This window comes from Myotis yumanensis, unplaced genomic scaffold, assembly GCF_028538775.1.
Source record: "Myotis yumanensis isolate MYYU_CA2020_CCGP unplaced genomic scaffold, mMyoYum1.0.hap1 SCAF_13, whole genome shotgun sequence".
NCBI lineage: Eukaryota > Metazoa > Chordata > Mammalia > Chiroptera > Vespertilionidae > Myotis > Myotis yumanensis.
In genome coordinates, this window is record NW_027223764.1 from 48,318,277 (window position 1) to 48,390,365 (window position 72,089).

A 72,089-nucleotide genomic window follows, 5' to 3' on the forward strand; every position below is an offset into this window, starting at 1 on the left:
GCCCAGGATGGGGGCCATAAAAGTGCTTTAAGAGGGTCATAGACCTTCCTGGGGTGGCATCCAGGCTGCCTTCAGCTTTGGCACAGGGTCTGGCTCCTGCGCTCGGTTCCCACAGGTCCCGCCCTTTCCTCTCTCTGCCCACCCGGCAGATCTACCCCATCCTTGAAGGCCCGGCCAGACCGGCCTCTTGCAGGGCCTTTCCTCCCTGACTGTAGGTACTTTCTCTCCGCGCGGTTTCTTTTTTCTTTCCACAGTTGACTTAATTCGCTTGATGTTATATTGTGCTGCCTCGGTCCCTCGTTGCCTCTTGTATATATAACCAGATATTGAATGGGCTGCACTCGATGGGGCAGGAACAGGAAATGGCTTTATATTTCTCCCTTCGATGCTTCCGATTGTGCCCGGCTGGGTCTCTCCCCCTCCCCTGATGGCATCGCAGGCTTGTACTAGAGCTTCCCAATCATTTTCAGACACAGAGAAAATTTTACTCTCAGATTGAAAAGGTCCAGCCCATGTGCAGCCTCCTTCCACATCTGGTTCAAAGCTTCTTCTCCCGGCAGCTGGGCCTGACCATGTGGGGGAGGGGGGAGGCCTGAGTGGCCAGCTCCTGGGTTGGGGGTTCAGTTTCTCTTCCTTCATGTCCACTGTGATGGCTTGAATCGTGTTCCCCTGAAAAGATATATTGAAGTCCCAATATTCCCCTCCACGTGGGGTTTTATCTGAAAATAAAGTCTTTACAGAGGCAACCCAGTTAAAATGAGGTCACTAGGGTGGGCTCTATGCCAATATGACTGGTTTTCTTATAAAAAGAGGGGATTTGGCACAGACAGACATGCACGGAGGGAAGATGTCCTGCAGACACACAGGGAGAAGACGGGCATGTGAGTGGAGTGACGCAGCTGCAGGCCAAGGGACTTGCAGGCCTGCCTCCAGCAGGGGAAGCTGGAGGAGGCAAGGGAGGGTCCTCCCCAAGCCACCAGCGGGAGCATGGCCTTGCTGACACCGTGATCTCAGATGTGCAGCCTCCAGAGCTGTAGGACAATGAAGTTCTGTTGTTTCAGCCACCCAGTCGGAGGGATTTGTTCTTGCAGCTCCAGGAAGCTAATACACCTGCCTTTCTACCGTGGTTTCTTCAGGGCCCAGCAAAGTGTTGGGGAGGGCAGAGAGGGGCCCTCACCTTCAGGATGGACAGTGCTGCCTGACTCCTCTCTTGCTTTCAGGGCCTCTGTCTTGGCAGGCACCCCAATGCTGGTATTTTGTGGGGTGTAGGTATTCCTCTGCCTACTCTGGGGTGGTCCTCACCAGAGTGAGAGAACCTGGTTACCTCCTGTGGCCTCTTCCTGGCCCTGGAGAAGCGCACATTCTCTTTCCACAGCCAAGGTAGGCCTGCAGGCTCTGCAGCTGCCCCCGGCCTTCCTCTCCTCTGGGTAACTTCTTATCCTGAGGTCTCTGGGTGAGAATAGGCTCAGTCCCTACTCCCACCAAAGTGCTCCCCACCACAACCCTGGGGAGATGAGTGATAAACCCTCCCAGGAATATCTGTGCCCTGGAGTGCGCGTGGGGTCTCTGCAGTGCTGTTGGCCTCACTTGGGAAATGCATGTGCCCCCTCTGCAGCACCCTAATCCCTAGGAGACGGTCTCTGGAGCCCCTGCCAATAGCTTGCGGGGGGGGGGGGGGCGGGGAGAGCAGGGAAGTCAGAGCACTTCAGGTAACATAGATGCTCCCTCACACGCTCACACAGCTCTCCCTTTGCTTTAAATAGGCTGAAGGTGGGCTGAGGAGGTGAGGAGTAAAGACAGTGCAGACACGTCTCAGCAAACGTGGGGAGGGATTCTGGCAACTCCCATGTGGGCAGTCCCCGCGGCCCTGGCTTTGTGGTTTCCGCTGCAGGACTCCCATTCCCATCCCGCTACCGAAGAACAAGTCTATCTGTAGAAGATCAACTACTCCCTGAGCACAGGGGCCACACTCTCCTTTCTCCTACCTTCACCTACATCCACAGGGAGAGAGGGGACAGTGGCAGAGTGGCTAGCAGTTCATGCTCTGGAGTCAAGTTCAAGTTCCTGCTCAGATACTTACTCAGCTGTAGAATTCAGGTAAGTGACTCAGCCTTTCTGACCCCTGTGTCCCCAGCTTTTCACACGGGACAGAAGGCAATGAAGTGAATACCTGCCACGGTTGAAACCCAGCCACTGCCCCCAGCGTTGGGAGTGGGTCCTGACCTTCCAAGAATGATGGAAGCGTGGGCCAGACCCTGGTGCGTGCTGTGGGCCTTCTCTTCCAGCAGAGTGTACATATGCAAATCTCTTATATATGATTCCAGTTATAAAGCTCTGGACGCTCCGTGGCTTATCACTGAATTACAAGGAATCGCTCCACACTATGGAGTAAAGGAAGAGCAGAAAGAGACCAAAAGTACATTGGTACCTGGTAGGATCCTTGAGCCACCTGAGATGCCCACTAACTGGCTTAGAACTTTGAAAAAACTCAGATCTAAACTCCTGGAGGATTTTTACCATCCCACAATGCATTGAGCCAAATCTCACTTCACCAAGGACTTTCAAAGTTAAAGGAGTCTGTGCATTTAGCAGTGTGCTATGGTGCAATCTCAGTGATTCTTAACATCGACTAATATGTGCATTTTAAATGGGAAAAATTGTCACAGACCCCCCAGTGGTGGCTAAATTTATTTTGATCATATTGTTACTTAAATATATACAAATAAAAAAGTATAAATTTCTTATGCTTTTAGTTCTCACACAGCTATAAAACCAAAACACAATCACAAATTAAATGCAAACAAAACTATGAAACCATTAAAATTCAAATTAATGGCATTAATTTAATGTGACAGATGATGTTTTGCTGAAAGTAAAATAACCAATGTTGGGTTTAAAAAACAGAGGGATGTGATCCCATTTTGAGTCCAGCTTGCTATCAAGTAGGTTGTTTTGATGCTTGAGCATGCTGGGCCATCATTAGAGTGGTTATCAATATTACTAGAGGCCTGGTGCACGAATTCATGCAATTCATGCATGGGTGGGGTCTGGTGGCTCGGGGCCGATTGGGCCAGACTGCCAGGGGGAGGGACTATGGGTGGTTGGCAGGCCAACCCCGCCCCCTTGTTGAACTCCCAGTTGAACTCCTGGTTGAACTCCCAGTCGAGGGGACAATTTGCATACTAGCCTTTTATTATATAGAATTAGTCTCCTAAATAAAGATTTGATCAATATTATTATTTTCCATGAGTTACAATGGATATGCTTTTAACCACAGACCTAGGATTTTGATGGGTCAATCAATTTATAGAGTATTCCAAAATATAATAACCTAAAAAGAGGAAATATAGGTCATTTAGCAAGAGCCTTTCCAGTTGTGTACCCTTCCCGTAGTGCTGTCTCACAAGTTGTTACAACCCCAAACGGCATTTGCTCCGGCACCTGCTTGCAAAGTGGTGACCATGATTCTGGCCGCCGGTGTGTGGCCTGCCAGTGTTTGATGACTGTTTGATGACTCAGTCCTCCCTCCGCTTGTCTCTATTTGAACAATCGCTAAACCTTTGTTTGCACAGCAGCCCATGAAGTCATTTGGCCTTCATTTTGCAAAAAACATGATAGTAAACGCAATGTAAATGCAACCTGAGGTCCCCGAAGCATTATTTGGTGATGACATGAGCATCCACATACAACACCAATGGAGTCTCACTAATATTTTTCAATTTTTGAAATGAAAACATCAAATTAAAAAAATTTCTCATACCACTCAAGGACCCCTGATAATATATTTGTAAATTGATATCTTGAAGTTCCTGGTACATTAAAAAGAGCTCTGACCTGAGAATTCCAAGGCTGGATTTCTATTCTGGGTCATTTGCTGACCCACTGTGTTCTGTTGGTCAACTCTTTCCTTTAGACTTCACCTGCTCATCATACTAATTACTTTGTGTTTTGGTCATTATCACATGGAATTCCCCAACCTCTCCACAAGGTCAAATGTTCTCATTGGACAGACAGGAAACTGGGACCCAGGTACACAGCTAGTGAGGGACGAGGCGGGGTTAGAAGGCAGGGCTGCCTGAACCCAGAGGCATCACACGGCGGTGCCTAGCTGCTTCTAGACTCCTCAGTCCCCTGGGGAACCCCTGTCTTGGGACCTGCGCCTCCTCTCCCCACCCCTCGCACCCACACATACCTGGCCATAGAGCACAGTCCTGGAGAAAGGGCGAGAACAGCCTGATTCATCCTGCCACACACCTGATGACCCACATCAGCCCTCTTCTCAGCTCTGGACAACATCCACCCTCCTAAATGACAAGGGATATTTTCTTAAGTGAAAATTTGACATGGATCTTGATAACTGAATTTTTCCTGATGGGTGAATTCACATTTATTTATTTGCTTTGTGAAAAGACAGATGCAAGTAGATAACTGAAATCATATTTAATACACACATGCATATATAGCTATATATAAGCACACACATTACATGTGCATGTATATACCCCTATATACATATATCTTTATATGTATGTATATATGTGTATAGATGTATGTGTACATATGTGTATGTATAAAAGAGATGACAGAGAATGACCTTTTCTGGAATTGGAATTGTGCTATCAAAACAGAATTTGTGGTTGTTGTTTTTTTTTTTTTTTGCAGTTGAGGCATAGTTCATTAGAGAGGGGTCTTCAGAGAGCAGCTGTTTACCTGGGCCTTGAACACTGACCTCTCCAATCCTTGGTGCCAGGGAGGCCATAGCTGGAGTCCCTCCCTTTGGAAGCCATAAAGATACCTCATCTTATTTCAGAAGCCCCTGCAGACATCATCACTCTTGAAACCCTCCCTCTTCCAGACTTGGTGTGTGTGTGTGTGTGTGTGTGTGTGTGTGTGTGTGCGCGCACGCGCGCGTGTGTGCACATGTGCAGTCTTGACAAATAGAGTGATGTCCAGGATTCTCTGGGATTTTGGTTCCAGTGGGGAATTCCAGTTCAGCCCTAGGGAACTTTGCCCTTGGATCTGTTCTGTCCAAATGCAAGGAAGCAATCTTAAGGGAGCACCCCTTTAACAACCATCCTTCCTACCCATGGATCTTACACTAAAAAAAATTATTTCTTCTGGAGATAATGAACTCATTTTATGAAACAAAAACATTTATACTTGACCATCGGAGAGTTTAATTGGCATGTAGCTCATGCTTGTGAGACCAGCAGAGTTGATAGACTAGCAGCTAAAACAAAGACATTTGACATTTTAGTTATTCATGCGGCCTTGCTCAGGGCACAAGCACAATGATCACTGAGCTGTTTGAAATAGTGATGCTGCCGCATTTGTCAGAGAATACATAGTGTCCACCAGTCCACCACTGGGTCTCAGGAGAACTCTGGAACAAGCAGGGGGAATCGGGCCCAACTGGGCTTATTTGAGTGCAAGAAACCCTGCTAGTTGCTGGGCTACAAGGAGGAGCACATCTTTGCACTTGAAGGGTTCCTGGTCCAGGAATGAAGCCAATTATTTGGTCCTGGAGCTTCCTGGGTATTTAAAAAACTCGCTGCTATATGTAGAGGGTGGATGAGAGGCAGAGACTAAGCAGGAGCACCCTAAGGAGCACTCTAAGGATGTCAGAGGACCTCGCCTGCCCAGGGCGACCAGGGCTCATATCTGTAGTTCCTGGGGCAGAGTAACAGGGATCTTGAATCACTGGGTGTAGGGTCTCCAGGAGCCTGGGCCTTCAAGGCGGACAGCCTGCCTCCCTCAGCTCCTGCTCTGGCCCCAGCTCCCTTGCTGTGGAGCTGGCCATGGTTCCCCCAATCCCAATCTCCTGTGCTGCTCTTTGCCACCAAAGTACCTTGATCTCTATGCCCTCCCACCCCCGATCCCCACAGTCCCCCCACAGCAGCCTCTGGCCCAGGGCGGATGCTCAGTGTGTATTTTGTGAGTTGACTCACAGAGGCCTCCCTGGCCCAGCTGCTCATCAAGCCTGCACGGTGGCCCTTAGTCTCAGTGAAGTCCTACTCTGTGGACGGTTGGGCTGGTGAAAGTCCTTCTCTGTTCAATGAGCTCCCTCACGTTTCCTGTCTTTATTTCTTTCCTAAACACATTCCTACCCCATCTCACACATTCCTAACCCTCTCCCCCATCACTAGTGCTGTCTCCTAAGAAAATTGAGAAGACTGAACAGACTGCAGATGCAATTACTCACTCAGATTGGTCTTAGCAGAGCCTTTGCTGGCCATCTCAGTGTGAGCGTCTCCTCCATTCGTTACGGTCTGGGTCCTGGTTGGCCACTCTGTGGGTCAGGCGGTGCCTCTAGTCAAGGCAGAAGGAGCAAGCACCTTTGCTGGGGCAAGTGGGGCTGCCCAGGCGGCGGGCCAGCTGTTCCTGGGCAGAGTGGCAGGGCCTCTGGGTCCCTGCATTTGAAATAACAATGACAGAGCCAAGGTGGCAGGTCCTAAGAGTCTTTGCTGGTCATTGTTTCTGAAGCCTTCAGCCTGTGTGGGCCTCTGATAGGAGGAGGGGGTCAGAGCCAGAGGTCAGCTGTGTGGGCGGGAGGGCCTGGCTGGCCTGTGTGTTGGGGCCAGGGAGCAAGACCCACTCCCCCATCCCTGCCCAGGAGAAGTTGCCAGTTGACCTGGGCGGCGTGGGTGACATAGGTTGGGTTACCAGGAAGCAGTCACTGAGAAGGGGCTCTGTGTGCAGGATGCAGATCAGAGTTCACTTGGGACCCATGGGGGAAGGGTAGGAGGCAGGCCGGGCAAGCTGCAGCCTTGGCTCAGATGGCCACCAGAGTCACCCCCGTGGGCTCAGCCAGCCAGCCCGCTGCACTTTTCCTCTATCAGTCATTGGGTGCTGGCCATCCCATGAAGTCTATGACTTGGGGAAGGCAGCGCTGTGGAGCTGGGGCAGCCCTGCGGGGGTGACCATGGAAGACTGCACTCCTAGCAGCTGGAGCAGCGGTCCTTCCTCACAGGGAGATGTGCGTGGTACATCCCACGAGTGATGTGTCATCCTGAGACTGGAAGCCAGGTCCTGATCGGAAATGACAGTGAGGGGGGTGGGGCCTGCTGAAGTTCAAACCACATCCCAAACAGCAACCGGAAGCCCAGCCCGAGGATGGTGTTGGCTGTCCAGGCAGGACATGGAGAAGCAAGCACTAGGTGGGATTCCAGTCAACCTGGGGCAGGTGGGGAGTAGTAGAGAGAAAGATTATTCTGCCCTCTATGTGCCTGCAAACCAAGCAAAGGACAAAGGCCAGGCAGAGGCTTAATTGTCGGGGTCACAGGGTGACTCCAGACCCCTTTCTCTGGGGGAGGGTGGGATTGGGGGCCCTAGGACACCTCCTGGCTACTGGCCTGGGCCATGATTGAGACACAGTGTAAGGAAGGAAATGAGATAAAGCATGGTAAGTGCTTAGTCCTCAGTAAGCGTCTCAGTGCTGGTGGTTACAATTATTACTAACATTCCTTGCAGAAGATTGGGCAGGGCTGGACAGTGATTGATGCCTCAGGGGTGCATTCATCAGCTCCCTTTCTGAAGATGCTGATTGTACTCCCTAGACATTGGGGTGGTGGTAGAGGGGGAGGGTAACCTACCCGTGGAGCAAAGATAGCTGTGATCTTACTTCCGGTGGTTAAAAGGCGTCTGACTCACCCTTCTCCCCTCCTGCCATTCATTCATTTATTTAGGAAAAGCATTCATTCATTTATTGATGTAAAAAATATCAAGCATATAGTATGTTTTAATGACATATTCTGGTGCAAGAGAAAATAGCAGTGATAAAATAGACCTGCCTCCATGGGGCTTATGTTTTCAAAGGGGAGAAAGACAGCAAACAAAGCCCGTAGTATGTGAGCTGGTGCTAAATGTCATGAAGAAAAATAAAGCAGAGGAGGGGAGTCAGGAGTTGGTGTGGGGGCTGGGCTTACACTTGTATGTATAGTGTGGACAGGGAAGGACACTGGGAGAAAATGGTATTTGAGCAATGATCTGAGGGAGGGAGGAGGACGCTCTGCAGATGTCTGGGAAAAAAGCATCACAGGCAGATAAGGGACAAGAGCAATGGCCTTGGGCGGGGATTAAGTCTGGCAGGTCCATGTGGGAGGAACGGGGAGCAGGGAGGGAACCAGGCAGGAGTGGGGAGGCTTTCCTGGGGCCAAGCTGGGGAAACCACTGGGAGTCCGTGGAGGAATCTCAGCATCTGACTTCCGTTCTAAAATGATCCTCTGGCTCAGGGTGGAGGATGGACTGAGGGGTGCGGGTGGGAGCAGGGAGAAGAGGCAGGAGGTGTTGGGGCAACCCTGGGGTTGATGGTGGGAGCGCAGACAAAGCAGTGGAGGAAGGAAGACACAGGCTCAGATCCTGGTTGAAGGTGGGGCCAACAGCACTAGGAGAAGGATTGACGTGGGCTTTGAGAGAACCAGAGGAGTCAGGGTGGTTCCAGGGTCTTTCAGGAAGTTCTTTTGGATCCTTTACGTTTGAAGTGTCTTTGAGGCACCCAAGTGCATCCAACAATCTGTCTGGGGTTTGAGCGAAAGGTCCAGACTGGTGAAAAAAACGTCTGAGTCCTTACAACTGCAATGACACTTATCCCTTAGGACAGTGATGGTGAACCTTTTGAACTTGGCGTGTCAGCATTTTGAAAAACCCTAACTTAACTCTGGTGCTGTGTCACATATAGAAATTTTTTGATATTTGCAACCATAGTAAAACAAAGACTTATATTTTTGATATTTATTTTATATATTTAAATGCCATTTAACAAAGAAAAATCAACCAAAAAAATGAGTTCGCATGTCACCTCTGACACGCGTGTCATAGGTTCGCCATCACTGCCCTAGGGCTTTGTTGCCCAGTATGGTGGGCACTAGTGGCACCTGGCCATTGGGCACCTGACTGTGGCTGCTCAGGATGCAGATGTGCTAAAGGGAACATATGGGCTAGATTTTGAAGATAAAGAACAAAATGTATAATATATCCCATTGGTAATTTCTATATGGCTTGTGTATTAAAATGACAATATTTTGGCAATCTTGGATTAGAGTCACTTTATTATTATAATTAATTTCACTTGCTTGTTTTTACTTCTTTAATATAGCTACTAGACAATTTAAAATCATGTCTGTGGCTCGCATTGTATTTCCATTGGACAGTGCTGACTCGGGGAGTGAAGAAGGCATAGCATTGAGCTCTTGTAACATCTGACAGTTAGAGGTCAAGGACATAGGGGCAGGAAGCCAGAGAGGAGCGGGAGCGAGTGGTGAAGCGCATGCTTGAAACGACGACATAACTGTTGTGCCAGGTAATGCTATAAGGCAGTTCCTATTTGAAGATGAGGGAACCGAGGCAGAGAGAGGTTAAGTAACTTGCCTAAGGTCACAGGGCAATTTGGTGGCAGAGCTAGGGTTCCGAGCTGTACTTTAACCACCAGGCATTGTGCATCTTTATGCCTGACAGAAAGTCAAGGAAAGGAAAACTGATGACCCAGGCTAACGAGGGGAGGATTGCTCGAGTGCTGTCCTTGGGAAAGGCAAGCTGGGATGGGGCCAGGCCGGCCGGTGGAGGAGTTGTCCTTTGCTGGGAGCACAGGCAGGTCAAGTGCAGGATGTGGTAGGCAGGTTCCGTTCCCAAGAACAACGGGCCCTCCCCTAAGTGGTGCTGGTGGTTTGCAGGGGAGATGGTGGTGAGCACGGGGCCCACTTAATACTCGAAGCTGTGAGTTCGGGGTCTGGATCAGTTTGCTCCAGCCTCTCTGTAGTGTTTAAAATGGGGTGTCTAGGCCTGTCCTGTGCCCCAGAGCACATTCCTGGCTGGCCCTGGGAAGACATCCTGGACACATGCTGGCCACACAGGGTGCCAGGCAGGCCTGATGGTACAGACAGAGGCAGGGAGGCAGCTGGCCACAAGGCAGTAGGGTCTGTGGTCAGTGGAGGACGCTCCACTGGGAAGACATTGGTGGCTTGGCCTCCTGACAGACAGGGCTGTGGGGCTGGCCGGCTGCAGAGGGAGGCGGGCGGAGTGAACATCAATGAGCAGGGCCTCCCGAGCTTTGAAGGGGCCATGGTGGGCCTTTGAATTGCTCCATCTGGGGTCAGGGCGCTGAGTGGCTGGGCCCCTGCACTCACCAATAAACTGTGGGGGACGGCCTTCAATTATGGAAGCGTAGCCAACCAAATGAGCTTTCCAATAAATTATTTATGTCCAGGCCTGCAAAGGAGGGAGCAGGCTGCAGGAACAACGTGTTCTTTTTAATAAAACGCCTGCAAAGTTGCAGTGCACTGGGGGGTAGGGGTGGGGGGAGAGGATGGGGGAGGAAGGATGATTAGATTATAGGAGGCCTGCTGTAAATAACACACAAGAAGGGCATTTTGTTTCTTCTTAGACTGTCTTTTGTATCATGTTTTCTACAACGGAAAAGAGCATAATACAGCATCTATGAAATGTTAATGGGGTTATTTATTTGCTATTTACCTAGGTTGGGGGTTTGAAGAAAGGGCTGGGCTGGGCCTGAGGGAGGGTGTGTGGAAGATTGGATTCTATGCAAATGCAGACCACGGGGAGCCTGGAAGGCTCTGGAGCCTGAGCTGGACTGGGGCCTGCTGTGTCCCCAAGGAGCGGGGAAGACAGCCACAAATCCTCTGGGTTGCAGTGGTGTTCTCCTTCTTCCCCTGAAACCTGGGGGGGGAATGACAAGCCAGATGTGACATCTCTGCCCCCCTCCCCCTAGGTCACTGCCTCCTCCCCCAACCATGGGAAAACAGGCAGAAATGAGAAGAATGCAGCCGGATGCCCTGGGAATTAGCCACTGTCTGGGTGGCCACCGTGGGCACCGCAGTCAGAGGTGCTGAGAGTTTGGTTTTGGCGATGCAGGTGACTGCTCTGTCACCGTGCAGGTGCAGGTGAGAGCACAGCTGTCCTCCCTAAGCCAGGACGGTGCTCTGGGGTGTCCGGAAGGCACGCCGCGAACTGTCTCATGAGCACAGCCCTTGTGCTTCCCACCTCAGCCCACTGTGGGAAAGAATGAAGAAAAACAGGCTGCATTTGCGGGGCTTGGGTTTCAGGTTCCCAGGGCATTTCTTCACCCTGATGCAACTTTCCTCCCTCCTGTTTTCCTCCATAGCAACCACTTTGTTGCCGGCGAGGCAATCAGGCAAGGCCTCTTGGAGGAGGTTGCAGCTGTGTTGGGCTTTGAAGGATGGGAAGGATTTCCGCAGGGAGAGGAGGACAATCGTTGTCACTCCGGAGAGTGGCAGGGACACGGGGTGTGGCTAAGACATGGCCCCTTCTGGCTTGTGGGCCGGTTTCTATCTTCCTGTATCCCAGGGCCCAAGGCTGCCGCACCATGTAACCCCAAATGCTGCCTTGTGAAAACGCTAACCTGACAAGCTCAGGGAAGGCCTGTGAGGCGGCCTTGCAAACTCACAGACCTAAAGTAACCACAGAGGATGGTCTGAAATGAACACGTTTTAAATTAAAAAGCAGTTCATGGTGGGTAGTCATGTCCTAGCCCGGCATCTTCCCTGACAATGGTCAATTTTTCTTAATTGAGCCTAATGTCTTCTTGCATCTACCCTAACATATCATTGGAATGTCAAACTAATTTTTCTTTTTCCAGACCCCTCAAAGCACAGGCACCACTCTGCAAAGACCACAAATCCCCTCATTGTTACTGAGTTAATTGTTGACTGTGAACTATCTTGCATCCACCTAAGCAAAGGAAGTATGTGTCTATCATTTTACTTTTTATCCAATCCCAGAGGTTTTCCCCCCACTTTGCTTTCTCCCGCCTCCCTAATCTGTCACAACGGAGTTCATGTAACGCACTTGTGTCTCCTTTTTTATTGTAACGTATAAACCAAGGTGCAAAACTGCCGTTCTCTGGTGCATTATCTCAATCCGTTGAAATTCTGCTTCCCGGCAATTGTCAACAGTTTGGGTCAAATAAACTCACAAACACACTTTACAGGTTTGAATGTTTCTTACATTAACAAAAGGGAACCCCGCGAGTTGAGTAGGGCACAACCCGAAGGGCTGTATGTGGCAGCCTTTCCTGCACGTTACGTGCACATAGATATTGCCCAATGTGTCTTATTTTGAATGAAGAAATGAATACATAAATAATGTGTTTAATAGCAAACAATCTGTCTAATAGCAAAAAGTCTGTACAGGTTTCAACTACTGTTAGGCAGTTAACTCTGTCTCTTGCAAGTGACAGAACCCTTGTCATTCAAACTATCTTCAGACACAAGATAATTTATTATTTCAAGTAACTAAAGAGTTCAAGTCCCAGAGGTTCAGTCAACTTCTGGCAAGGCTGGGAGCAGGGGCCCCTAGGATGTGGAGAGATCTGTTTACATCGTCTCTAGACTCTGCCAGCCTTGATGATGGTTTCATTTTCAGGCAAGCTTATTCCTCCACCAGTTCCTGGCTTGCACACCCCTCCCCTCTCCCCACCACCGTTTCAGGAATCCGGGGAGTAGAAAACCTCTTTCCCAATGGTCCCAGCAGAGCCCTGTCTTGAGTCTCATTGGACCACTGGGTCATCTGCCCACCTGTAAGCCAAGCACAGGGGCGGGTTTTGATGGTGTTAGAGGTGAAATACATGGACTGGCTTGGAGTGCCCTGACCCACATGGACTGAGAGCAGAAGAGGGGGTGTTCCTCAAAGACAATTGAGGTTCTATTACTAGAAGCAAGGAGGATGGATGCTGAGGACAAACAACAGATGTCCCCTTCTGCGGCAGACCCCTTTGGTCAAATAAAATCTTACTGGGAAGCCAGACATGCAAACCAAATAAAAAACAGGGCTGCCACAGGGCTGCCAGCTTGTAGGAGGATATGTTGTGGGGAATCCTTACTCCCCAAACAGAACCTGGGTATTTGGAATGCCACTCCACGCTTCTGCAAACACTACCCTCATTTTGTAATATCTGTCCTCCTCTTGGTCACCTGTCTCAGCACTATCAACTAGATATGAATTTAAAGGCCACCTTCTGAGTAGCTATTGCCACTTCCTCCCTCCCCAGGGGACCCAGAGTACACTGTTTTCTGAATATTCCACAGACATTGTTCTTTTGAAATCCTCTGAAAAACTAACATTTAAAAAATATTGCACATTCTCTCTTGAAGAACTGTGATGCACATTAGCATTTTAAAAGCTCTGAAAAGTCCTGCAGTTGCTTGTTTAGCCTTATCCAAGTCCGAGTTTCCCTAAACCAATCTCACCCACAGAATCTGCTTCCCTCCTTACCTCACCCTGGAGGACTGGATATTGTCATGGCACACACTTAGGGCGACGCTATTGGGGGACATTGCGCCCGGCTTGTTTTCACAATCTGTCTGGTTTTGTGGCTCTTTGAGGCAGTATTTCCTGCTTCTGGTCCCAGCTCTCCTCTGGGCATCCAGTGTGTAGGGTTTCAACTGGACAACTCATCATGGACATGGGAGCTAACACTGCGCGCTCCTCGGAGATAAAGGGAGAGGTGCCGGCGTGTGTTCAGATTGTCTTCTGCCCCTGGCCTGGCTGCCTTGTCCGGGCTGCTCAGTGAGACCTTTCCCAGTTGGTAGAAGAGCTGCTCATGGGTGACCTGAGGAGAGACTCCTTTATAAACCACGGCAGAATAAGGCACAGATGGGCTGGGGCAGTATCCAGTGCCTGGCTCCTAGTGGTCACCTGCCCCTATGCTGGGCTATGGGGCTGGACTTGGGCTTGTGGCCCCCCTTCAGGGAGGTCCTTGCTGGGAGAGTTCATGCCCCATAGCCTCCTGGGAAATGGCTGTGTCAGGGGTGCCTCTGGGGGTGGGGTAGAAGTGAGTTGGCATGGTTCTTCTCCCTGAGAAGGAAGTGAAGGGTGGGCTGGATGAACCTGGGAGGACCCCCAAAGAGGAGGGCAGGGCAGTGGACTGACAGGAGAGCAGGACATGAACGGGCTCAGAGAGGCCTGGCTCCACTCACCACTTACCAGCTGTGCACATCACTTATCCTCTCTGGTCTCAGCAGCCCATCTGTGAAATGGGGTTGTTGTGTCTCCCAACACCTGGTTCTTTGAAGGTTAAATGAAAAGGCATGTATAGGTGGTCTGCTTGTATGAATAACTACACAAACAGGAGCTCTGAGCTCTGTTTTCCAGAAGGGTGAGAGAGGGATGAGGGGAAGGACCCATTGGAGCTTGTCTGTCCCAGAGGAAGGGGAAGGCTTGGAATGTTCCTGGGGGAGAACAGGTTCCTGAGGGATGGCTTGGCAGGCCATCAGCGGGGTTCTATGTGGACTAGAGGTTCCTGTGACTGAGACCACCTCGGGCAGGGGAGGTAGGTGAGGGTGGGGCACACTGGGAAGCTTGTCAGGGCCCCAGCTTTGACCACTGGCTCCAGAAGGAGTTGTCACCTTTCCTGTTGTGCCCCAGTTTCCTCATCTGTGAAATGGGTGAGGACCCTTATCAGGGTACAAAGAAGCTTCTGGGATTCATTGCGGCAACATGACCCGTGATGCTCAGATGAAGGGCCCGTCTCCCCTGCAGAATGTGGGGGTTTCTGTTAAGTGGGGCGAGTAGGGGTTTGTAAATGACAGGTATGGTTTTGAATCCCTGCTTCTGACAGTGACCAGCTGTGTAGCTTTCGGCAGCTTACTTACCCTCTCTGACTTCATTTGTCCTCGTCTTTAAAACAGAGATGATAATGCCTGCCTCCTAGAGTTATTGTGCGCGTTGAAGGAGAGCCAGCGAGTAGCACGGCTAATGGAGCCCTGGACCCGTGCCAGGCTGGATAGACGCAGTCATTTGGATCACATGCCCACCCACTGCTGTTTTCCCCACCAGCCTGTCTGCCTTGAGTAAGCCCAGCTCAGGTGGGAGTGGGGCGCCCTGGGAAGGTGTAATTGGCTGCTGGTTCAGCCTAGGTCAAACCCTTTGATGACACATTCTAGTACAATGCTGTCGTGGACAAAGAGCCTCCTGAGGGGGGCCCCAGGGGCCAGCTTTTCTGCCGCATCCTCTGTAAAACCACACAGCTGCAGCCGAACAGAGGCAGCTCCTTACTTCCTGGTCAGCAGCCAAGGGATCCAGCTCTCCAAGGTTGCAGACGGGCGGGAAGGGAGCCTGCACCACTGGCGCTCACCTCCTGTGTGGGCTTGGACATGGATCGTGCCCGGTATGGGCCTCATGTCCCCCATCTGTAAATCTGGGGCATTGGGCATGATGGCTTAATGCTTCCCCTTTTAGTTCTAGAACCTGATGTTTTTTCTATGATGTCAAGAGAAGGCAGGGAGGAGCAGTCAGAGGGACACTGGACATGTGAAGGCCTGGAGTTCTGATCCTGGCTCTGACCTTGGGCGCTAATCATTAATTCACTACTGTGCTAAGGACTGGGGATGTGAAGAGGACAGGACAGGACCCGTTGCTTCAGCATCGATTCATCCAATGGGAGGAACAGATGCCAATGAGCATCCTGCAGTGTGAGGTGTTGTCAGAGGCACAGAGGGTCATGTGAGCACAGAAGGCGGAGCTTGGTGATGGGGGCGGGGGTGGGGGGAAGACTGACTTCTGGAGGAGGCAGGAGGAGTGGGACCAGGGGAAGGTGCTCCAGGCAGAGCATACCCCATGCAGGGGCATGGAGTGCAGGAGGGCTCAGTGCATATCACTCCCTCTCTGCTCATAGGACCCTAGGGGGTCCTTCCTGGTCTTATGTCTGTGGCTAAAATGCCATAAATGGGGGTGAGGGGATTCTGCTCCCTAGTCCTGCACCAACAGAGACTGTGGTGTGGTGGCTCAGATGGGGGTTCTGGGACCAGGGAACCGAAGTACAAATCCCAGGCCTGTAAGTTACCAGCTGCCAGACCCTGAGCACCTTACTTCACCTTCCTACGCCTTCGTTTCCTTGTCAGATGGGGGTGATAGTGGCCTCCAATGTAGAGGGCTGAATGTGGCAGTTAGTAAATGCTCAGTAAATGCTAGCTGTCCTCTCCCCCTTCCATTTTACAGATGAGGAAAAATGGAGGTCAGAGGGATAAGTGGAGCTGCCTGAAGTCCTACTGTCCATGTGACTGGAATTCTAACCTTTTACCTTTGTTCTTTCCCCCTTTTCACTGTCTTTCTTCTTCTCTCCTACCTTCCCCCTCCCATTCCTCTTCTCCCTCGCTCCCTCCATCCCTCCCAACCTCCCAGCTCTGGTATTTCATCTCCCCTGAGCCATTGCAGGAAGACTCCTGACCATGCTGGGACCTGGGTACAATGCTCGCTACTCTCAAACCAAGGGCGTCTCTGGGGCCTGCACCCCGAATAACCAGCTGGACTCGGCCTCTGGGCCTGTGCTGAGGTCTGGGGCTGAGCATGGGCCCCATTTGTCCCTCTCTCTTCCCATCACCCTCCTCCCCTCCCCCAACACTCAGAGCTACCTGTGGCTCATTCTGGAAGGAAAGTAGGGCCTGTGATCTGTCTTCTGAGACAAACAACTTCCATGAGCTACGCCCCATTCACTCCACAGGCCAGACGGAGGCCTGTCCCCTCCCGTGATGTCCATCCCCAAAACAAATGGTTCTCAAATAGCCAAGAATCTGCCCCAGGACCCCAGGGACCTGGAGTTGGGGGGCATAGTTTCTGAGCCTGGGGATGACAAGCTTCCTCTGCCTTTTCACAGGGAGCAGAGGACAATAGCCCACTCTGGGCCTGAAAGGCAGGCTTGCAGGTCTGCGCTGACGGGGAGCGTCCACCGCCCTTGGAAATCAGGCTTCAGGGAGCAGCAATGGCAGCAGTGGATGGTGGAGAGTGGAGCTGAGCTCCCAGCCCTCCCTCCAATCCCTACCCCCTCCCTCTCCTTTTTATTTATTTTTTTATGGTAATGTCTGCATCACTGCCCAGACCAATCTCTCTTTTCATGCTGAATTTTTCTAAAGCCAACTGGAAAAAATTGGAAGTCGTCCACATGCTATTCCCCCTGGGCTCCAAATGGGCCTCCAGTTAGAGGAACAAAATACACTATTTTTATTTATAATAATAATTGTTATTATTATCATTATTCTCATTAGCCAAAATAATAACAATGCCAGTAATCCCGCACGTGCGCAGGCCGAGTTGTAGCGGTGCAGAGTGCTTTGCCAGCTGTGAATCCATTCAGGCCCCTGTCTGTAATCCAGGAGGCCCAATGCCTCTGACTCCCAGCTGGGGTGGAGGGGGGGCAGCTGAGGACTCCCAGGTCCTGCTTTTCTCATGTCGTCAAGAAGGGATCACATTGGCAGCACTTTCCTTCCCCAGCAGACACGGCCGGGCACTTGCTTGGGGACGGCTCCGGTTTGTCAGATGTAGAAGAGGGAATCTTTGCATTCACTGGGATCCACTCAGATGGGAACGAGAGGCCCCTTAACCAGGACCTCCACCTCAGGCAGTAAGAGCTGTGCATGAAATCTGGGAGGCCCTCAGCTCAAAAACTGGTCAGTTTGGGGCCGTTCTCAAAGGCCAAGTTCAATGAGTTTGGATTTCATGGCAGGATATCACAATTTCTTGCCTCTTTTCATTGAAGTGTGACATGTACAGAAAAATGCCTACAGAATATGGATATGGTTCAATGAATTTTTCCCAGACTGAATACACCCAAGAAACCTGCCCTCAGGTTAAGAAACACTAGCTCTCCTGTGCTCCCTTCTGATGACTCCCCACCATAAGGGTAACTGCTCTCCTGACTTCCAGCCCCATGGGTTAGTGCTGCCTCTTTTCACATTTTATAGGAGAGGAATGATGCACAGTATGTAATCTTTGTGTCTAGCTACTTCCACTCAATATTATCCACAATTGTCACCAATATCGTGCACATAGTCGCTGATTATTCATTTTACTTCTGTATAGTATTTCTCTCTAGGAAGATACTGCAATGTATGTGTCCATTTATCACAGATGAGCACTTGGGCAGTTTCGGGTAGAATAGGGCTGCTTCTGTACTTGTTTTTTGCACCTATGTGCACATTTCTGATGAATACAAACCTATGAGTGGGAACCTTCCATAAATTAATGTGCAGTTTCAGGAGCTGTGAACAGTTTTCCAACTTGGTTACACCACTTTACAGCCCCAGTGTTTAGGGGACTGGCTATAGAAAGGGTACTTTCAGTTCCTGAATCTCTGTCGGTGGCCCAGGGCTTTGTGATATTATAGAGCCTTTGACAATCTGATGGAAGCTGAGCAATGTCTCCCCAGAAATAAACTCACAACTTTGCATCTAATTTCAGTGGATTCACAGACCTCGTGAAGTCGGCCAGGCTCAGGGATCCTGATGAGAACCCTCTTCTAAGCTCTAACTTCTACGATATGCTGCACAGGTGGTGATTCTAGGTTTTAAATTATTTGACTGGATGGAAGACTTAAAACTTAACAGGGCATCAGGAAACCAAGGGCATTAAACAGAAAACAAATTTAGGACACTTAAAGCTATTTTTGAAATAATTTGATAATTTCACAAAAAAGTAGTTTTCAAATTAAAAATTATAACGTGGTTGGACATCCTTGAACATATCTAACCGATTAGAATTAATGTCATTTTACATTAGGTATGGGAGATGCATAATCTTGCCAGGGCTTCTAAATGCCTTCAACCTGCCCTGGTGGGATCAGTGACCCCATTATTGACTTCTTACCCCTCCCTTTGCTAAAACTGGGTGGCCCCCTACTGCACTGGAGCACGTGTTTGATGGGGGTTCCATGGTTGCTAAGGACTCCCAGCCTTGCTGCCTTATTGGGTCCTCACCATATCCCTGCTAGGTGGCTGGGCGGTGTCATCATGGCCCACTGTAAGGAAAAGGGAGGCTGAGGGGGTCACTCACCTCTGTAAGTGAGGAGTCTGCCTCACCTGTCCTCAGAAGGTGGCTGCAGGAACTGGGTTTCTGGCCTGAGAAAAGAGGTGTGGCGGGGGTGGGAGCAGAGAGCTGCCTTCATATTTCTGCAACGTGACTGGTGAAGAAGGGTAGTGCTGGGTGGATGGATAGAACCTTAATGAAGATGAGTTTTTGTTTGATTTGAGACAGAACATCCAAGAGTTCAAGCCAGGTACTTGAAAGGTAGTGAGCTCCTTGTCCCTGGAGGCATGATGCTGGATGGCTGCTTGGCAGAGACATTGATGAATTAAACAATCAAAGTTCCCTCCAACCCTGAGATTTGCTGGCCTCATCATCTGGGTGTCCTGACCCCTGCGCATTGCTCTTTGCACCTCACTGCCAACCGGATGGAGCTCGGTACTCACACTGCACTGACCCAGACTGTGCAGCCCATGCAAAGTCATCTGAGGTGCAGCAGGATTGACAGAATGCGACTGCAGAAGTATTCGAGATCTCACAGCAGCGGTGACCCAGACAAGCAGGTCTCCGTGGATTCAGGCGAATATTTTCCACTTAACACAATGTGGCACAGTATCACCCCTGTTTTCCTTGAAAAGCCAGTGTGGGGGAGGAAGTGTGAACTTGAGGGCCACCTCCTTCGAGCAGTTTCCTGGCACTAGGTTGAGGCCTCCCACCCCCACAGACCTCCCTCCTGGAGAGAAAGCTGGGAAAGCCCTCTCAGGAGCCACTGGCTGAGGTGTTCAGGCTCCTGGGCCACCTGAAGGGGGGACATTTTCAGTGGAGTGTGGGACCTCAGCTGGTGCCCTAGAGCAAAGAATTACCTTGTCCAGATCCCTTTGGGTCCTCCTTCCCTCGTGTTCTCCCACTTCAACCTGGTGTGAACTCTGAGAGAAAAAAATTCACCTTCTTAGTAGAAGGGCTCCTGATGACTAACTGAGCTCAAATTTTAAAACACAGAGCCTAGCAGCCTTTTCTGCACAGGGGCCTCTCATGCAAACTGCACTTCATGGAGAAGCCTGTGCTGGACTACCATTTGGGCCAGCCCTTATAAAGGTTCCCTGGGATCCTATTTCAACCAATAGGACTGAGGCTTTTCCCATCCTGTTGGAGCAGTGCAGCTCTGACCAATCAGAACAGCTCCATTCTGACCAATCAAGACAATGCCTTTTGGACCAATCAAACTGTGAGGAGTTGGAGTCCTCATTTGCATGAAGACAGACCAATCAGGGATCGGGGGTGGGGACTTTTGTCCATATAAGTCAGCTCCCCTGTGGCTCAAAGAGCACACTTTTCCTTTCCATTGGTGTCTCCCTGGCTAAGCACAACACTGGTGCTGTCTCACCCAAACAGAGCTGTGTGGAGCAGAGCTCTATAGCTGGAAAGGAGCCTGGCCTTAAGGCTGTCTGGCTTCAGGGCTGCCTTTTAGCCATGCTGTTTTCAAGACTGTGCTGTATCACAATTGAGCTGTTTGCACTGAATACAGTTTCCTTTTTCATCACACCCAAAATTGAGGACTCTTATTGGCATTAACTTGGTGCTAACTGTTGACTCGGGTCATCCGGTCTTAGCCTTGCTGTGTTCTCCTCTGTCGTCCTTGTCCCCTGCATGCTCACGTGGACTAGTGCAGTAGACGCCACGCTGGGTTCCTCTCCTCCAGTCTCTTCACTCTGAGCCAAGAATGCTAGGCACCAGGAATGGGGCCCACAGCACCCCCTTCCCTGCCACTATAGACCTCACTATCCAGGTTGTTCTGGCTCAGGATTCTTCTCAGGAAGCCTCTAATAAATGATTAATCCACCAGAGCGGGCAGTGATGGGGAAACTGATTTGCCAAACGTATCTCTATGCTTTCGACAGAGTGCCCTCCATAGATTAGAATACAACTCAATTACGTCATCCCTGGCCGCCTCCCCACCTCACACACACACAAGTAGCTCTCCCAGTTCCTCCCAGTGCCACATGGCACTCCAGGCCTGCCTCAGTTTGACCCAGTTTTAAATATTCCCTCTTCCACACAGTCTCACATGTGTGTGCAGTTTTCATTTGAAAAGTGTGAGAAAAAAATAATACCTGCCCCCTCTGACCCCCTCTAGCCAGTCTGCACTTCAAGTCCCAAGGACATTCTGTGTGTCCCATCTCTAAGTGCCTGCCTGGGTTGTTCCCATGGTCTGAAGTGCCCAGCCCACATTCCCCAGGGCCCAGGCATGTCTGGGGTTAACATGACACCAGGTAGGTGCACAGGACTACGGAGCATGGAAGGGTCTCAGTGCACCCCTGGATGGAGCCCCTGGTAACCCCTTAGCCATATCTCTCCATAGAAAAACCTCAGACTTCAGGCACCAACATTGCACAACTTGGGGAGCCACTGCGTTCTCTCCCACTCAACCTTTCTGATGAGCGAGGTGGGGACAGTTCCGAATGCCATGGAGGGGCCACCGGAGGTTGTGAGTAGGGGTCTCATTTCTGGGTGGAGGGGACTGGGCAGTATTTGGAGGTGACAAGAGGACTGTAATAACAGATATTACTTTGGACCACCTCCTCTGAAGCTTGCTAATTAGGTGCCCATTTTACCAGTGAGACAAATGCCAAGTGTTTGGTGATTTGCCCGAGGCCCTTCAGATAGTAGGGGTTGCTTAATGGACTTTAAGAACTTAAAGTCCATTTTCTTTCCAGGAAGCAGCATATGGAAATGCCCCCAGCAGCCCTGCCTTCCAATGTGGTAGCCACTAGCCAGATGTGGCGAGTTGCATTTGTATTAAATAAAATGCAATAAAGTTAAAATCCAGTTCTTCAGTCTCACCAGCCACATTTCCAGTGCTCAGAAGCCACATGTCCTTAGCGGCTACCATATGAATATTGCAGACCCCTGACACTCCCATTCTTATGGGAAATTCTATGGAAAAGGCTGTCCTGTAGAGCAGTGTGCCCCATCGATGGGAGGCGGTCCCTGCCTGAGAACTGTAATTAATGGCACAAGTAGCTGTGCATTACTGGACACAGATTAGAGTCTCTGGGACAGGCAGCGTTCAGCATGGGGCAGGGAAATGGGTTGCTTTGAGCTGCAGAAATGGCTCCTTTCCACGCCACCTCTCCCTCATCTGCAGTGCTCTTTGGAGCACTGGAGTAGCGTGCGGTACAGCCCTTGCTTCCCTGGGTGTGGTTCACCAACAAATGGCATTCACAAACCTGGGAGCTTGTTAGAAATGCAGAGGCTCAAGTCCCATGGCAGACCTGAGGAATCAAAATCTGCATCCGAGCGAGACCCCCGGGACGCGTGTGCACATTATGTCTGGGAAGTGCTGGGCTGTGCCTGCTCTGCAGTGTTTCCTACTGAATTCAAGGCCAACTCCGCCAGGAAGTCTGTTAAGACCTACAAATCCATGTGGTAGAGCCATCGGCTCAGTCAGGAGCATCTTCTTTAGAGATGTAGCACAGGTCTTTAAACTTTTTCTTTTAGGTGCACATATCTAAGGGCAAAACTAGCAGGACCCTGAGAGATCATCAACTGCTTGCCCTGTAGATGGAGAAAGTGCAGCCCCGAGAAGAAAAGCAGCTTCCCCAGGATCATGAACAAGGTCGGAGCATAAATCAACATGACCGGGCGGGCGGTTCAGCTGAATATGATGTCGGCAACGGGAAAAACACAAAGCTTTAGTGGGAGGACCTGGGGCTGATGTTCCACCTTCGCCAAACCTGATGAGCATCTATTATCTATTATTATTATCCCAAGGCTGCCTGAGGAAATGACATGGGTCACCATGGTTACCGTTTATTGGGCTTGTATACCAGGCACTTTTCTAAGTGTTTGTGCTTATTTCACTGGTTTCTCACAGTAATTCCATGAGGCAGACATTGTTGCTATCTTCTCTTCAAAGATGAGGACACTGGGCCCAGCATCACCAGATGGCGGCAGTGGAGCCTGGATTCCATGCCGGGCATCTTGCTCCCCCACCCGTGCACTTCCTTTCTCCTGCACAAGGACGATGTGGGGAAGAGAGTGTGAAGGGGTTCCCTGGACACCTGAGGTTGTGCAAGGCAAGAGAAAAGCTATTGTGGGTGCTCAGTCACCTGTGGATCAGTTGTTACAATGGCTACAGTCGCCATCCCAGATATCCCACTTGGAAGGGAGGACAGAATTGCAAAGTCAGTCGCTTAGAACACATGATCCCCCAAGTAACATGGAGAGTCATTGGCTTTAGAATTTAAGAGAAAGTGCGGTGGGGTGCAAAGAATAATTATCATCTTAGCACCTGATATAATATTTCATCTTAGGGAGAGGACTAACTTGGTTTAAGAAAACAGTAGTAACTCGGTTGTAGAAGAAGGTGAAACCCTACTAGCATGAGTTGGAAAGAGAGGAAGAAACAAAATAAACTAAACAAAATAAAATAAACTGCATGGTGGTTTGAGTGTGGGGAGGGAAGAGAGGAGAGGAAAAGGAAAATATGGGAGAGGAGGCGGCTGAGCAATGACTACAGGACTCCTTTAAAAGAGAAGTGCAACATTGGATTTAATTTTTTAATAAAATGTTGTGATATGCTGTCACCTTCTTTCATCTTAATTTCATTCATGTCTGCCTTATACACTACACTGTGCATACCTGCATGTGTACATATGTGTATCAGAGGAAGAGAGACTTTCTCTGTGGGTGGGCTGGGAGAATATCCATACATCATCTAGCTCAAGGAAAGCAAACTCTTCCGGAGAGATGTGACTAACAAAAGTACCAGCCACCAGTGGGAAGCATTGATTGCTTTTGCCTGACCATTCACTGAATCCTTTTTCTAAGAAATGTTCAGTGAGCAACTACTATGTAGGAGGTAATAGATGAGATCAGGGCAGTAACAGAGGCTGCAGGCAGATAGTATAAGGATGTGTGCTTTTATTAAGACCTCATTCTGAGTGAAACGAGGAACCACTGCAGGGTTTTAAGTAGAGGGAAGAGCCCTGCAGGGGAGGAGACAACTGTGGAGGTAGGGGAGGCACACATTGGTTCTTCTAGGGTCCAGCCCAGAAGAGCTGTCAGTCACACAGTTACCACAGCCCTTTGCCCAGAACTGGTCACATGGTCACCTGCCTGGAAGGGGGCTGGCAAAGGAGGAAAATTAGATGGAATGTTTGGTGAATTCCACCGTCTCAACGACAACCATCATTCCACCTAAGACTTGTTTGAAATAAAGCATTGCTGTTCAAACGCCCAGTCCCTTTTTTGAGCAGACAAGGCCACCAATATTCTATAATTCACTTCTCAAAGAACAGATGAGTCATGGGCACTTCATTAACTCCGTCCCAGGTCACCTCCTCATCCCTCGTACTATATACATCACTTGGCATATATCAACTGGAATTGCAGACTCCCCAGTGAAACTCTAACAGGTGAGGTGAATAGATAATTCTGAAAGGCATGTGTAATAGAAATTTTATTTAAAAAACTATTCGCCTATGACATGGAGACAATTAGAGAAGGAAATATGCAAACAATGCTTTGAGGGTTGCTAAAACTCAAAAGATTTGAAAGCAATTACTATTCACATACATTTCTCACTTAGTTGTTTTGCCAGATGCAGGAATGTTTGAAAAAATAAACTAGGTAGCAGGAGAGATTGCTCAAGTTAGAAAAAATTCATGCTTCTCAAATTCAAGCAAAGAACAGAGAGCCGACCATGGCTGCTGGCCCCTGCTATACATTCAGTGTCGCTGGCGAGGCTTTCTCCAAAGAGGGCAAAGCTTACGGGGTCAGCAGGCTTTCACTTTGGCCCATTCTGGATCTCTCTTGATATGGATATGTCATACATAGAGAGATAAAGGTAGGTGTAGTACACACACACTAACTCTATACTTACATGTACTAATATGTTGATGATATATATGCTAATTTTTCATTGAAGGAGTAATTCAAATAGTCCCAAAGAGTACAATTACAAGATCTTCCTTTCCTATCTGATCCCCAAATATTCCTCTCCAGAGGCAACAATTCTCATGAACTTCTTGGATATACTTTCAAAAACAATCTAGGCAAGTACTTACACAAAATAGCAGAACTTACTAAAATAAATAACATTATTTTACAATCACCAGCAATAACCAGTAAAAAAATATGTTATAAAATATTATAAATTTCAAAGTAATAAAAACTTCAAATATCTCGAAGTTGGACTAAAAATATTGCACAAGGGCTTCATAGAGAAAAGGTTTAAAAACTCTATTAGAGGGTGTAAGTGAAAACATGCACAGTTATATATGCGAACCATATTCGTGGATAGACAGGTTTATAACTATGTCAATGCTCCTCAATATATCTATACATTCAGGGCAAGTCCAAATAAAAATATACTCATCATAAATATTTGAGGAACTGAACACCATATTAAAAAATTCATGTGGTAAAGTGTAGTTACAAAAAGTTAATTTTTGAACACTAAAAAAAGAGATAAGGATTTACTTTACCATAGATTAGGCCTAGCACAATGCTCTAATATCTAATAATAATAATTATGGTATGTTAGTAGCATAAGAACAGAGGAACATCACTGAGAGCTCAGGAACAGATGGGTGTCTATGGGAATGACATATGATAAAGGTGCCTACAGATCAAGGGGGAGATTTTTGTTTATGTAGGTGATTGGGGAAATTATCACTCTATGACAAAACAATTAATTCTCTATTTCACAACATAAACAAAGGTGAATTGAAATAGATTCAATACCTGAATGTGAAATATAAATATATGGCTAAAAATATAGGCAAATATCTTTGTGTATTTTGAGGTGAGGGATGATGTCTTGAACAAGAACAGAAAAGCACAACCACCAGGGAAAATACACGGGTTTGACAAGAACAAAACTAAGGGTTTCTATTCAATAAAGGCCGCCATAGACAAAATCAACACCACCTGACAAGTAATCGATATCAATAACATACAAGGCAATACCTGCATGTCAGTGGGGTAAAAGGCAGGAAATCTGAGAGGAAAAAATGGGCAAAGACTATGCATAGGCCATTCACAAAAGGAGACCCGAGGGGACAAAAAGGTATATGTCACTCCTTATAGCACAATGCACATTTGAACAAGGTATGCGGCTTTATCCAGCTCGCTGGCTAGTATCCAGTTTGACCAAAGATAAAGGAAACTGGGACCTGTGGTTCTGGGAAATGTGAATGGAGGGCAGTCTGGAAACAGGGAAATTGAGTGTTTGGGTACATATGATCCCGAATCCTCTCTGGTGCTCACACTGGTCCCAGAAGCCTTTCACGGCTGCATGATTGTGCAGAGCGTGGGGGAAGTTTTTTAGGGGCCCATCCCCAGAGAAAGGAACAGGTTTGTTAGGAAATGCCAAGAAGCAGTTAGAAACAATGAATTAAATGTACATAGAGCAACATAGGTTCTTAAAAAATACTGTTGAATGAATAAAACTAAAGAGAAATGAGAAATCTGGCCTGCTAACTTTTATGTAAGGTTAAAGTACATGCAATCACAAAATTCACTCCCTCACAGAGAGTGATAGATACATCAAACAGATTAGGAGTGTTCCTACAGTGAGAAGGAAAAAGGGAAGGGAACTATGGATGGAAAAACAAAGCAAGAGAAGGATTTTCAAACTTGCTTGTTATGTTTCACTGTTTAGTAAATGGGATCTATTATTCCATTATATTTTCTAAATGTTTGTTGATAATGGCATATTAACTTGTAATCAGCCATTTTTCAGATTCTCCTATTTTCTCTAATAGAGTTACAGTTAATTTTTTTTGAGATCTCCAGATAGAGTGTTAAATCATCTACAAAAAGCTAATTTTAAAATAATTTATTTCTGATTTTTGCATCGTATATATTTCTCTAATAAAACTTCAATGCATAGTTACTTATTAATTAATAACATTATTCTGGGAATCTATCATTTTCACAACTTTATATATGTAGTACAATGCTGACTTTGGTATATATTATATAAAGAAAGTGTCAAAATATTTCTACTTTATTTAGTTTTTTCATTACTAGGATGCTACTTTTGTAATAATCTTTAATATCCCATCTTTATAGATAAACATGTATTTTTCTCTCCCTTAATATATTATTATGGTAAGTTTGAACCATCCTTGCATTCCTACTGAGATTCTTGTTTTGCCATTTGTATTATACTTTTAATGTAATGCTAGATCTGATTTGAAAAAATATTATTTTTACATCAAAATTTATAAATAAAGTTTGATCTGGTATTTGCTTGTTTTGTGCCACTTGGATTATTCTAATGGATAAAGAATTTGGGAGTAGATGAATTAGCAATGGGATTATCTTCTAGGTTGGATGTAATAGTTTGTGGGAAACCACAGTCACAGCAAAACAACAAAAATGCAGAAATTATTTCTTTGAAGGTGTCAGAGAACATAGAGGCAGCAAAAACTAGAGAAGCTGAAGCTCTAGAGAGATACTTTTGGAAAAGTGAGCTGACTCTTTCACTCCTTTTGCAGCAGGGGCATTTACTGATTTGGGGTAAGGAAAGGAAGCAGATAATCTAGGACAGTGATGGCGAACCTATGACACACATGTCAGAGGTGACACGTGAACTCATTGTTTTGGTTGATTTTTCTTTGTTAAATGGCATTTAAATATCCTATATAATAAAAAGCTAATATGCAAATTGTCCCCTAGACCAGGAGTTTGACCAGGGGGAGGGGCCAGCCAGCCAACCACCCGTGGCCTCTCCCCTCAGCCAGCCGGACCCCACCCGTGCAGGAATTCGTGCACCGGGCTTCTAGTATAAAATAAATATCAAAAATATAAATATTTGTTTTACTATGGTTGTAACTATCAAAAAATTTCTATCTGTGACACGGCACCAGAGTTAAATTAGGGTTTTTCAAAATGCTGACACACCGAGCTCAAAAGGTTCACCATCACTGGTCTAGGACATATACAGGTAGAGAGTTACTGCTGATAGCAAAAGGAACTGGGATCTTTTGCCAGAGACTTGGGAGGAGTTTCAAGCATATGGCTAGTTTTTAGTTTTTACTTCAAGCAATTCACTAAATTCTTGAACAATAAAAAAGAGAGCTAAGAACCTAGGTAGGTTGGCTGTACAAAGCAGCAGAGCTTTGGTCAGTCTTGAAACACAAAAATGAGAGTTTGAGACCTATCTGGTAGCTCATAATTGAGAACCATGTTGTGGCATAATAATTAAAAAAATATACTTGGTTTGTGTCCCCAGTTCCTAGCATAGAGCTCCTTGAAACTTCCTAAGTGATAATAATGTCTTCTGTATTCTAATGAAATAATGACTGGTGGCTGGGGTCCCCTAAAAAGCTTCAGAATGGGGACCGGTCAAGAAGGATCAAGCCTTGATCAGAGGATTGGAACCTTTGCCACCATCCACCACCAGACCTCCATCTGGGTGATGAATACAGTGAGGTGCTGGGAGGGTGGCAGGCCCGGGAAGAGCATGGAAGCTCCCACACCACTGCCCTTGCCCCATACTTTGCCCTAAGCATCTCTCCCATTTGCCTCTGCCTGAGATATAGCCTTTACAACCAACAGGAAACAGAAGTAAAGTGTTTTCCTGAGTTCTGTGAGTCCTAGCGAATTATCAAGCCTGAGGAGGGGGTTGTGGAAATCCCCAGATTTACAGGTGTTTGGTCAGAAGCACTGGGACTTGCTGCTGGCATCTGAAGTGTGAGCAGTCTGTGGGCCTGAGCCCTTAGCCTCTGGGGTCTGCACTAACTCCAAACAGCGTCAGAATCTAATTGAATTGTTGGACACCCAACGGTGTTAGAGAGTCAGAGAACTGGTGTTGGAGAAGCCATCGCCTATTTGGTGTCAGTGAGAAAAACCCTCATACAGAGAACTAACTGTACCCAAGGAATAAGGGCAAATGATGAACAGACTGAGCCACACCAGAGCTGAAATCCAGCCTTCACCCTGGACTAAAATAAGTAACCTTCACGACTCTATCGCTTATTGGAAGAAAGGGTGAGGTCTCTCAGGCAAAGTGAATATGCCATGTGAGAATTCAAGAGAGAGGTTATCCTTGGGGAAGTGTAGTGATGGAAAGAGGCACAAAATAAACTCCTGGGGGTGTGGTCATCTTCTGTTTCTTGAACTATTGCTACTTACACAGATGTGTTCAGTATGCAAACTATCTAGCCAGACAGTAATGATTTGTACCTTTTCCCATAAGTACCTTATTCTTTTTAAAAATGCACATTAAACAATTTCCTGCGTTCCAGTTCTGTCAAGATAGAGTAGTCCCATTCCTCCCAGACCCTCTCTTACAACAGACATACTGTTGCTATAACAACAGACTAGTGTGGATAGACTCTGGAAGGTGGAAGGAAGAAGGGTCCTTGGGACTTGGAGAAGAACTCGGCAGGGGGTGCCTTGGGCTTCCTTGTTGCCTTCCATACATCCCACTCAGGGTTGCGGAGAGAGGCCTCCAACACTGAACCTCCAGGCAGTGAGAAAAAGCTCCAAGAAAAACAGTTAACCCCTCGCCAAAGGACTGGGTAAAGCCTGACTTAAGAACAGAAAACCCTTTTGGCAGTACCTGCTTTACTCCAGCTAAATGCCAATGGACAAACCACACCTATCCACACCTGTGGTTTTAGCAGGGCTGAACCAGAAATTGAGCTTCCATTCCATCACCCATGAGCTCCCTCCACTTCACTGAAGGAGACAGCGCTCTGAGCCCCTCTGGGTGGTGCCAAGGAAAGAGGTGGTCTTCCCTTCCTCCCCAGCAGCAGGAGGCAGTGCTCTGAGTCCTTTGCAGAGATAGTGTTGGTGGGGCTGAATGGAAAACTGTTCCTCCATTTCCTGTCTGGTGGAAGCCATCAGTGCTCTGATACCCCCACCGGGGGAGTGACGGGGGGGAGGGGGGAGCCTGGTGAGGAGCTGAGCCTCCACCCCCACTCAGCATCATGCAGGGGAATGAGGTAGTGGGAGGTGGGACTAGCTGACATTTGCATCCTCTCCTTTCCCTCCCCTGGTGTCATGGTGTCAGCGGGCCCCAGTGGGTAGGGGTAGCCAGCTTCCTTCCCCAGCCTGCAGCAACAGCATGGTATGAGTCAGCCCTCCACTTCCCCCCTTGTTGTGGCAGCCTGGCCCAGCAGGAAGCTGAAAACACACCCACCATCCCTCTGCTGCACCTCAAAGGAAGGAACTGCCTGAGGAAAAATAATATTAATAGGACAAAGAGACTTACAATGTCCAAACTGTTCAGGATATAATAAAACATTTGCTCACATTCCAAGAAACAAGTAAAAACCACACTATGAGTGAGAATAGACAGTCATCACTGAGATGATCAAACATTGAAATTATCTGAGAAGGATTTTGAAGCAATCATCATAAAAATGCTTCAGCGATTATGAATTCTCTCAAAGCAAATGGAAAATAGAAAACCTCAGCAAAAGAAAAATAGAACTTGTAAAAAAAGAACTAAATGGAATAAAGAAGTAAAAAATACAATCACAAATAAAGTCACCGGATGGGCTCAATAGTAGAGTGGACATGACAGAGGAAAGGGTCAGAAAACTTGAGGACAGACTGATAGAATTTACCCAATCTGATCAACAGACAGAAAATAGACTGAAAAAAATAGAGGCAGAATCCCAGGGACTTGGGCAATAATAACAGAAGAAATAATATTTGTATCATTTGAGGCCGAGAAAAGAAAGACAAAGCCTGAAAAAAACCCAAAAACAAACAAACAAAAACAACTCAAAGAAGTAAAGGCTGAAAGCTTTCTACATTTGGTTAAAGACATAAATATATAGATTCAAGAAGCAGAATGAATCCCAAATAAGAGAAGCACCTCTCTTCCCAAATCCACAATAAGAGACAAAACTAAACACAAAGAAAATATCTTGAAAATATTCAGGAAAACGAACAAACAAACAAACAAAAAGACAACGTATAGGGGACATCAATTTGAACAACAGAGAATTTCTCATCTGAAACCACGGGGGCCAGAGGAGCACATTTTTCAAGCACTGAAAGAGAAGAATTGTCATTAGCAGCTTCTACATCCAGAGAAAGCATCCTTTGGGGATGAAAGGGGAAATAGATTATCAGATGGAGAAAAACTAAGAACATTTTTTGCTGGCCAGCTTACCCATGAAGAATGACTAAAGGAATTTTTCTAAACAGAAAAGAAGTGATAATAGAAGTGTTGGAATATCAGAAAACAAAAAAGGAACATTGGGATGGGCAAAAGAAGGAGCAAATATAATAGACTATTCTATTCCTCTGAGCTTTTTAAATCATGTTTGATGTTTGAAGCAAAAATTATGACACTATTTGATGTAGTTCTCAATATATGTAGAGGAAATACTTACAAAAGTGTATTTAAAAGCAGGAAGGGTAAATGGACTTAAATGTAAGTAAGTTTTCTAAACTTCACTCCAAGTAGTATAAGGTCAATACCAGTAGCTGTGATAAGTTGTATATATATATATATATATATATATATATATATATATATATATATATGGTAATAATTACAGCAACCTCTAAAATAACTATACAAAGTGATATAATAAAACAATTATAAATAAATCAAAATGGAATTTTAAAAAATGTTTACAAAATCTACATGAAGGAGATAAAAGTAATACAAAGAAATGAGAAACAAAAAGCAAACAGGAAACAAATTAATAAAACAACAGGCTTGGGCTCTAATATATTAATAATTACCTTAAATATAAATGGTCTAAATATACCAGTTAAAGACAGAGATTGAAACAGTGGATTAAAACAGTGGAAACTGCCCAAAAGAAACTCACCATAAATACAGAAACATAGGTAGGCTGAAAATAAAGAAGTGAAAAGTTATGCCATGAAAACATTAATTTAAAAAAAGCAGACTGGCTATATTAATATAAGGTAAAGTAGGCTTTAGAATAATGAAAATTATTACAAAGAAAGACAGCAACTAATAATAAAATGATCAATCTACTAAGAAAACATAACAATTCTAAAGGTGTATGCAGCAAACAAGTGAGCCTCAAAATACAGAAGGAAAAACTAATAGGGCTGAAAAACAATAGACCAATGCATAGTTATACTTGGGAATTCAACATCCCACTCTCAGCAACTTACAGAACTGCTAGGCAAGGATATAAAAATACTCAAACACATGATCAACCAGTAAGATCTAATTTATATATATATATAAAATGCTCCAGCCAACAACAGAAGAATACACATTTTTCTCAAACATGCATGAAATATTCACTAAAACAGGACGTATCCTGGGATATAAAACAAACTTAAATACATTTAAAATAACTGAAATAATAGAATATGATCTCTGACCATAATGGGATCTTATTAAACAAATAGAGGCCTGGTGCACGAATTTGTGCACTGGTGGAGTCCCTCAGCCTGGCCTGCAAGGAATTTATAACTTGAAAGTTCCCACAAAGAAATCTTTAGGCATAGATGGTTTCACTTGTGAGTTGACCAGACATTAAAGAAGAATTAACATCAATTTTGCACAATCTCTCTCAGTAGATAGAAGATAAGGGAACACTTCCAACTCATTTTATCAGGCTAGTATTACCCAGAAAAAGTCAAAAAAAATAAGAAAAGAAAAAGGAAAATGACTGTAGAGACCAATATCTATCATTAATTTAGATCCAAAATTTGTAACAAAATGTTTCTAAACAAGTCTAAAGAAGTCAGTCTGTCCATAAAGGATTTAAATGAAGGATCCTCTTGGTGATGAAAATGTTCTGTAACTTGATCACATTAATGTCAGTATCCTGATTGTGAAAATATACTATAATTTTATAAGATGTCACCATTGGGGGAAACTGAGTAAGGTAGAGGGGATCTCTTTGTACTATTTCTTAAAACTGCATGTGAATCTATAATTACTTCAAAAGAAAAGTTTAATTTAAAAAACAAGTGATAACACAGAAACAAAAACTGTGTTTAGAAGTTTTAATTTTTTTTTCCTGGGAAACTTGAGATTTTGCGGGATGGAGTAATAGCTTTTTGATATTTCTCCCAAATTATTTTTCTGATAATTGGTCTCACTATATTCTCTCACTATATTCTCACTATACAGGGTGGGGCAAAAGTAGGTTTATAGTTGTGAGTATGCAAAATAGAATTTATTCTTTTATTATTATTTAATAATTATTGTTTTATTTTTCATATAAACAACTAATTATTAAATAATAATACAAGAATAAATTCTATTTTGCATACAACTGTAAACCTCCTTTTGCCCCACTCTGTGTGTAAATTATATTTTATATAGCAAATCATTCATTTTACAAAGGTTGTCACATGTATTTGCAGGGTTGACATTAATCTCTCGGGTTTGTTTACTTTTCTTTGTATCCATGATTATGTCTCCATTTTCATATCTACTATTGTGTATTTGTGATTTCACTCTTTTTTTCCCTTTATTAGTCTGGCTAGCTTTTCTTTTTCAAGAAAAATATATTTCTTTTCCCTAAGAACCTGCTTTGAATGTACTAATTCCCCTCTCTCTTATTTTATAATTCATTAATTTGTACTTTTATCCTTACTAATTGCATCCTTCTGCTTTCTTAATGCCCAATATTTTGTTCTTTGTGTGACTTTTGAATTGAGTTATTTTTATTTGTTATTAGTTAGTAAAATCAATTAAGGCTGTAAAGTTTCTTCTGGGAACTGTTTAGCTGTACCCATGAGTTAATTATTGCTATTTCCTTGATATTTTGCTTGGACCACAGGTGTTCAGATGCAGATCAGTCACATCTTTGGCTTCTGACACACTCCTTTATGGTCCATGCATGAACCTCTTCCATTATGTATTTACTAGTGGCCCAGTGCATGAAATTCGTGCATAGGGGGGTATCCCTCAGCCCAGCCTGCACCCTCTCCAATCTGGGATCCCTCAGGGGATGTCCGACTGCAATCGGATATCCCTCTCACAATCTGGGACCACTGGCTCCTAACCGCTCACCTGCTGCCTGCCTGATCGCCCCTAACCACTCTGCCTGCTGGCCTGCTTGTCCCCAACTCCCCCCCGTTGCTGGCCTTCTCACCCCCAACTGCCCCCCTGCCGGCCTGATCATCCCCAACTGCCCTCCCCTCCTGGCCTGATCACCCCTAACCGCCTCTACCTCAGCCCCGCCACCATGGCTTTGTCTGAAAGGATGTCTGGAAGGTCTCTTGGAAGGTCTCCTGGTCTAATTAACATAATACCCTTTTATTAGTAGAGAGGTCTGGTGCACAGGTGGGGGCTGGCTGGTCTGCCCTGAAGGGGGTCCCAGATAAGGGTGGAGGTCCGATTGGGGGATGGGGCTGGCCTCGGTGAGGGGCTTGGGGCGGTTTGCAGGCCAGCCATGCCCCATTGGGGTGGGGGATCTCTACTGGGGGTGGTGCTGGCCAGGGCAAGGAGCTGAGGGCCGTTTGGGGGCAGTTTCCAGGCCGGCCAAGCCTTCGGCTTTGTCCAGAAGGAAGTCCGGAGGTCTCCAGAAGGCCTCCTGGTCTAATTAGCATATTATTCTTTTATTAGTATAGATTTGCTGGATAATTATTTGTTTGCTTTTAATAATAAAAATCTGTGAACTTAACACACAATGAAAAACTCCGACTTTTATAACTTGTAACTACCTTTTTTGATCCCATCACACCCCATGCTCCTGCTTCTTTTCACCTCAGTTAAGCATCATTATAAGTCTTGCCCTGATGTTCTATTGCTTGCCCACCCCTTTAAAAAAAACAGCTTTACTGAATATAATTCACCTACTGCACAATTCACCAATTAAAGCATACAATCCAATGTTTTTATATATTCAGAATTATGCAACCATCAGCCTAATCTGATTTTATAATATTTTTATCTCCCCAGAAAGAGTACCCATGCCCCACAGCAGTGACTCCCAGTTCTCTCTCCTTCCATGCTCTGGCAACAAATAACCTACTTTCTGTCTCTGAGGATTTGTCTAATTGAAGATTTTATGTAAATAAAATCATACAACATATGGCTTTTAGAATTGGCTTCTTTGACTTGGCATAATGTTTTCAAGGTTCATCCATGTTGTAACATGTATCAGCACTTCATTCCTTTTTATAGCTGAATAATATGCAATAATATATTGTATGAATATATAACATTTTATTCATCCATTCATGAAATTATGGGCATTTGAGTTGCTTCCACAATTTTGCTGTTATTAATAATGCTGTCATGGACTTTCTTGTACAAGTTTATGTGGGGGCATATGTTTTCATTTTGCTTGGAGTGAAATTGCTGGGTTAGGTAGCAAGTCTATGTTTAACATTTAGAGGAAGTACCAAATTTTGTTCCAAAGAGGCAGCACTGTTTCACATTCCTCTTTTTCCATGATCTTCACCAACACTTACTGTTGTCTGCCAGTTTTATTTTAGCCATCTTAGTGGATGTGGAATGTTTTATTTTCATTTGATTTGCATTTCCTTAATGACTGATGATAGTAAACATCTTTTCATGTGCTTATGGGTCATTTGTGTATCTTCTTTGGAGAAATGTCTATTAAGATCCTTTGCCCATTTTTTAGTTAGGTTATTTTTTAATTACTGAGCTTTTGTTTTTTTGATACAAGTCCCTTATCAAGTATAGAATTTGAAAATATTTTATCTTATTCTGTGAGTTGCTTTTTACTTTCTTGACATTATTACTTGCATCACAAAAGCTTTTAAATTTGATCTTCTATTTATCTATTTTTTTCTTTTGTTGCTTGTGCTTTTAATGTTATAACTAAGAAGCCATTGCCTAAACCAATGTTTGGTTTATTCATTTATATATTCACTCCTATGTTTTCTTCTAGTTGAATAGTTTGAAGCTCTCACATTTAAGTCTATGATCCATTTTGAGTTAATATTTGAGGATGGTGTGAGGAAGAGCCTAACTTGATTCTTTTGCATGTGGGTATTTAGTTGTCCCAGTGCCATTTCTTGGAAATTTCCCCCACTTTTATTGTCTTGACACCCTTGTTGAGAATCAGTTGAAAAGCTAATCCTAAAATTCATGTGAGAATGCCAGGGACCAAGAATAGTCATAGCAATCTTGATTAGTGGACTAGAATTGAGGGTGCAGAACTAAACGGTCAATCAAGATTGCTTTGATTATTCCCTAACTCTTGCCAAAAAAGAAGCTAGGATTTTCATAAGGATTGTGTTGATTCTGTAGATCAATTTAGCAAGTACTGTCACCTTATTTGTATTACATCTTCCAATCCATGAACATAGAGATCTCTATGTTCTTTAGATCTTTGTTTCAACAACATTTTGAAGGTTCAGAGTATAAATACTACATATCTTTTGTTTAATTTATTCTTAAATATCTTGTTATTTTGATGCTATTGTAAATGAAATTCTTTTTCTAGTTTCATTTTTGTATTGTTTGTTGCTAGTTTATAGAAATATGATAGATCTTTATATTGAGCTTGTATCCAGCAGCATTCCTGAACTTGTTTATTTTTTTCTGATAGGTTTTTAGTAAATTCGTCAGGATTTTTTATTTGCAAGATTATGTCATCTGCAAATAGAGATAATTTTACTTCCTCCTTTATAATATGGATGCAATTTATTTCTTTTTCTTGTTTAATTTCTCTGGCTGGAACATCTAGTATAATGTTGAAGTGTTGAAAGAGAATCCTTGTGTTGTTCCAGATCTTAGGGGGAATTATCCAGTCTTTCACCATTAAATATGATTTTAGATGTCCATCCCTGTTTTTAATGTAGTTGAATCTATAGTTACTCTTCCAGTACTTGTGTTATTTAGCATTTGCTTTTAATATTTTTTTAAAAGGATATTAGGCAGTATATCATCTTTGGTACCTATTTTTCTCACTCAACTTGATATTTTGTAGATATGGCCACATTGTTGAAGTGGCTGTGGTTTATTCATTTTGACTGTTGTATAATACTTCATTGTTTAAATATGTCAATTCATTTAGCCATTATCTGTTCTATGGATATTTTTCTTGTTTCCATGGTTTTGCTATTCTGAAGAGCGTTGCCATGAATATACTTACCAGTGTTCCCTAAAGTCCATTGGCAAGACTTTCTGTTGGGGATATACTGAGGCTATTCAATTTTATAAGATAATGCCAAGTTGTTTTCTAATGTGGTTCTATAAATTTACATTTCTATTAGCAACACATAAAAGGTGTTTTGATCCATAGTCTCTCTATTCCTTTGCATTGATGGACTCTTAGTTTTGCCCCTAAGATGAGAATAAAAAGGTATTACATCTAAAGCTTGATTTGCATTTCCCTGATGACTTAATGGGGCTGAAGATCTTTTCAAAGATGGGCTTCATTCAACACTGGGTGGGTGTTTCCCTGGAGGTGTTGGTTTTCCTGCCCTTTCAAGCTTCACATGTGTGGACTCAGAGAGCTCCCACTTGCGCTGGAGGAGCCCACGGCAGACAGAACAGATGCGCATGCTCGCTGCATCCAGATTCTGCCAGCTTGAAGTCCAATCCAGCACCACAGACCTGTCTGCCCTGGCATGGCTGAAATTGGGTGCGGCTTATCGGATTAGAGTTGGGGGATCTGAGGCATCTCCCACAATCTTATATTTGTTTTCACTCTTTGATCCAAAAAATAATACGTACATTTATCCCATTATATGTAATGATATGATAGGATACATTTGTACATTCTCAGTTCTGTTATATTATTTTATATTATGCTATCTGATTTTAATGCTTCCTTGAAAAGTCTTTTATTTCATGATCTGCGGTTTGCTTTGTGTATTGGTTTTCCCTCCAATAATTTGGAAGATTTCGAAAGTATTTTTAGTTCCTTTAATGGTTGCCTTATAACTATATACAATCGTTATGTTCATTTCCTGAATTATAACTTAGGAGACTTTCCCACCATAAGAACCAAGGAAGTTTCTCTCCTTCCTTTACCTTACATTCCCCCCCTTTTTTGGTATTATTAGTTCCTTTACTCTTTAAAAAATATCCTTCTACATTGATTGCTTGATTTGTCAGCTTATGATATGTTGATCATCTTCTCCAAATGTGAGTATGTGTTTATATTTATCCTGCTTGGAACTTAACTACATTTTTCATATGAGAACTCACATACATTTTAAATTCTGAAAGGCCACCTGCTGATGTCCTTCTAATACTCTCTCCCTCCCCCCCACTTCCCCCAGCACTGCTGTTGCCCCTGGTGGGCGATCCTGGTCCCAGGCTCCTCTTTCCTCACCTGCTTTGTTGGTTTTGACTCTGAGCTCATCCTCAGAGGTGCTGTTTCCCACCTGGGACGTTCAGGTGATTCCCTGGCTTCTGCAACAGCTTTGGATTCCCTGGCCCTAGCAGGCTGCGTTGTAATTCTTTTCCTCTAGATCAGCGGTTCTCAATCTGTGGGTTGCGACCCTTTGGGGGTCGAACGACCCTTTCATATGGGTCGCCTAAGACCATTGGAAAACACATATATAATTACATATTGTTTTTGTGATTAATCACTATGCTTTAATTATGTTCAATTTGTAACAATGAAATTAGGGGTCACCACAACATGAGGAACTGTATTAAAGGGTCGCGGCATTAGGAAGGTTGAGAACCACTGCTCTAGATCTTGCACCCGGTGGGCGGGGTGGCTTTGGGGCCCTCTATGCACACGGAGACCCTGACTTCCCTCGGGTGTCTCCTGTCTCGCTGGTGGCCTGGGCAGGCTGGCCCACTCTTATGAGGGGTGGGTGGTAGGTTTCTGGTTTTTATTTTACTGAAGGGACAGCTCTCCCAGGCTCCTGGCTGTATGCAGAGACCACTGCTCACCATTTTCATCACAGGGCTGCTGCCTCCTTCTTACCCCTCATGCGCCCTAAACAGCATTTGACTCAGCGCCGCCACCTCTGGGGGCTCCTTAGCTCCTGCTCACAGACCTGGCTGCAAACTGTCTTTTGTTGCCAGCCTGCCAGGCTTTTCCCTTCTTGCTTCAGGTTGGTTGATGGGGTTGTAAATTTGTTTGTGTTGTATTTGAGCCAGCATTTCTTCATGGGTGTAGTGGGAGACATGGTTTCGGTGAAGGTGGGGAGGGTGCTTTCTTCAGCATCTCTGTCCCTGCCCAGATGGCGAGGTGATGGGGACGCTGGCTGCAGAGGCCGGCCCTCGGGCCTGGGCAGCTGGCGTGAGGGCTATATGTGAGGTGCGGAAGGAGCCTGGGGGGAACCGGGCAGGGGACTCCCAGGGGCAAAGGTGAGCAGCACGGTGGCCATGAGGACTTCTGCATGGTGAGTCGAGCTGGGGTGGCTAATACTCGAACCTTGTGACCTGTCAGATGGGCCATTATTACTAGGAATCTTCAGGAACAGCCCTGACCTGATCGACTGCCACCTTTGGGTGCCATTGTGGCAACAAAGGAAAAGGGTTTATCTCCCTTGTTGGGACGGCCCCAAATGCAAAGACAGAAGGAGCAACGTCAATCATTTTCCAGAAACTCGGGGAGGGCATCGAGTCTTCCGCAGGATCTGAGGTAAGCTGTGAGCAAGCTCTGTTACTACTGAAGGAGTGGGTGACTTCTAGGTGACATGCAATGTCATGTCTCCTGCCTCGTTAAGCTCCACAACAGCAGCGCAGACAAAACGTTTATCTGGGGCAGTGGTTCTCAGTTGGGGCAGTTGTGTCTCTCCCCCCACCCCCCTGCCTGCCTCCAGGGGACATTTGTCCATGCATGAAGGCAGTTTTTGGTGATCACAACTTGGGGAGGGGAGGATGTTACTGGTATCTAGTGGATAGAGGCCAGGGATGCTGCTAAATATCCTACAGAGCACAGAGCAGGCCCACGCCAAGCAGCCCAAAGTCAGTAGTGCCGAGGTTGAGGAACCCTGATCTAGAGTTGGTACCCAAGGCTGAGAGACTTCAAATACTCTGCACTTCATTACAGAGCTGGAAAATTAGGAATAACATGATAACTCATTAATTAATAGCTGTCTCAGTCTGCTCAAGCAGCCATAACAAAATACCACAGGCTGGGTGGCTTAAACAATAGAACTTTATTTTCTCACAGCTCTGGAGGCTAGAAGTCTGAGATCAAGGTGCCAACATGGTCAGTGTCTAATGAGGGCTCACTCCCTGGCTTGCAGACAGCCACCTTCTCGCTAGTCCTAACTTGGCCTTTCTTCTGTGTGTGCCTCCAGTGGGCAGGGCTGGGGAGCTCTGGTGTTGCCTCTTTTTTTTTTTTAAAATCCTTACCTAAGGATATTTTTTCCCCATTGATTTATTTAGAGAGTGTGGAGGGAAGCTGGGGGGAGAGAAACCTCAGTGTAAGAGAGACACACTGATTGGTTGCCTCCCACATGTGTCCTTACCAGAATGAACCCAGGACCCTTCAGTTTGTGGGCCGATGCTCTAACCACTGAACACTAGCCAGGGCTGGTGCCTCCTCTAATGTCTACTAATACATGTGCGACGGGAAGGGGACTGGCAATTGGAGGCAGGTTACTGGGCAGGGATCTGGGGTCCTGGGGGAGTGGGAGTGCCTATTGGATAAGGGCCCTACCCCACGACTAATTTTCTCTTAGTTATCTCCTGAAGGCCCTCTGTCCAAATGCAGTCACTTTGGGGTGAGTGCTTTAACACAGTGACTTCAGTGGGGCACACAGTTCAGGCCATAGCAGCTGCTGTCTCAGTGCCAGGCATTGTCCTGAGCACTTTCTGGACGCTGTTATTACCCTCCCTTTACAGAGATGTGGACACCAAGATGCAGGGAAGGGCCAGGGACTCCCTTAGAGGCACAAGGATGCACACACAAGGGGAAAGTTCTAGAGCCGGTGTTTGTGACCACTGGTGCCCTTCTCGGAGGGGCTCAGGTGTGAATCTGGGTTCCCCACTCTGTCCTGAGCTCAGGCTGTACCTCTTTTTACAAGTTTATAGCCTCTGAGACACAGGCTCAGAACACGTAAAATGAAGCTCTGCCCCACGGCGGGACACAGGCCGAAGGGCTTTGTTTACTGTAGCGAGGGGGATGGGTCTTTTCTCCCAGGCAGATGCCAGAGGTGGGCTCATGTACCTCCATTCCAGGCCCCCAGCCAGAAGTTGGGGCTCTGAAGAGGTTCAGTCTTGGAGTCGGCATCTGGGGCAGCGGTGCTCTGATCCCAGATCATGCCGATGTGACGTGGCTCTTGGAGGCAGCTGTTGGGGCCACCAGCTTTCAGTGATGGTGGAGGGAGCAGTCCCTCTTGCAGGTCGGTTTGGCAGTGCCGTCTGGGACTCATTCCTGGAAGCTGTGCCTTCGCCTCCTCTGCCAGCCTTTCCACAGACAGCGTAAGCACCTAGTGCCTTTCATTAAGTCTCTCTCTGCTTGACCTAACTAGCGCTGTGTAATGCCGACTAATCCATGGGTGATGGGAAGCGGGTGGCAACTGGAGGCAGGTCACTGAGCAGGGATCTGGGGTCCTCGGGAGAGTGGGGTGCTGGCAGTATGCATCTTGAGATACAGAAAAGGATACTGACCTAGGAGGTGGAGCATCTGAGCTCCCAATGCCATCTCTCCTCTTTGCTTGATGCGTAAGCTTTGGCAGGTCTCTTCCTCTTTCTTGGACTCGGGTGTCCTCATCGGTCCCACGCTGGACTCTGGCTTTCTGTGGCATCGGCTGGAATGACCAAGGGGACCTGTGGGAGTTGAGAACACAGGCCAGGGTTTGCAGCGCAGCCCTCTTTAAATGTCGCTGGGCAAGGCTTGCCTATTTAAGGGGACACTGACAAGTGCGAGCAACCTCAGGGGATTACCTCCCTGCTCCTCCTCTGAGCAGACAGAGCAGCTCACAGGCGGGAATCAAGAGGCGCCTCAGGGAAAGGAGGTGGAAGTGAGTGGCACCACTTACCCGCTCATCACAGGTCTGGGCTCCGGCAAGAAGCACTTATTCGTAACAAGGCTCCTGAAGAAAGGGGCAGGGGGCTCAGGGACACCCCCCCCCCCGGTGCTCCCCGCTGCTCCCTGTGAGAAGGGTGGGTTCCTATGCTCTGCCCTGCAGGCTGCCTCCCCTGGGCTCTGGACCGCATGTCTCTGAGAAAACCAGAGGGGAGGGCACAGGCTGGAAGTGCTGAGAAGACCGGGACCAGGACAGGGACCTGGCTCTCACCCCGGCTCTGCTGTGGGCTTGCTGAGTGACCGTGGGCAGAGTGCTCATCCCTCGGGCCTCTGCTCCCTTTGAACAATAAGGAGGTGGGTTCTCATTTTGTAAAGGGCAGGGCTCTCTGCTCCGTTGGATACTTTATCTCCAGTAACTGGAACGGTGCCTGGCACACAGCGGGCTTTCCATCGATGTTATTAGTGGAAAGCATGAATGAATCCTGTCCCCGTGGCAAGACCTGGAGCGACGTAAAGCACAATGGTCTGGTGGTGCTTTAGATAAGGCAGCCAGCTGCCCTGTGGAGGGCGAGGCAGAGAGCAGACTGGAGTTGGGAAAATCAGCCAGAAAGCTGCTGTAATGAAACGATGAATGTAACATGAAAAACACATGAGCTGAGTGCTAGGTGAAGTGGCAGCTTAGAGTTGTGAGCCTTGCAAATACTTTGTGCATTCTGCCATCTGCATGCATTACCTGATGCCATCTTTCAAGGCCTGGTGATGGAGACAGGGTGGAGATTGGTACTCAGCTTCTCTGGACGCGAAAGTTAAAATCCAGTGAGGTGACATGCATTGTACAAGGGGGAATGGAGACTGGCAGACCCAGGACTGAAATCAGGACGTGAGAACACACTTACCACTAGTCGTCAGAGCCATGCAAATGAACACCAGCGTAGAATACACTCCACAGAACAGCTAACATGAACCAGACTGACCATAACAGGCATCGGCAAGGATGTGGAGGAATGGGAACTCTCATGCCCCGCTGGTGGGATGTAAAATGATGCAACTACTGTGGAAAACAGCTTGGCGATTTCTTATCATGTTAAACACCCATGTACCACGTGATCCAGAAATTCCACTCCCAAGTATTTACCCAAGAAAAAGGAAAATGTTGTGTTCCCACACAGTCTTGTTCATGCATGTTAATAGCTACTTTATTCAAAAAGCCAAAAAACTATATACAGTCATCTATCAATGGGTGAATGGATGAACAAATCATGTGACCGAATAATGGAATACTACTCAGCAATATAAAGGAGTGACTTGCTTGTACAGGCAACAAGATGAATCGCAAAAACTGAATCCTGAGCATAAGAAGCCAGGCACAAAGAGATAGAGATTATATCCTATGGTTCCATTTATGTGAGACTCTAGAACAGTCTAACCATAGTGACAGAAAGCCAAGCATGGCTGCCTGGGGCCGGAGGTGAAGAGAGAGATTGAATGCAAAGGGGAAGGAGGAAGGTTTGGAGGTGGTGGTGATAGAAATGCTCAGATTCTAACAATAGTGAAGGCTGCAAATACTGAAGCTTGTGTGGGTGTGGTTTATTCTGCTAAAATCACACCTTGATCAAATTGATGTCAGGTAGCAACTGATTCCTCCTTAGGCTCATCCCGGCTCCTGTAGCCTCAGACACGGGGAGCCCGTAGGCCCCATGAGCACCTACCTAACCAGGGCCTGGAGAGCCCCAACCTGGAGCACCTGCAGGACTCTCTCCAGGTGCTGGGATCCCAGAGCCAGGCGGGCCCTGAGACCACCTGTGGCTGCCTTCCCGTCCTGTTCCCTCCTATGTCCACATCCACGTGCCCATCTTGGTGAGAAGACCTGCAGAAAGGAACAGCTTTCACTGTCACCTCTCCTCACTCAGTGGCAGCCTCGCGTCCCCTCAATAACCCGGTGTTCCCTGAATCACACAGAGGGGGGCACAGCTGTCTCCATCAAACATGGCTCCTGGGGATTTGAGACCAAAGTCAAAGGTCCCCTGAAAAACACAGAAAGCATACCTATGAGGCTGTCTGCACCCTGGGGGCAGCGCCTTTGTGGTTCTGGGCAGCTTTCCTTTCTCCTGAGTCAGCAAGGAGGGCATAGCCACAGCAAGGACACTGAGCAGTATTGGTGTCTGGAGAAAATGCTCTTCCCTCAATGGGAAGGACCATCCCAGGGAGGGAGAGGAGAAGGGCAGGGCACCCATTGGTAGGGAGCGAGATCGTGGGAGGAAGACGTCAGAAGGCAGGTTGGTCCAAGATGAGGACAGGGACTATTGACGGCTGTGAGCTTTGCCTTCTCTGACCCTGGGGGCACAGGTGTCCCTGGTCTGGGATGGAAGGTTAGTCAGGGCCCGGCTCTGGTTGCCCTTCAGCCTCTGTGCCTTTGTTCTTTCTGCCTCCACACTTTGGCTCTTGCTGTCCCTTTCCCCTGGAAGGCCCCTCCTCCACGTCTTGATGTGACATATTCTCATTCGCATTCCAGTCCCAACGCCAGAAACTTCCGAAAGCCTTCCCTAATGGCCCAGCAGAAGTTCTGTTTCCTCCTCTGTGCCCAGAGAACACTTGTCTTGTTGGGCTGTTGATGTCTGGGTTTGTTTTCATAACCAGCTCCCTTCCAAGTTGGGGTCTTCGCAAGGGCACAGCCTGCTTCTTTTTCGGCTCCCATGCTGAGCTCTGTGCCCGATGTGGCCCGGCACCAAGGAAATGCATTCTGTGGACACTGGCACGCTGGGAAGACAAGTCCTATCTGCATATGGGCAGCTGAACACTGGCATTGGGGCAGGACCCTGGGGTTCGGTCTAAGCCAGGCTGGGCAGCCAGGGAGGGGCAGGCTAGGAGCTGGAACAAGCTGCTCAGCCTGTGATATTTACCAGGCTGACAGTTTCCCGGCCAAAGCCGAGGGGAGACAGGGAGGAGCTGGGGAAAGCGGGTCATCTGGACTCGGATTCAAGGCACCAGGGAGAGCCCTGGGTTAGCCATGGCAGCTATGGAGAGGAATCCTGTCATTTGCTTGGATCCAAGGAAAGGGATTAGTGACTGCACCAATACACCGATTCCCCATGCAGCACAGGGCAAGGAGAGTCAGTGGGGATTTTTGCAAATCGTGTGTGTGCGTGTGTGTGTGTGTGTGTGCGCGCACACGTGCACGTGTGTATACTACAAATACATGGACACTGCCCATGCCCACATCATGTGGAAATGTTCAAATGTAAATATCCACATATGTCTGTCAGGATGAAGAAAGGCTAAGTGTTAGTGCTTGGAGATTCTGGTTTGGGTCTCAGAGCTCAATCGGGATCCCTCCCTCCCTGAGCCTCAGGTTCCTCATTGGGGATACAGACATGGTGACTCTCCTCACAGGCAACAGTGGCAATGAGAGTGACAGTGCAGGTGGCCTGTGCAGGCATACGAGATGGTCTTCAGAAGCCGTTCTGCGTCTGCCCTTGGATTTCCCGGCCCTCCTGTGCATGGGTGACCTTCAGGCCACCAGCTCATCCTGGGATCCACCTGCAGGCCACACCTCTCCAACCCCCAAGGAATCCAGAGGTGGCACCACCCCTGAAATGGACAGATGCTCACATGCCTCCCAGAGCCGAGAGCCCTGACTTGGTGCCAGAAAATTCTGTACCTTCAGTGAGCACCTTCTCCCTTCCTGTCCTCAGTTTCCCCACTGGTATGACAGGTAGCTTTGGGCATCTGTTTGTTCATGTCTCAGAGCACCTTTGGAGGAGGGAGGAAGAGAAGCACAGATGACTGGGCAGGGAAAGGCATAGGTGAATGACCCCAAAAAGGGCCTCAGGTCAGATTGCCAAAGGCACCCCTTTTGTTTCCTCCGTCACTGATCCTCTGTCCCTTGGCCTCACAGCCACCTCCTCCACCCAACCACACAAGAAATCATGTTAAAATAAGGCTCTGCTCTTACTTAGAAACTAAGCCCCAGGGGGTAGCCCACCACCTCCCGGGAAGGACAGAAGCTCCTCATGACACCTTTCCCAGCACTGAGAACCAAGAGATCCCCCCCTTCTGCAAGGCAGACGGCAACGTCCACATGGCCTCTGCCTTGACTTCCCTTTCCCCACAGACGGTGGGGAGAGGAAAGGATCATTTTCCCAAGTTCATGGACAAAGCCTCCCACTGTGGATCTATGGCTCCCGTCATTCAAGGGCCACCAACTGCCTCTGGCTTAGGAAGCTCTGAATGTTGGGCATGACTCTAGCCATCTTTCCTAGTCTTGTCCCTGCCATGTCCCCACACCCTCCTGCACTTGGGCTGGAGCAAATGCCTGCTGCTTTCCAGACACACTCTCTAGGATCCCCTCCCTCCCTCTTAATCTGGGAATCTCTAAGTCATTCCCGGCTCGCTTCCCGCTTCCCACGTTGCCTCTCCAGGGAGTACAGGTTGCTGGGCCCACTGTCCTGGTCCTCCCCTTGGGGTGCCCCTTGGCCACAGGGTGGGTAGGATTGTGCAGTAGCCTACCTAACCCTTCCCCTGGGTGTGCATGGAGCTCCATCCAAGCAGGGTCTCTCCTCGCTCCTCCTCATCCCCAGCCCCGGCCCAGGCTCTGATTGAGGGAAAGAACATTGCTGAATAGAGGACCTGGTGGGTCAGTGGGAGCTGACTGCTGGGTTCCCTCTTCCTGGGAGCACAGCACACGGCCCTGGCTTATCTGTGAGGTGCCTAAAAAGACCCTACCGTCCTCCCAAGCCCAAGTTCAAACTGCTGCCAGGATCCCGACTCCCCCTGCATTGTCTGAGTCCTGAGTGGGATGGAATGAGAGTCCCACTCAATTTTGTCTGAGATTCCTCCTGAGCCCCGGCCCCTCTCCCCTCCCCTCCCCTTTACTCATAAACAGATAGAGAGGCCAGGAAAGAGGAAGAAACACACAAAAAGAGAGACAGAGGATGAGACAGAGAGTGATACCCATGAAGAGAGGAAAGGAACAGAATAAAGGAGAGTGAAGAAATACAAGTGGACAGGCAAAGAGAGAGGCTACAGGCGGCTGGAGGTGGCAGCGGGCTGGCCATGCAGCAGCTGCAGAGGGGACCCAGCACACGGTGGTGGCAGCTGGGCATTGGGCTGTCTCTGCTGAGCCCAAGCCCCTGTGCCTGCCCCAAGGCCAGCTGCCCCTCCTGCCTGCTCTGTGGCCTGCGGCCAGCAGACGCCCTGACCTGAGGCCCGGAGCCTGGGGAGTGGGTGGCAGAGCCTGTCCTCCTCGGCCATCTCTGCCAGGCTGGGAGGCACCCTCATATCCCATCCGTGGGGCCCATCCAGAGACCCATTCCATTTGGCTGGGGGACGAGACATGTGGTTGTGTGACAGTGGATCTCCATCCTAGTTAGGGACGTCCTGAGGCATGTGCTGAAATCAGCCCATTTCCTGAGTTAACACATCAGAACAGCACCTTACACTGGGCAGAGCGTCTCAGGTTTGAGGCACCTCCCAGTGCTGTTTCTTTGATGCCTTTTCCATAACACCCCGCCCACAGTGTCAGCCCAGCAGAAAACAGTGTCAGCCCAGCAGACAACAGGGCTGGGTGGGGGTGGGGGTGGGGGTTGGGAAGGGGACATGTCCAGCACAGTCACCTCTAAGTGTCAACATCAGGCCCTGAATCTGTTGTGCAGGTGCTGAGCTCCATGCTGGTCTCCTGGACTCTGTGGTCCCATCCTGGCTGACAGGTCAGGGGGCACACTGTGGGTGGGCCTCAGAGGGAGGCTGAAGAGGGTTTGTCTGGGCACGAGGTCAGGAGTCCTTTTGCTCCTGTTTTGTGGAGCCTATAGTCATACATACTGGATGAGTCAGCCCACATCATTTTTAAAGCAATGAAGGTCTCTGAAATGTTTTCCCTCGAATCCTTGTTCATTCGTTGTGCTTTACTGCACTTAAATGGAAGCAGAGTCCAGGTGCTTGCTGGGAGGCTGGGGAAAGATAGAGCCTGGAATCCAAAACCTGGTCTGAAATAAGTGACTGTAATGAGATGGGGACCATTCCCCACATTCTTCTTGAGGCAAAAGTTAAGATCCCCACGTGCCCCAGTGGAGATGGAAGAACCAAACAGGAGGAGCTGTGGGAGGGAGGGAGAGAGAGGGGAGGGAAGGAAGGGAGCCAGTGGAGGGGCCAGGGCTCAGGGAATTTTGGGGACTGTGAGGTGTGTGATGCAGGCCACCCACCCACCCATGATTCCTTCATCAAAGTCACTAACTTATGACATGTTCACATGTCATGTGTATGAACTTCTGTGGTTACCAGGTTGGTCTATGGGGTTTTTGCATGAAGCTGCTGGGAGTGGGAAAAGCCAGAGGCAGGGATCAGTGGGCTCCAGGCCTGGGGGTTGGGCCTCCAGCCAAGTGTGCCTAGATCAGCTGTGGGCAAACCACGGCCTGTGGCCCGGATCTGGCCCGTTTGAAATGAATAAAACTAAAAAAAAAAAAAAAAAGAGACCGTACCCTTTTATGTAACAATGTTTACTTCGAATTTATATTAGTTCACACAAACACTCCATCCATGCTTTTGTTCCGGCCCTCCGGTCCAGTTTAAGAACCCATTGTGGCCCTCGAGTCAAAAAATTTGCCCACCCCTGGCCTAGATAGTCAGGGCACAGAGGCCATAGCTGACATCTGAAAGGATGCACTAAAAATAGAGCCCAGAAAACAGAGCTGGAGGCAATGGGCAATGTATTGGAATGGTTTGGTAGGCTGGAGTTTATTGGCAAAGGCAATTTCTGGTCAAGATGGTTGATAAGGCTGACACAAGATTATCTCTCCCTTTCTGATGCTCGATGGCAAAGAAAGGGAAGGAAGAGAGAGACATGAAACCGAAGAGGTGATGGAGCCCCAGAGTAGATATGTGCTTTGTGCTTTAGGAGCTGGGTGGGGAGAGTTGAGAGTCGTGGGCTCTGGAACTGGGCTCCCTGGGAAGAGTTGGTAGCCAGGAAGGAATTAGGTCATCTGCATTTGGAAGCCAGAACCCCTCTGCCTCTGAGAGATGGAATGGTTGGTCCCATTTTGCACCCCTCTCCTCATTTACACGCCCACCATTGCCTCATTCTGGGAAGAGTATTTTTCATGCCCCTTAACTTTGGGCTCAGTTGTGCAACCATTTTGGCCAATGTACCAGATGCCTGAATAAAAATCCAGAAAGATGGTGGCAGCTTGGGGTGAGGCTACAACTAAGAGGATAAATTTTTGTTGGGACAGGAGATGTCTAGCCAATGTGGCCGACAAAGCTGAGGTGATGGGAAATGAGAGCATGCTAGTGTTCACCAGCTCTCTCTTGTTTCTGCTTGTGGTCCTGACTCCACCAGTGTCTTGAGAAGGATGTGCCCTGGCTATTCCTCTGGTCTAAGGAAGATGAGAGGACGGGGAGCAGAGCTACCCAAGTTGACCACAGATAGAGTATTCAGTCATCCCAGTCTCTCCAGGACTGTGAGGTGTGCTTAGACATGGGCTTTCAGTGCTCAATCGAGAATGTCTTGGGAAAACCAGGACATTCCGCAGCCTTCAAGGCCCTTCCTGTCAAACTCTGATCCTTATGGGCTCTTGTTTCCACACCGGAGTCAGAGCCTGGGTGGAGACTGATGGGACCTGGTCACCCTACCCATGGATTTTCAGAGAGAAGATGGTCAACCCAGCTCCACAGACTGAAGAGAGCCAGCATGTCACCACACCCGAGGTTAGGCAAACACAGACAGGCAGAGCTGACTGGTCAGCTGACACAGCTGATCCACAGATGTGTCATTTACATGAGTGCCTCTTATTGCATTGTCTCTGATTTTGTGGTTGTTTGTTACACAGCATTGTGCCAACAGCTAACAGATACATCACCATGAGCTCAGCATCACTGTGAGAGGTGAGCTGCCCACACCAATGGACTCCAGAGCCTGAAGTGGACAACAAAATAACCCACTCCTTATAGATGTGTTAAACCAGTGGCTCTCTATCTGGACTGCATATTATAATTGCCTAGGGAGCATGACAAACACAACCAGACACCTACAACACTCCTAGAGAGTATGTTCAATTCTTCTGGGATGGAGTTGGCATCAGAGAGTCTTTAAAGGCTCACTAGGTGAGCTTAATGTGTAGGCAGGCTTGAAAACGGGTGGATTGAATAGTAGAGCTGGCATAGTTGAAAGAACAATGCTGTTTGATTTGGTTAAATGTAAGTGTCTGTACCTGAACTGGCACATGCCAACTCCTCCCCGCCCAGGAGGGGAGATGCAGTTGGGGAGCCATTCCTGTGTAGGAGACTCAGGGGTCTGAGTGGACCTGGTATCCTTTGTGTTCTCAGCATCCTGCAGTTGTAGAGAAGCTGTAGGAAGAGAGAGGTGTGCTGTGCACCTGCGTTCTGGGTGATCTACTCTAAGAGATATATGGACAGTGTGAGGCCAAAACTTCCCAAACTTAAAATGCCCAGGAAGTACCCGGGGATCTTGTTAAAATGCAGGTTCAGCTTAGTAGGTGTGGGTGGGTCTGGGGCTGCATTTCTACAAGCTTCCAGGAGATGCTCATGCTGCTGGAGCACATGTTGAGGAGGGTGGGGGCTGCAGGGAGGACAGAGGACACCAAGTTGCATGATAGCTTTGGGCTTCAGAGCAAAAAGAAGGTTCACAAAGGGCTTCTCCTTCTAGAAGAGTTGCCACAGGAGAGAGAGGTTGAACATGGCCCCATAGGGCAGACCTGGAGCAGAGGGCGATACCCCATCAGATATTGAGACAAAGTCCAAGATGGAACAACTGGGCCATGGGCCATGGGAGGTGGGTGCTAACCATCTCAGCGGGGCACCAGCCAGGGGGCAGATGACCCAGTGATGGTCATCTACCCGCAGCCTTCAAGGCCCTTCCTGTCAAACTCTGATCCTTGCAGGCTCTTGTTTCCACACAGGAGTCAGAGCCTGGGTGGAGACTGATGGGGTGTGAGGGCAGTGGACCTGCCATGAAGCCTCCCCTCTGGGCACATGGAAATCTCACGCCCTGCTGGGTACCCAGGCAGCAGAGCTATAGAGGTAGCCCCTCTGGGTTCTCTCTCCGCCCAGGAGCAGCTGGGGTCTCTGGGAATGGACATCCTGACTGGTGGAGGCTGTCTCCTTGGCTGGGCTACTTGTGTGAGCAGAGCTCAGCTTCCAGAAGGATCAACCTTGGTGACCTTTGTGCTTGGTGCCTAAACTGTCAGCAGGATTCTGTCTCATGGTGGTCACTGCCTCACTGCACCACTGGGAAGTCCATCCTTTCTGCAACCCTCAGTTTCTGACTGCACAGTGGGATTGGCGTGGATGGTCCCCAAGGCATGACTTTCTACAACCCTATGGAAAATTCTGCCTGTTAGTTTCCAGATTCCATCAGAGGAAAGTCTGGCTGGTCCAGAGGAAACACGATGTTAGAGTGACCTTTAGCTGCATCTTGGAAAGGAGTTGAGGACGCAGAGCTGGGGGAGTGGGCGAGGGCTGCAACTGCAGCCAGATGTGTGAGGCACTTCTGCTGCCCTGGGCTGTGAGTCCAAGCCCAGCGCTTTGGCCCAAAAAGGGGCAGGTCCGTCTGGACCTCCAGTCAGCTCTCTCCCTCCCTGACTTCTCCCACTCCCTTGTCCTGGTCTGGGCCACGCCAGGTCAGTCCTCAGCATGGTGGGCCAGCAGGGAGGGGCTGGGGGTGGCTGAGGGCTGCAGCTCCCTTTCAGGAGCAGGGGCAAAGGGCATCCAGAATCCAAACCCCATATCCAGAGGGCAGAATGAAGACCATAGGCCTGGTGCTGATTGGGGGTGGGGAGTTGGATGGAATATTTGTCAGGATGCACTGAGTCCCATCGAGGTAATGAGTCATGGTGGCTTAGCAAGAGAAAGCTTTATTTTTGGCTCACACATCAGGCCCTGCAGGGGCTGGTGGAGGGCTCTGCTCCACACACTGTCTCAGGCCAGTGAAGGCTGGTTGTCCGGTGATACTGCCATCGCAACAGGTGGCTTCAGGGCTCACCAGCCAAGGGGAGATGTTAAAAGCATGCCTGTTCTTACATGTCCTACATGGAGTAACATGGGCCACTTCTGCTCACTGCCAGTTGGCCAATAGTCACTGACTACAGTGGGCAAGAATGTCCCCCTTGTGCCTGTAGAGTGGGGAAGAACCAGATCTATTAGCTCAAAGAGATCCGGAATGACAGCCCTGTAAGGGGGCTTCCTATTCCAGGCAACATGTAGAACACTGCCTCAACAATCTCATCTACTTCTGGGGAGGGGTCATCATTATTATACCCATTTTCCAGGTAGCCAAACCAAGGCACAGAGAAGTAGAGTGGTTTCCTGACGCCGCACAGCCAGGATGTGCCAGAGATGAGGCCCTAACTCCATTCTGCTCAAACATTAAATACGGTCAGATAGGGAGGCAAGTGGCTCCTACCAGTTTGTGATTGTCCCTGGGACTGTAACAGTGGATGTGAGAGACAGCCGCTCTCTCAGGTTGGGTTAAGGTGGGACCTTACTCCCAACCCAGAGACGTGGAATTCAGGGTGATAGAACCCACTTATGGGCAGGACTGACCCACGGTGGAAAGTGCGACTCAGAGGCCCGTGTTCTTTCTGCCAGGCTCTCAAGTTCAAGGTCAAGGCCTCCTGGAGCAGAGCTGTGGCTGACCTTGCTGCCTGGTCATAGTGGGCCCAGGGAGGGGGGCCTGGTGGGAATTCTAGCAACAGGGCAGGAAGCTGCCAGTTCGCTGCGGCAGGAAACCTTCAGGTGGAGGCTGGGGAATTCTGGGTCCAGAGGGAGAGGTGTCCCTGCTCCTTTTCCTGGCTCATCATGCTCCGGGCAGTGCGGCCACCAGGAGGACTCCCGAGGCTGCCCGGGCCCTGGACCAGCTTATTCTGGAGTTTTCTTCTGGAGTTCCACAGCTGAGCTCGATGGAAAGGCAAGGTGAGGCCAGTTTCTGCATTTTGGAGCGTTCCTATCAAAATCCAAGGAGCTAGGACAAAGTGAGCCCTCCTGAAGCCCGGGTTGAGCGGAGAAAACTAGGCCTTTCATGGCGGCAGCTACTAAAGGGACACTGAGGAGCCCGGGCACTGGCTGGGACTTGGCTCCTGCCAGGATTTCTTTGGCCTCCCCTCTCTGCTGGCCAGCGCGTTCGCCCTCGGCCTTGTTACTGTTTTTAGGGCCTCCTGACACTTGACACTCGCAGTCTGGCGAGCACCCATCTGTGCGGACCTCGGAGTGCATCGGGGTCCTCTCCAAGGACCAGTCGTATTTCATGGTCTGCGCGGACTTTGCCGTGCTGGAGCTGCCGGCTGCGGAGGAACCATTAAAAACAAATGTTCTGTGTTTCAGTTTCTTGCACCTGCCAAGAGGTTTCCTTGATGGCGCTGGCCCAGAAAACCATGGCAGATGAAGATTAGATTAAAATAAATTGATTTAGAAGTGACACGAGGCTCCTCGGGAGAGGCTTAAATATTTCATACATGTGTATGACACAGATTTCAGCTGGGCCCCGCAGGAAGAGGGAGGGGAATGGAAATCTTATACCCAGATTCAGCGTAGCCTAGGGATGTGGTGGATCAAAGCCACAGAGCTCAGGCTGGTCTTCATGCTGCTGCATAAGCCTCTCTGCCTCAGTTTCCTTAGCTGTAAAATGGGAACAGAGGATGTTTATGACTAACCTTCTAGAACAGCGGTTCTCAACCTGTGGGTCGTGACTCCTTTGGGGGTCGAACGACCCTTTCACAAGGATCGCCTAAGACCATCTTGCATATCAGATATTTATTTACATTACGTTTCATAACAGTAGCAACATTACAGTTATGAAGTAGCAACGATAATAATTTTATGGTTGGGGTCACAACATGAGGAACTGTATTTATAGGGCCAGAAGGTTGAGAACTACTGTTCTAGAATTTTTTGGAGGTGCCCCAAATTGGCCTGTATTGTAGGCTCCTTCCCAAATTCCCAGGAGTTCTGGTAGTATCTGGGGGCTGAGGACAGGGTGAGGGTCCATGTGGGGACTTGGGATTTCTAAACCAAAGTCCTTGAGGCCCCATTCTCCAAGCCTCAAGCACCCCTAGGATGAAGTGGAGCCCTCCTCCCTCCCTCCCCCACCTCCTCCGCACCCTCTCCTCTGGCACTTTCTCCCCTCCAGCTGCTCTGGCTCTCCTCTGAGACCCGCAGTCCTGGGACACACAGGTTGGGGAGTTTCTCCAGGGCATCCCAGGCCTGTCGCTGCCCACCAATCCCCCAGAGAAGTCACCACTCCTGGAGGCCAGAGTGCCTTGCACAGTGAAACCACAGGGAACTCCAGCTAGTCCCTGGCCTTGATTTGCATTGGTGACTCTAAGAGAAGGTGACAGAAAGAGGAATTAGGGATGGTCACCAGTCCCTACAATAACTGGATAGAATCTCTTCGGAATAGCATGAGGAGCTTCTACCTGAACCCCAATAAACTTCTCCCTGGGGCCAGGGAGAACTTCCTGGGGCGCAGGCATGAAGAGAAGGGAGGGGCCTGTGGCTGGCAAACCAGGGAGGGGTCTTGGCAGAAAGGGATGTAAGGTCAAGAGCTGGACCCGTAAAGGAAATTCGTCTCCAGGAACAAGCCCTCAGAGCATGCGAGGTCACTTTGGGAAGCTTTACTCCTTCAGGGTGAAGAACTTTAATACGACATTTGAATGTTTGGCAAATGGAGTCATCGGAAGGTACGGAGAAGAACCCTGGGGACAACGTGTGGGGCCACAGGTCTCTCTGGACCTGTCAGTAGAGACTGATCCTGCTGAGGATTGTCCTGGGCGGGTCCTCATCTCACGGCCTTCTTCTTCCTCCCCCAGGTTCATGGTGACTCCCCCAACACACAAATAGGTTAGGGGAGGCCCAGCTGTGAGGGGAAGGGCCGGCAGGATGGCAGTCTGTTCACTATTTGGAAATGCAAATGCGGGCGTGGGAGTCACAGCTGTGCAGTACCAGTGGCAGGTGGGTGGCGGGGTGAGCCAGGCCTTCCTTTTTCCAAGGAAGGGACTTGCGGTGAGCCAGGCAGTCCCGGGTGCTCACAGTGAAGCAGGAAACCAGGTGGAGCCTCCCCTTTAAGGAGAGGAAGAGAGAGGCAAACAAACACGTAGAAGGATGAGGGTATCTCAGTGCTTAGTAGGTGCTACAGGCAAATACAATGGGCGATGAGATGGAGATGAGTGGGAGGGGCTGCTTTAGGGGTGGTCACAGGCACTCTGTGGGGGAAATGAACAGAGGAGGGACAAGAGAAGAGGCAGAGGCAGTGAGGAGGCTGTTGTCACTGTCCGCTGCTTGGGCCAGGAGGTGACAGTGGAGATGGGGGGGGGGGAGGCAAATGTGGGACATGGTCGAGAAGCATAACTGACAAGACGTGTTGCTGACCGGATGCAGTGAGCACGGGGAGGGGAGAAGTGGAAGGTGCAGTCAGAGGAAGGTCTTACTGAGACTCAGTTTGTGTAGTTGCCTATTCTAGTCCTTTTCTACCAGCGATTTGCAGCTTCTCACAAAGGGATACAAACAATAAGATAACACATTTATTTTAAGAATCAGAACCAAAGGGAAAAAGTGCAGAAATAGCCCCACTGTCGGGACCAACAGAGTTGAATTTGAAATTTGACTCAGAGTTTTTTAGCAGGTCAGGGAAAGGGACATAATAAAGCATCAAGACAATATTTGATTTTTAGGGTAAAAAAGCTGAAGCTTAACATTTTCTCAAAGGAAAGGACCGATTCTCTTAGCACTGGAGTCTAAACAGATTTTCCCAGGGTGCTCTTTACAAAGGCCGCTGCTTGCCGCGCAGGGTGAGGCCTTAAACAGGCCTGCAGCGCCCGCACCAGGAAACTGCACCTGACTCTCCCGAGAGATGCCGCTGGGAACCAAGGGCTCACCACTGAAATGCAGAGGGGTGTGGGAAGCACGGTGGGAGCCTGCTCAGGGTTCCTGGAAGACGGAAGGTTAAACTGTGCTTAGAAACCAGAGGAGAAACATAACAAAACAAAGAAGATCCCAAGCGTCAAGAGTGGGGAATGGAAAGTGTAATCCTTGGGTGAGTCACAAAGGCATGTGCACTTTTCTCACATTTGCTGTTAATGTTCTACACGCTGTTTATTTTTTCTCATTATAAAGCTAATGTATACACATCAGAGACCAAACTGAAAAATACTGAAAGGGATAGATTAAATAAAAATAAAAATCTCCCATTAAAAATAACAGATATTAATGTTTAATGTATTTCTTTTGGGTAATATGCACACATACACACACACACACACACACACACACACACTTGTGTGATAAATTTATGTCACATTTCCTCTCTTCTTGGATGCACATTTTTCATCTTTAATGCTTCTGAAATCAGTATGCTTCTTAGAGTTGATTTAATGTTTCCTTTCTCTGAAATATTAAGTCAGTGATGCATCTTAAAATCATTGCCATTCTGGAGGAAATACGACATAGAGTCACAAAATCAGGGTTCATTGTGCATATACAAATCGGTCTCTTGCTATTTGTATGTAACGTTGCATCATGAATGTGGCCACATGCTTGAAATATGCTCTGAAGATATGTGTTTCACTGGCCACATAATATTCCACCCTAAGGATGCCCCCAACTGGACTCAATCCTTCCCTTACTGGCGAACACGATTCGTCAAACATGGGAGAACATGCTGGCAGAACTCCGAGTGAAGCCATACAGCAAACACACTCTGAAACAGGGGTTTCCTACATTTCCAGGTGGCATTTGACACAGCAGTGGGCCAGTGACCCAGATGTCTATGTTCTTGTCACTTCCCCTGCCCCTGCTGTGAGCCAGGGCGCACTGTTTAATCTCGCTGGTTTCCTGTGTTCTGGACCAGAAGGCGTGCTGGAGGTCCTTGCGTGAGAAGGATGCTGAGAGCTAAACCTGGCACTGTGGTTTGAGTTTTGTTGTTGTGAGGAGTTCATTTGGCTCATGCTCCCACCCACTTGTCCTGGGGAATCCCCTGTGCTCAGGCTGAAGCCCTGAAGGAGCCATTGCTGCACTGGCATTCAGATCCCACCTCTGCCTCCCAGAAACACCAGTGGCCGTGACACAGCTGCACCCTCATCCCTGGGTGTGGTTTGGCACTTTAGGCAGGTGGAGCTTCTTGGTTAAAATATCCTGTCCAGAAGGTCGGAGCTGGAGAAGGGACAGATTCACTGATGCATCTGAGCTTGTACAGAGTGGGAGCGGGCCCTCGGTGTGGCATGTGCAGAGACCTAATGGCAGAAGTGCCTCGTTAGAGCTACGGGCAGGCTTCCCGTGTGTGTGTGTGTGTGTGTGTGTGTGTGTGTGTGTGTGTGTCTTGTGAACCCTGAGAAAGAAGACACCCACTAAGAAGGGCTCCTGGTGGCTAACTGGGCTCAAATTAAAGAAAACAAAACAAAACAAAACAAAACAAAAAAAAACAACACAGAGTACAGCACCCCTTTCTACACAGGGGCCACTCACCAAGCTGCACTTCAGGGAGGAGCCTCTGTGCTGAACTGCCTGCCTGCCTGCACAGTGTTCCTGCCATCTGAGCCAGCCCTTCTGAAGGAGTTCCTGGAATCCTATTTCAACCAATAGGACTGAGGCTTTCCCCATCCTACTGGAGCTGTGTAGCACCAGCCAACAAGAGTGGTTCTATTCTGACCAATCAGGACAGTGTTATTTGGACCAACCAAACTCCAAGGATTTGGAGTCCTCATTTGCATGGGTTGCACCCATGAGGGGCCAGGGGCAGGAACTTCTGTCCATATAAGCCATCTCCCCTCTGCTGTACTTTCCCTTTCTGTTGAGGACTGAACACTGCATCTCCCTGGCTGAGCTGGAATACTGAAGATGTCTTGCAGGAGCAGAGCAGCACAGAGCAGCACAGGCCAGAGCAGATAGTTGAGGAGCCGAGCAGTGTAGCTGGAGAGGGGCCTGGCCCTAGTGCCACCTGGCCCTGGGGATGACTCACAACTGTGTGGTTTTCACATCTGTGCTGTATCACAATTCAGTTGTTTTGAACTGCATAACATGTCCTTCTTCACCACACTCCAAATTGGTGATTCCTGTTGATTGTTGAATTGGAGCCAACTACCATCCTATCTAATAAAAGAGAAACATGGTAATTAGCATACGACCGCTACCCTTCTCATTGGCTAATCAGGGCGATATGCAAATTAACTGCCAGCCAAGATGGCAGCCGGCAGCCAGGCAGCTGGAAGCGAACATGAGGCTTGGTTGCTTCAGTGAAGGAGGACTCCAACATTCCCCGCCTGCCTTGCCGGCCTCTGAGCTGGCAGTTTGAAACATTGTAACAAATATAGAAGCTAAACAAAACCCCAGAAACCAGCTTTCAGCCAGCCGGAATCTCAGAGCTGGAGATGATACAGTGTTTTGATTATAGAACTGAAACAAACCAGATACCTGCTTTCAGCAGCAGAGGCCTTGGCCAAGAATAAAAAAAAAAAAGAAAAAAAGGAGGGGTTGGGAGCTTCAGTCACCCACCAGCCTGAAAACAGCCCTCAGCCCCTCACCCAGGCTGTCCAGGCACCCCAGTGGGGACCCCCACCCGGATCCAGGACACCCTTCAGGGCAAACCAGCCAGCCCCTACCCATGCACCAGGCCTCTATCCTATATAGTAAAAGGGTAATAGGCCTCCCGGCACTGGGATCAGCGTGACAGGGGGCAGCACCCAAACCCCCTGATCGCCCTGCAGCTCAGTGTGTGACAGGGGGCGGGGCCACAATCTCCCTATCCACCCTGCTCTGTTCGTGACAGGGGAAGGCGCCCCAACCCCCTGATCAGCCCTGCTCTGTGCCTGATAGGGGGGAGCTCCCCAACCCCCTGATCGCCCTGCGGCTCTGTGTGTGACAGAGTGCAGCGCCCCAACTCCCCCCTCCTCCCCCACAGGCTCTGCTCTGTGTGTGATGGGGTAGAGCCATAACCTCCCCATCGGCCCTGCCCTGAGTGGGAGAGTGGCGGCGCCCCAACCCCCTAATCGGCCCTGCTCTGTGGGTGACAGGGGGTGGTGCCCCAACTTCCCTATTGGCCCTACTCTGTGCGTGACAGGGGGAGCTCCCCAACCCCCCTGATCGGCCCTGCTCTGTGCATGACAGGGGGGAGCTCCCCAACCCTCTGATTGACCCTGCTCTGTGCGTGACAGGGTACGGAGCCCCAACCCCCCTGATGGGCCCTGCTCTGTGAGTGACAGGGGGCAGCGCCCCAACCCCCTGATTGGCCCTGCTCTGTGCGTGACAGGGAGTGGCGCCACAACCTCCCCATTGACCCTGCCTTGAGTGTGACAGGGGCGGTGCCCCAACCCCCCAATTGGCCCTACCCTGAGCGTGACTGAGGGTGGCATCGCAACCTCCCAATCTGCCCTGCTCTGTGCATGACAGGGGGTGGTGCCCCAACTCCCCAATCGGCCCTGCTCTGAGCCCAGCCAGGGGCTGCACCTAGGGATTGGGCCTGCCCTCTGCCACCTGGGAGCAGGCCTAAGCCAGCAGGTCGTTATCTCCCGAGGGGTCCCAGACTGCGAGAGGGCACAGGCCGGGCTGAGGGACCCCACCTCCCCCCCAGTGCACAAATTTTTGTGCACTGGGCCTCTAGTATATATATAAAAGGCTAATATGCTAAGTGTCCCTCCTACAGTTTGACCAGTCGCTATGACACTCCAGGCGGCAGACACTCAATGCAGGAGCTATCAAGCTGCAGTTACTTGGTGGTGGTTCTTAAGTGATGCACCCTGAAACTAGAGAGGAGGGAGCCTGATTCCTTGCAGGGCTGCGAGATTCCACCTTTGGCCATGGGTTATGTTGTTGCTGGGGCACTAACGGCCCTGAATCTGGTTTACTGCACACTTGCATTTGCGTTCCATACCCTGTATGACAGCAACTTTGCAGAGTGTCCTCTCACACTCTGGGACCCTTTAGGGGATATTGGAGAGCGAGTTTCAACTCAATCCCTGCAGGCTAGGCCGAGGGACCCCACCTGCCGGAGGGACCCTACTCACTCCATAGATGCTGCTGAAGAACCACGGGGGGTTGGCTCCAGGGCGTGGCTTGTCTTGCCCAGTCCCACCCCACTGGCTACCTTCTAATTAATTTCCTTTCAATGTACATGAATCCATGCACCAGGTCACTAGTGTGTGTGTGTGTGTGTGTGTGTGTGTATATATATATATTAAGCATTTTCATAGCTTCTAATTTCATCTCCTAGAACCTCTTTTGGGTTCCTTCAAATGAGCATTGTTGAAGGCTAAGACAGGGAGAGCAGTGTGGGGGTGCTGTGCTGTGAGAGGTCCGGGGCCCCTTCAGCCATTGCTCATTGTGTGGCCTCCAACCCATTCCTTCCCTGCTTTGAGGCTCAGGCTTTCTTACCTACAGGGCCTGGAGGACCAGGCTGGCTCTCAACCAGGCCTGCTTCTAAGGATTCTAGAGCCTTGGCCCAGCCATTTCTCTGATGTCACATGCCTTCGTCTATGAAGTCTGCAGGGAAGTCTGAGGCTGCTGCACCCTTTCATCCCTCACATGTCCAATGAACACTCTAGAAAGATGTTGCCCTTTCCCCTATACCAAACAGCGAGAATGTAATTTATTAGTAGTAGGAGTGGTGACTAACAAGTCGGCCTCGACTTGTGCAGTCCTTGGGTTTACAAGGTGTGGTGCCCTCCCATCTTATTAAGCTTCACAAGCACCCTTGGGGTGGGGAAAACAGGAAAACTATGTCCATTTTACATTTGAGGAACTTCAGGATCAGAAGGGTTCAGTGACTTGTCTGAGGTTATGCATGTAGCAGATGGTAAAGTGAGGGCTCTAAGCACCAGTTCTGGACCCCTTTCTGCTCACCTGAGGTGGTTAGCTGGCTCCTACTTAACAGTAGGAAGCAGGGCACTGAGAACAAGGCCCTGGAGGGAAGGGTGGGTGCTCCTTGGCGAGATAAAGCATGCCAGGCAGAGCTGCAGTGCCAGGGAGAATAGGGAAAATTTCCCTCATGGAAGCCTATCTCTTGTTCCCTCTGCAGAGTCCTCCTCCTGGACTTGAAGACATTTGACATTCACGGGTGGCAAAGATGGAGGGATATGTCCAGATCCGAGTAAATAAAGCAGATCTGTGACACGTGGAACAGCTTCAGTTGTTTAAGGACACCAGCAACTTGGAAGGAGGTCTAGCCACCGGCTGCTGGGCTCAACCTCGGCCGTGTCCAGTACACTGCTTCCTGGGAACACGGACCTGGCTCAGGAGTCAGGCTGACTAAGCTGGGACATGTCACTAAGCTGGGACACGATGAGGCTGCTTTAAATGACAAGTGTAGGATCCAGATGACGGAGTGGTGGCTGACTCAGCCAAGAGGAAATGCTGAGCTCTGCTCAGGGACCCCCAAACCTACACATGCTTAGGGAGGAAGCTATGAGTACATGACTTTACAGCATCATCTGTGGAGGAGAAAAAGGAGGCATTCAAGTTTTAGTTTGTAGTTCACCATGAGTAACTTGTGAAATTGTCAGAAAAGCTATTAGCAGCATGGATTCTACTGACAGAGGTAGATGTTCCATCAGAGGGAGGTGATGATCTTAGTATGTTCTGCATATTCACACAAGTGGGATTACTGAGATAGAGATGATAAATATGTTTATGATTCTTTGTATGTGTTACCAGATTGATTCCCAGCTGGTGTGTACCCATTTATATGCCCACCAGCAATATACAGTGTGCCCCTCTCACTGCACTCACACCAACATTATGAAGTAAAGACACATTTCATTTTTACTATAGTGGCCATTTGAGGTTCTTTTAGGAATTATTGGTGCCTTTCACTTTCCAATTTCCTCTAGGGTTTTTCACCTTTTTCTTTTTAAAAATATTTTATTGATTTTTTACAGTGAGGAAGGGAGAGAGATAGAGAGTTAGAAACATCGATGAGAGAGAAACATCGATCAGCTGCCTCCTGCACATCTCCCACTGGGGATGTGCCCGCAACCAAGGTACATGCCCTTGACCGGAATCGAACCTGGGACCCTTCAGTTCGCAGGCCGACGCTCTATTCACTGAGCCAAACCGGTTTTGGCTTCACCTTTTTCTTTAATGATTCCAATGAGCTTCTTACATTGCAGACATGAACTCTTCACTGTCACATTTGTTGTAAACATTTCAAAGGAAACCACTCTCTCTGCATCTTCTCTTTCTCTCTCTCCCTGGATGCAGGTCCTTGAACGCCTCAGTCCCAACTTGCATGAGATGTCCCATGAAGTTCCTGGAGAGCCTTCCAGGCCATATGCTCATAGCTATAGTGCTCACATGTCAGAATCAGGGTGGCTCATTCTCCCCTGCCTTTGCCACCATATGTGCGTGCCCCTAACCTGATGGGCAGATCGGCAGCTGGCGGAGGGCTGCCTGGCAAATCTTGACATCTTGGAAGGGAGAAGATGGCAACAGAGATTCCCTTTCTAAAAATGTATCCCTTTGTTCTGAAGAAAGTCATGCATCTGGGTTTTTTTTTTTTTTTTCTGGAAGCTGGGGCATCTCAACGCACCTCTAGCTCAAGCTGAGAGTCTATTTCCCACGTGGGAGTGTGGAGCAGGAGGACCGTGTCCTGTGCTAGAGTGATGGTGCGTGTGTGAAAGATCTCTGCTTCAAGTGCCAGTGTGTCACTTGCCTGCTGTGTCCCTGTGGGCAGGCCATCTCACCTGCCTTCCTTCCATTTATCTGGCCTCTGTCCCTGGTGCCAGTGCGGTGGCTGTGGCCACTGTGCGTTAGCACTTCCCTTCAAAAGAGGTTTGATGACTTCACCAATGCCGTCCTCCTCAGATGCCAAAAGAGACAGGCACTCCAGCTTTTTTATCTGTTTGTCATGGAAATGGCAATGCTGGTCATCTGAGCACTTCCACAGTCCATGGTGGCCAGGAGTGAATGACCTCTCCCTGGACCTCATGTGCCATCTCTAGACCAGGGGTTAGTAACAAAGGCTGGTGGGCCACATGTGGCTGCCAGTGCTTTTATAAATAACATCGTGTTGGCACATAGTTGTCCTACTCAGTGTATGTTCTGTCTGTGGCTGCTTTCACGCTAAGCTAGCAGATCGAGTAGCTGCAACAGAGACTGTGTGGCCTGCAAAGCCTAAAGTCCTGATTATCTGGTCTTTACAGAAAGTTGACTGACCCTGCTCTTGGTTGATGGTTACCAAGTCTGGTGTGGGGCAAAGTGTCCACGGGACCACGGCCAAGCAGGAAAAACAAGGACCAACAGGTGAGCTCCAAAAAGCTGAATTTATTCAGTGTAGAGCCTGCCCTTCATACCAATATCATATCCTTCCTTTTTTCCTGTTAAAATGTCTTGACTTTTATAAAATGACTGTGATGGTAGATTGCACTTATTTTTTCCAATGTCCTTACTTGACCAAATAAAAAAAATGACCATTTAATGTGGTTCCCAAAATAGGAAATTTTATCCATCTGTGAAGTCCTCAGGCCAGGAACCGCTGACTCTCACTGTGGTGGCCAGTGGAGCCCCACCCCACCCATCCCTTTCCTTTCGCCACACCATCCTGTTCTTCTTTTGCCAGCAGATCTTCACTCATGCTTTGGTATGTTTACTCACCTACTTAGGAAGATATGCTAAAGATTTTGTTAGATTAAAGGACCTCAAACTTTCTGATTTCAGGACCCATTTTCATTCCTAAAAGTTACTCAAGAGCTCAAAGAAGGTTTGCTTATGTAGGTTGCATCTATTAATGTGAAAAATCAACACTGAGAAAGTTAATAATGCTTATTTAATAATAGCATTTAACAATAGTAATAAAAAAACCTACTGCATGTTAGCATAAGTATTTTTATTAAACATGACTATTTTCCAAAACAGAAAAAATTAGTGAGAAGAATGGCATTGACACCTCTGCAGATCTTTTCAAATTGGGCTTGATGGAAGATGGCTGGGTTCTTAGAGCTGGTTCTCTACACACTTTGTTGCAATGCGTTGTTTTTATTGAAGTCTGTGGAGAAAGCCCTGCCTCACTGCGACTTGTGGCTGGAAAAGAGAGCATTGCCTTTTCAGACAATGGTGAGCATTCTTTTTTGATAGTACACCAAAACTCAGCAAGAAGTCGTTTCTTTTTTTTTTTTTTAAATATATTTTATTGATTTTTTACAGAGAGGAAGGGAGAGAGATAGAGAGTTAGAAACATCAATGAGAGAGAAACATCGATCAGCAGCCTCCTGCACACTCCCCACTGGGGATGTGCCCGCAACCCAGGTACATGCCCTTGACCGGAATCGAACCTAGGACCCCTCAGTCCGCAGGCCGACGCTCTAGCCACTGAGCCAAACCGGTTTCGGCAGAAGTCGTTTCTTAAAGCTTAGCTGTGATATGGAATCTGAAACCATATCAAAATTCTTTAATTATTGGGGAAACCATAATGATGGGTGCATTTTACCCCAAATCCTAAGTTTCTTTTGAAAACTTCCATTTTAGTTTTGGCAACCATACTGTGAGTTGTTTTCCTTAAAGTGGCAGGCTTGCTTTCTTTGTTTCCGGGGAAAATGTCTGCCACTGAAGAAGCTCCATCTGAAGAAGCTTCCTCTGTGTTTGTGGTGCCTCCAATCAAAATGATGCTCAAAAAAGGTGGCTACACTCAGACAACCGCACTTTGCCCGGAGGCAGCCCTGGTACTTCAGTGTGCAGTGCAAATGCTTTGTAAAGACTCCCCATCTGTCACACAAAGTATAAAAAAGATGCCTGGTCAAGGGTTGAGCCTTCATTAAATTAATATTTTGTGCTGCTGCATCAAGGACATTCAGATTGGGTAGAGAAGCAGCTATAAGAACCCAGCCATCGTCCATCAAGCCCGATTTAAGAAGATTTTCAAAGATGTCAATGCCATTCTTCTCACTAATTTTTTTTCTGTTTTGAAAAAGTCATGTTTAATATAAATGAATACATTTTTTATTGCGAGTGCCTCAGAACGAAGTGACTCCTGGTCCGGTTGGGTGCCACAGCCTTGCTCTGTGATAAGGCACCAGCAATTTCACGCGCTTTTACTCCATCAGTGCAAATATCAACACCATCACAGCAAGTGGCAAGTCACGTCTTCATGACATCACAAACAGAGTTTGACTTTGTGAGCATCCTGGAAGGGTCCTGGAGACTCCCCGAGGTCCACAAATTCCAAAAGATATCAATTTGTTTTTATTGTGGTGGAATAGGCATAACAAAATTCACCATTTTCACCATTTTTAGTGTATAGTTCAGTGGCATTAAGTACATTCACATGTTGCGCCCCCATCATGGCCATCCATCTCCAGAACTTTTTCATCTTCCCAAACTGACACTCTGTTCCCATTAAACATGAACCCCCATTTCCCCTGCCCCGACCCCTGGCCACCACCAGTCTACTTCCTGTCTCTGAATCTGACTACTCTAAGAACCTCAGTTAAGTGGAATCACACTATACGGCCTTTTGTGACTAAGTTACTTCACTTAGCACAATGTCCTCAAGCTGCATCCACGGTGCAGTGTGTGCCAGAATATCCTTCCTTTTAAAGCTGAATGATAGTCCTGTGTATAGATATACCTCATTTTGTTTATCCATTTTGTTCATCAGTGGGCACTGGGTTGCTTCCAGTTTTTGGCTATTGTGAATTAGGCATAATTTTTGCAAGCCTGGTGTAGCTTTCTAATCGGTTTCTGATTAAATTCCTTTCGTTGGCATTAAGACACCAGGTGCCTTCAGGCAGGGCCTTCTGGGAGTATGGCCTACCCTACTCAGTCCAGGTGGCCCCCATTGGTGAGGAACCCCAGCATTATCTTTCTAAAACACACTGCTCAGGCTTGAGCCCTCCTCCCCCGCCTGCTCTGTGTTGCTCTGGCTCAGCCTGCATACTATCCACACCAGGCTAGATGTTCAGCAAACAGCTGCTCTCCGTTCATTTCATTCCGACAAGTCTTTATTGATCACACATTATTTGCTCATCAAACAGATCTGCCTTTTCAAACACTTTCAGTCCTGGCTTTGGCTGCACGCTTGCCTGTTAAATCTGTATTTGCACATGTTCGAGTTGGCGGCTCAGCTCAATAAAGACGAAAAGGTCTGCGTGTTGGATGGAGGTGTCTGGGGGAGAGTTTCTGAAACATGGGGATTTTGTTAGACTAGCCATGTGCTGCCTTACCTACCAAAGCCTCCCGAAACCTTATTTATAAGTCATTTAGATATTTTATTACTAGATTTACCATTTCACTCAGCCTCTTGGCCGTTGTGCTGCAGCATCCAATAAACTGAGCACTAAATGAGAAATGGATAAATTGGGCCTTCAGCGAGGACAGACATATGTATGGGAAACGCACAGGAAAAGAAGTTGCATTGTCCTCTGTCCTCCCTGTACTTCTCATCAACACACCAGTAAGCGAGCTCACAGCAGCAGTCACCTTTTGTTTCTGAGATGGCCCTTGGTTCAATGTCACTTGTCACTTTCTCTTCTATACACTTGACCTTCTGGTTGGAGAAGCTCCTCCTATCTTCACAATGGAAAACAAGCTCTTGATAACCCCTGATAACGGTGGGGATGAAGTGCCTGCCTCACGTTTTGCTGCTTATGAAGCCCTTCCTAGTAGGTATTTCATGTCATCCTCACCAGTAGCCTGGTATGGAGGAGGAAATCTCTGGATGGGTAGGTTTTTTTTAAACATTGTTTTTAATTTGCTAAGTCCATTCCACTGATTCTCTTTCTTTAAATATATTTTTATTGATTTTAGAGAGAGAGGAAAGGAGAGAGAGAGAGAGAGAGATAAACATTGATGTGAGAGAGAAACATTGGTTGACTCCCTTACACACCCTGATCATGGATTGAGCCCACAACCTGGGCTTGTGTCCTGACTAGGAATCAAACCAGCGACCTTTTGGTGTACCAGATGACACTCAACCAACTGAACCACAAGAGCCAGGGCTGAGTGGATAGTTTTTAGGTGGTCTTCTCATTCTCATTCACAGATGCGGGGCTCAGAGAGGTTAGTCCAAGTAAGCAAAGCCACACAATTGGTGAAGTAGTTGCTTCCTGCAATGTCAGTTCATCCCTCGGGACGCCACGTCTGTAAGCAACTGATACACAATCATACCCTTGGACTTGCCCAGACTCCAAAATGATCTGATGTACTGACTGCTTTTCTGATCTTACTTTAAGAGGAACTTAGTAGGAGCCAAGGAAGGAAGAGGGAGATGGTAGAAAAGCAAAAATGAATAAAAAATGTTCTAGGTGTCAGGTGGTCTCATACAATATGTAATTTAATGCTTAGAACTAAATACTGGTGACTACTATCTGTTTTATACGAAGAAGATAAGGCTTAGGAAGATTAGAAAGCTTGCTCAATATCATAGAGCTGCGGTGAGAAGGAGCTGGGATTGCAAACCAGACGTGTTTGGAGTTCAGGTGCTGTCCGTCATAGCATGAAACTGAACTGTGGGTTTGGGCCACCATGAAGTAGGATCAGGAAAGGGACTTCTCATTCAGAGTCATCTGCTGCAGCGGTCTTACCCTGGGCCTCCTGGGTGGGGAGGGCTCCAAGAACCCGCCTGATTTTATGAAATGATGTGTCAGTGTGAGTGTGCAGGCTTATTTCTGAAGGATGGGCAGAGATTAACAAAGAGAAACTGGATGAAGGTTAAGACTCTCTGATCTAGTCCAACACCAGCATGGAAGTGGGGAGACTGCCACGAGGAGGGAAAGGGGTTCCCAAGCTTTCCTGTCAGAGGCAGAGCTGAGACCCACCTCTGGCCTCCTGACTCCCAGGCCACACTGAGCACTGCCTCCCTCCCCTTTCACCTGAGCTGTTCCTTGAGCATTGGAAAAGCATGGCGGCCAAAGGTCAGGATTTTAAGCATTACATGTCTGGGACTGGACCTCTGCCTAAGTGGTCTTGGAAAGCACCGAGGTGAGCAAGGCTTGCCTGAGACGGGGAGAACAAAACGTCAGTTTGCGTTTTTATCAAAGCTCCAAGAGGTTTCAATGTGAAGTGTGAGAAAGGGTCGGAGCTGGGCTTTGTCTGAAAGGGCAGCCTCTGAGCCTTCATATCTCCGAGGTTTATAATTTCACCTTGTTCCGCCTCCCACCCCCGCCGTGCTGGTCATTACAGCAGAAAGAGCGTTTGATGAAAGAAAGACAGGCTTGTCTCCGCAAGAACAATTTCGCTGTTGTCTGTGGAATGCCACCCAATATGATAAGTGAAACGTCGATACTTCAGACGGACTCCACTGGTCTGGCTATGTATTCGCTTTCCTTGGTTATCGTCAGGTTCACCCAGCTGGCCAAGAAGCAGCTTTTAACTTCTTTGAGAAGTAAAGACCCACTGTGAGGTGGAAACGGATCTTCCAGCGTCATCTCTGTGCAGCTCTCTGGCTTTCTTCAAGCTTGTTCCCACTGTGCTCGGGTGTGGCCTGGAGGAAGGTGGCCCACGGGCGGGGCTCAGCGAGCTGGGGCAAAGTGGAAGGGGAGTCAGGGCCAGAGACATCCAGACGATCCAACTTCTGATTCAATGCCTAGCGGAACGGTGCAGACTTAACTATCACGTCTGTTTAGGGCCACTGGCTCTCAGCCACTAACCTAGTTTACAGCAGTAGTTTCAGCTGCCAGGGACGATTTTGCTATGTTTGGAGACATTTGTCACAATTAGGGTCTGCACCTGGTGTTGGCCAGGGACGGGGATAGACATCCTACAATGCACAAGACGGCCTCCGCACCAAAGAATCACCCAGCCCCCATGTCAACAGTGCCAGGGTTGGCCAACCCGAAGCAGAGGCAGAGGCTGCATCAGAGCAACAGGGCCACCCTGCTCAGTGGTTATCCATCACAACGGCTACCAATGAGGTGCCACAGCAAAGAACTATCGGGTCCAAAATGTCCAAGGGTTGAGGTTGGGAAAACCTGATTTAGGGTGTTTGGGTTCTTCTAAGCCACAGAACCCAGCCCCAGCCAACTTCATGTAAGAGGGAACTTGTGGGAAGGCGGTGGGTTGGTGGACAGGACGAGGGATGCACAGATGCACCAGGTCTTGTACAGAGCAGGAGTGGGCCCTCGGCGTGGAGCACAGAGACCTAAGGCCAGTCTCCTCCAAGGGACATGCAGGGTCACCCGTTCCTGCCCTTTTGTCGTTTCCAAGTGGATGCAGATCCCTGGGAGACAGTGGGCCTGGTGGCCACTCCGGGGCTGACCCACACTGTCCAAACATCAGGCACCTCCAGACCTGCACGTGAGCACAGGAGGCTAGTCCCAGAGATGAGAAGTAGCTCTCTGTGCAGAAGGGGACTGTGTACCCGGTGATGTCCCCTCCCCACCATCACATGCTGCTGACAGCGTGGAAGCGGTGTCCCGGGTTGTCTCACAGGACTCCACTCAGAAGAGCCAGGGTGGCTGAGAGTCACAACACACTTGGGGAATGAAAGCAGAGACAGCCAGAGGCCCTGGGACCGCACCTGGAAAGAGCATACAGCTAGGGTGGTCTTTTCCCAGTTCTTCAACCAGCACCGTGTTCCTCACTGCACGTATTGGCTTGACAAGCATTTGCTGGGCACCTGCCATGTCCAGGCGTTGTGCCAAGCACTGAACGTTATCAGTGACGGGCCCTGCCCATCGGGAGCTTGCAGTCTAACGAAGGTGCAAGTGCAGGAGCAGGAGCAAGCACGACAGGAGGGAAACACGTGACAGATGGAAGGTGGTCCCAGCAGCTGTAGGATGTGGCATGAGGGGAAAGAGGTCAGCTGGCCCTGGAAGGTGGAAGGCCACCTGGGCCCTGGTGGCTCTCCTGGGGACAGGTGCCCTCATTGGCAGCACAGGAGGAGGACGAGCCAGGAACACCCAGAAAGGAAGTGGCCAAAGGCATTCGGGTGTCCCCCGAGCAGCAATCGGGGCGGGCGTTGTCTCGCTGTCCCCACGTGTATTTGTTAAGCGTGGGAATGGTGCTTCCCCGGGACCCTCCGCAGGCCCATGCGAGGCCCCTGCCATGTTAGCACAAGAGGCCCTGGCCCTGCATCTGTTTCTTTTATTTGTTCTGTTAAAGAAAAAGGCCCATTGAGGGTACAGGAAGGGGGGGGTCCAATCCACCAGTCACAGGGCAATCATTTCTTATGAGTCTTGAATGCCTTCCTGATTGTATAAGGTTTTATTGTGTTTTTACATGGAGCGCAGACTTGGGGAGTCAATTTGGCAGCGAGACAGGGAGGGAAAAGAGCTTTGTGAGATCATTCTGAGAGTTAAAAGTTCACCCCGAGACAGAGGTCCAGAGACCCGGCGATTCTAGGGACCCTTCCAGAGCCTCTTGAATCCCCATTAGTGTTTAACCCTCCATGGAAGTCATGAAGACAGATAATTTTCCCCTTTCTTGCAATAATAATGTGGTTTCCCCTTTAAATAGCTTAACTGTTGCACTCAGGAGACCTGAGAGGAAAGGGGACCAGTTTCCAAAATGCCACTCTGCTCCTCAGCCTCCAGGCTGCCCGAGCCCCCACCGTGGCCATGGGCCTGGGGGAGCTGCAGGAAGAGGGTCGGTTCTGCTGGGGGCAACCCCCCTGCTCTGAGTGCGTGCTCCACGCCCTCCCTCTGTGAAAAGCAGGGTCGAGAGGCCAGCGCCGAGGGCCTCGGTCCTCCCAAGCTGGAATCACTGAGAGTCCTTGGCCTGTGGACCACTGCCATGACCTTCTGGGAACTCTGCTTAGTATACCAGAACGGCCCGTTCTTGGCTTATGTGTGCAACATGAGGCCTCAGCTCTGAGGAGGGCCTCTCATTCACAGAGGGCCTGGTACACAGGCACACACAAGCTTCAATCCCACCCATCCTTCAGGTCTGCCTGAAGCCTGTAGTCACTGCCCCCAGCACCTCCTCCTCCTCCTTTATGTTATGTATTGAGTGCAAACTATGTGGCAGGCTACAGGCTGAGTCCTTTAAAGACATTATCTCAATTAATGTCCACAAAAATCTTATTATCAACTGTACTTTATGGAGAAAAAGGCCAGGGCTCAGAGAGATTTGGTGACTCATCCAGGGTCACACCTGTATCAGGTAATAGAGGGAATCCTCAAACCCAGTTAAGAATGATGCAAATGTTGCCCTGGCCTGTGTGGCCTGTGTTGGCCCTCACACCAAAGGGTCTCGGGTTCAATTCCTGGTCAAGGGCATCTACCAGGGTTGCAGGGTTGCTCCCCGCCCCAGTTGGAGTACGTGCGGGAGGCAACCAGTCGATGTGTCTCTCTCACATTAATGTTTCTCTCTCCCACCCTTCCTCCCTCCCCATCTCTCTGTGAAAAAGCAATGGGAAAATATCCTGGGGTGAGGATTAACAACAACAAAAAGGAGTAATACAAATGCTGTCTCTTACCCTCCAGGCTGCTCCCCAGTGACTGGCCTCCCATCATCCTTTGGGCAGGCTGCTGGGCCCTGTGGAAGGCACATGGGCACCTCAGGGTCTTCATCCAGCTCCAGGGTGATGGTATATGGCCTTGGGCAGTTATGCTCTGCTTCAGCTTTTTGGATGGAAAATAGAAATAAAAATACTTACCTTGTAGGCTTGCTGTGATGCTCAATGGCCTGTTACATTTGGGAGTTCTTGATAAACAAGAACTAAAATTATTTTTACTATGTCCTATTTCCAATGTCTCTAAATAGGGTCACCAGCTCCTTGGGGAAGGCTCTGTGCATATCCCTCATTATTCCCATAGAGTTTCTACCCAGTGCTGAATAAATAAATGACCCTCAAAACGAAGTGGCTGACCTAATAAGAAGATCTTGTTTATGAATGTGCTTTCTCTGTAATGTCACCAAATTGTCCTCCGTAGGCCAACACACGCTGCACCCCATAGCAGCCGAAGTGAGCATGACTATTTCTGTACACTTTCACTCCCACGGTGTGTTAGCCAGCGTGTGGATTGTTGCCAGTTCAATAGTCAAAAATCAGTATCACAACATAATATAAATTTGCATTTATCTTATTATGAATTAAGCTCAGCAGTTTCCTATGTTTGTATATCCCATATAAATGGCTATAGAGGGTATGGAACTGGTGCTCTTTTTTCCTCATTGATTGGTAGGATCTATGTTTGGGAGATGAAGGCAATGTAATTGGCAAATATTGTTTTTCCCAGTGTGTCAGTTGTTTTAAACTTTGCTTACGGTGTGATTCATTTTAATAATGGAAGCAAAGAGGAGCCAGGTCACAAGGCCTGTACACATTCAGAAGAGGCCACATGAGAGGAAAACAGGCTTCCCAGCTGTGGATCCCCAAGTGTAGGTTCGTGTGCCAAAGGAAGTACAGAGATGCAGGATCAAGGAGGTGGAAACTTTAAAATATAAATATAAATATATATATATAAAGTAACTTACCCCATTACTTTAGAGCCAAACAAGCATGGATATGAAATGGTAGAGTATTTAACACCTGTATGAATTTTTTAGGGAAAGCATTGTAATGTCAAAGAAATGTCACACATGTACGTGGCTGCTTTGGGCTTTGCCCAGACACCCTGTGAG